The 72,089-nt window shown below is 36.5% G+C and overlaps 3 protein-coding genes and 1 non-coding gene across 6 annotated transcripts; 3 read left to right on the top strand and 1 right to left on the bottom strand.

Moving 5' to 3' along the window:
* Positions 1–14,986: 14,986 nt before the first annotated feature.
* Positions 14,987–15,288, top strand: LOC148202117 (signal recognition particle RNA). The gene has a single exon (XR_015785387.1).
* Positions 15,289–15,620: 332 nt separating this feature from the next.
* On the bottom strand, positions 15,621–16,606 carry LOC148202116 (receptor kinase-like protein Xa21). Its single transcript, XM_088111082.1, has 2 exons — positions 16,247–16,606; positions 15,621–16,165 (listed from the first exon to the last, which is right to left on the bottom strand). The coding sequence occupies exons 1-2, from the start codon at positions 16,560–16,562 to the stop codon at positions 15,774–15,776; spliced, it is 708 nt and encodes a 235-aa protein (XP_087967208.1). The 5' UTR covers positions 16,563–16,606; the 3' UTR covers positions 15,621–15,773.
* Positions 16,607–38,977: 22,371 nt separating this feature from the next.
* LOC124841099 (sulfoquinovosyl transferase SQD2-like) lies at positions 38,978–45,042 on the top strand. Of its 2 annotated transcripts, XM_088109800.1 has the most exons (12): positions 38,978–39,084; positions 39,440–39,640; positions 40,714–40,780; positions 40,965–41,035; positions 41,692–41,809; positions 41,910–41,983; positions 43,257–43,312; positions 43,395–43,478; positions 43,614–43,701; positions 43,790–43,867; positions 44,032–44,088; positions 44,445–45,042. In XM_088109800.1, exons 1-12 carry the CDS (start codon positions 39,068–39,070, stop codon positions 44,932–44,934), a joined length of 1,401 nt encoding a protein of 466 aa, XP_087965926.1. In that variant the 5' UTR covers positions 38,978–39,067; the 3' UTR covers positions 44,935–45,042. The 2 variants fall into 2 exon arrangements, with proteins under 2 accessions (XP_087965926.1, XP_047173240.2); XM_047317284.2 differs by having other exon boundaries at positions 38,987–39,640.
* A 6,207-nt stretch (positions 45,043–51,249) lies between these two features.
* On the top strand, positions 51,250–54,323 carry LOC124841100 (uncharacterized). Of its 2 annotated transcripts, XM_088109802.1 has the most exons (4): positions 51,250–52,959; positions 53,057–53,179; positions 53,256–53,652; positions 53,809–54,323. In XM_088109802.1, the coding sequence occupies exons 1-3, from the start codon at positions 52,951–52,953 to the stop codon at positions 53,646–53,648; spliced, it is 525 nt and encodes a 174-aa protein (XP_087965928.1). In that variant the 5' UTR covers positions 51,250–52,950; the 3' UTR covers positions 53,649–53,652; positions 53,809–54,323. The 2 variants fall into 2 exon arrangements, with proteins under 2 accessions (XP_087965928.1, XP_087965927.1); XM_088109801.1 differs by having other exon boundaries at positions 51,251–52,959; positions 53,256–54,323.
* The last annotated feature ends 17,766 nt before the right edge of the window (positions 54,324–72,089 follow it).

The raw sequence follows: 72,089 nt of genomic DNA, 5'->3' as shown, positions 1-72,089 counted from the left end.
TGGTTGGGAATGTATCTGTCAATTTTGCTGACACCATCATCATTGGTGAGAGGATAGAAATTGGATTGAAAAACGGGAAGATAGCATATGGCCCACCTGCAGCTACAAACTACAAAAAGCCCAGTTTCAATCAGGGGAAGAAAAAAGAGGGGGAGGTACATGCTGCGTCGGTAATGCCTGCGTGGAGAGGACGAGCTCCCAATCCTAATTATCGACCATACTTAAACCCACCTCCTTATGCTGCTAACACCACGTTTGTTCACCAAGCTAGGCCTCAACAACAACAAGCGTATTATCCACCGCAGCGTATCCCAACCGAAGCTGCAAGACCGGTCGCAAACATGGGCCCAAATCTGAATGTGGGTCACAACAACAACCCAAGGGGAAATCAATTTGTTAGGTTCACCCCAATCCCTATGACCTACACTGAATTGTTACCTAACCTAGTCAAAAAGGGTCTGGTCGCCATTTGTCCGATGAAGCCTGTACAGCCGCCGTATCCTAGGGGTTATGACGCGAATGCCAGGTGTAGTTATCATGCAGGAGGCGTTGGCCACTCGACCGAAGGATGTATGGCTCTCAAATACAAAGTTCAGGCTCTGATAGATTCGGGTTGGTTAAAGTTTCAAGAGGACCAGCCCAACGTCAATACTAATCCATTGTCCGGGCACGGGAGTTCCTCGACGAACGCCGTCGAGGTTGGAAACCATGATCTGATAAGAGATGTGGGCGAAATCCGAAGTTCTAGGAGGTTTATCTTTGAAGCTTTGTTGAAGAAGGGCCTAGTGAAGGGCGATTATGATCTGGGTATAGCGTGCGCACTCCATCCGGAGGCCGGGCACTCTATTGAGGAATGTATGGAATTCGAGATTTTTCTACAAGACTTACTTGATAGAAATCTGATGCAAGTGTGCCGCAAGGTCAGAGAGGAGGAAGTATTTGCACAAATTGGTGGAGAATCTGATGTGACTCTACCCGAACCTTTGGTGATCCATTTTACTAGGACCACCCCTGCACTGGTAACTGAAGGAAATCCGTCTGTGGTCATCCGAGTGCCAACTCCTTTCCCTTATAAGAACGAGAAAGCCGTCCCATGGAGATATGGGGCAACTGCATTAGACGAGGGAGAATATGCAAATCCGACTGTGGAAAACATATCAGGCATTGGTGGAATGACCAGAAGTGGTCGAATCTTTACACCACCAGAATTGGCGAGAGAAAGAACCAATGATAGGGAAGCAACAATGGCTGCAAAAGCAAAGGAGTTCTTGAGGGGAAGAACGTGGAGGCCGAGGAGACCCCCGACACAGAGGAGAAGAGGGAAATATCTGAAGAAGAAGTTGGTGAATTCCTAAAGTTCATACAACAGAGTGAGTACAAAGTGGTGGAACAGTTGAATCGCATGCCTGCCCGGATCTCCTTGCTAGAATTACTCATGCACTCTGCCTCGCACCGAAAGTTGTTGATGAAGATACTCAGTGAGGCTCATGTAGAACAAGGTATTTCTCTGAACAAGTTCGAGGGCATTGTTGGCAACATCGTTGCTAATAATTACCTCACCTTCACTGATGAAGAGATACCTGTTGAGGGGAGAGGTCATAACAAAGCCCTTCATGTCTCTGTGAAATGCCTGGATCACGTTATAGCGCGTGTCTTGGTGGACAATGGCTCCTCTCTGAACGTCATGCCAAAATCGACATTGGAGAAGCTCCCCTGTGATGGAATGCATATGAAGCCGAGCTCTATGATTGTGAGGGCATTTGACGGCAGTAAAAGGGTAGTGATGGGAGAAATTGAATTGCCCGTTCAAGTCGGTCCTTGTGTCTTTCAAGTGACCTTTCAAGTTATGGATATCCTCCCGGCTTATAGCTGTTTGTTGGGTCGCCCGTGGATCCATTCTGCAGGAGTTGTGCCTTCCACACTACACCAAAAGCTGAAATATGTTATGGGAGATAAGCTGGTGATAGTATCAGGAGAGGAGGACCTCCTTGTGAGCGGACCATCATCCTCCCGTTATATTGAAGTAGCCGAGGAAGCTCTCGAGGCAACTTTCCAATCTCTGGAGATCGTGGGAAACACCTACGTGGAGCCATTCGCGATCAGTCCACATCTGTCGCGTGCTTCTATCATGATGGCCAAAGTCATGTTAAAAGAAGGTTACATGCATGGGAAAGGTTTGGGTAGGTATGGACAGGGGCGAGCATTCCCTCTGGAGGTCGTCGAGAACAAGAATAGGTATGGCCTGGGATACAAGCCCACCAAGGAGGATAGGAGAAGGCTGATAGAAGAAAGGAGGGAGCGCAGTCTGGCTCGGATGGAAAGACGGGAGCCCAAAGTGGGAAGAATTCGTATCTGTGACCTCAAGGAGAGCTTTCGCAGTGCTGGTTGGGTTAACACTGGCCACATAGCAGCTGTGGGAGATGAAGATGGATCGGAAGGTTCCAGTTTCGTGTGGGCCTGCTCCCCGGATGCACGACTCGACAACTGGGAGATGCTGGATTTGCCCGTGATGCTTAATTTGAATAAGATGTAATAACTTTAATTAATCCTATAGCTTTACCCGGGGCTTTAGGATTCATGACTTACGGGTTGACGCTTTTAGTTTATTATGCTCAGCGCGATAATCAAAGTGTGTTTGTTTGTGTTTTATCATCATTTTGCATTCCTCGTCGTTTTTCGTTTATTTATTTCCTTTTCATAAACTCAAATAATGCAGATATGACAATGAATGTTTTGAAAGTAATTATGTTGATATTCCTGATTTTGGGCGCCCCGTCAATAATACGGAAGATGATTGTGATGATGACCCGGAACCCCCTCCTGAACTGTTGAGACTAGTGGAACAAGAGTGTAAGGAGATGAAACCTCACCAGGAAGATGTTGAAGTACTCAATTTAGGGAATGGGGATGAGGTAAAGGAGGTGAAGATCGGTACAGCCATGAAAGCAAAGTGAAAGAAAAATTGCGTGACTTATTGAGGGAGTTCAGGGATGTGTTTGCTTGGTCTTACAATGACATGCCAGGCCTCGATACAGATATTGTACAACACAAGCTCCCACTCAAGCCGGAATGCCCACCGGTAAAGCAAAAGCTAAGAAGGATGAAACCGGAAATGTCCTTGAAGATCAAGGAGGAGGTACAGAAGCAATTCGATGCAGGGTTTCTAGCTGTGGCGAGATACCCAGAATGGGTAGCAAACATTGTACCGGTGCCTAAGAAGGATGGTAAAGTTCGGATGTGTGTCGATTATCGAGATTTGAATCGCGCAAGCCCAAAGGACAATTTCCCATTACCACACATCGACACCCTGGTTGATAATACAGCCAAGTATTCACTGTTTTCGTTCATGGATGGTTTTTCGGGGTATAACCAGATCAAGATGGCGCCAGAAGATATGGAAAAGACTACTTTTATTACATTGTGGGGCACATTTTGTTATAAAGTGATGTCTTTTGGACTCAAGAATGCTGGGGCAACATATCAAAGGGCGATGGTGGCACTTTTCCATGATATGATGCACAAGGAGATTGAAGTTTATGTGGACGACATGATCGCGAAGTCCGAATCAGAAGAAGAACACGTCCTCAACTTGAGAAAGTTATTCGAGAGATTGAGGAAGTATAAGCTTAGGCTGAATCCCGCCAAATGTACATTTGGAGTGAAATCCGGGAAATTGTTGGGCTTTATTGTCAGCCAGAGGGGGATAGAGGTGGATCCAGATAAAGTGCGAGCGATAATGGAAATGCCTGCGCCTAAAACGGAAAAAGAAGTTCGAGGGTTTTTGGGTAGATTGAATTACATTGCTAGATTCATCTCCCACTTAACTGCTACTTGTGAACCACTGTTCAAGTTGTTACGAAAGAATCAGGCTGTGGTGTGGAATGAGGATTGTCAGGCCGCTTTTGAGAGAGTCAAACAATACTTACAAAACCCTCCTGTATTACGTCCACCAGAACCAGGAAGGCCACTCATTTTGTATTTGACTGTATTGGACGAGTCAATGGGTTGTGTGTTGGGTCAGCATGATGAGGATGGCAAAAGAGAGCACGCTATATATTACTTGAGCAAGAAGTTCACAGACTGCGAACAACGATATTCATCGTTAGAGCGGACTTGCTGCGCATTGGCGTGGGCCGCTCATCGTTTAAGGCAATACATGTTGAGTCATTCCACATGGTTGATATCCAGGATGGATCCTATCAAGTATATTTTTGAAAAGCCTGCTCTTACTGGAAGGATAGCTCGATGGCAGATGCTATTGTCAGAGTATGACATCGTATATGTCACTCAAAAATCTGTCAAGGGTAGCGCACTAGCAGAATACCTGGCTCATCAACCCCTTTGTGATTATCAACCAATGCAACCTGAATTTCCTGATGAGGATATCATGGCTCTATTCGAAGAGAACAAAGAAGACCGAAACGAAAAAGCGTGGACGGTGTTATTCGACGGAGCCTCGAATGTGATGGGACATGGAATAGGGGCAGTGCTTATCTCCCCAGAGCATCAGTATATACCAATGACGGCAAGGTTGTGTTTTAGCTGCACAAATAACATCGCTGAATATGAAGCCTGTGCTATGGGTATTCGAGCAGCAATTGAGTCTAAGGCAAAAATTCTGGATGTGTATGGAGATTCAGCTTTGGTCATCCATCAACTGAAAGGAGAATGGGAAACTAGGGATACCAAATTAATTCCCTACCAAGCTTACATCAGGGGATTAATGGAGTATTTCGATTCCATCACATTTAACCATATACCTCGAGAAGATAATCAATTAGCAGACTCACTGGCCACCTTGTCGTCAATGTTTGAGGTTGATCAAGATGCAGAATTACCAAAAATCAAAATGAAAAGCCATGCAGAGCCCGCATATTGCCACTTCATCGAGGAGGAGTTAGACGGTAAGCCTTGGTACTTTGATATCAAGCGTTATCTTAAAACCCGAGAATACCCTGAGGATGCGTCTGAAAACGATAAAAGAGCACTAAGAAGGTTGGCCGGCAGTTTCATCTTAAGTGGGGATGTTTTATACAAGAGAAACCATGACATGGTCCTCCTCAGATGTGTGGATGCAAAGGAAGCCGAGTTGATATTGAAAGAAGTGCACGAAGGTACATTTGGTACACACATGAATGGACATTCGATGGCTAGGAAGATCTTAAGAGCTGGTTACTTCTGGTTGACCATGGAAAACGATTGTTGCATACACGTGAGAAAGTGTGAGAAATGTCAGATATATGCAGATAATATCAATGTGCCACCCACTACTCTGAACGTGTTGTCTGCACCATGGCCATTTTCGATGTGGGGAATAGATGTCATCGGAGCTATAGAACCAAAAGCGTCAAATGGACATCGCTTCATACTAGTCGCAATCGACTATTTCACCAAGTGGGTTGAGGCTGCTTCGTATGCCAACGTGACTAGAAAGGTTGTGGTTAGATTCATAAGGAAGGAGTTGATCTGTAGGTATGGGCTACCTAACAAGATCATCACTGATAACGCTACCAACCTGAACAATCAGATGATGGCGGAGTTATGTGAGGAATTCAAAATTCACCACCATAATTCCTCTCCTTATCGTCCAAAGATGAATGGGGCAGTAGAGGCTGCTAACAAGAACATCAAGAAGATTGTGCAGAAGATGGTGGTCACCTACAAGGACTGGCACGAAATGCTTCCTTTCGCTCTGCACGGATACCGCACATCAGTACGAACATCAACTGGGGCCACGCCGTTCTCGCTAGTGTATGGGATGGAAGCGGTACTTCCATTTGAGGTCGAAATTCCCTCCTTACGCGTGTTAATGGAAACTAAGTTAGAGGAAGCTGAGTGGGTTCAAACCCGATTCGACCAACTCAACCTTATCGAAGAGAAAAGGTTAACAGCAGTGTGTCATGGACAGCTGTATCAAAGGAGAATGAAAAAGGCGTTTGACAAAAGGGTGCACCCAAGAGAGTTTCATGAAGGCGAACTGGTGTTGAAGAGGATTTTGCCCATCCAAAAAGATCATCGAGGCAAGTGGACCCCAAACTATGAAGGGCCGTTTGTGGTGAAGAAAGCATTCTCTGGTGGGGCACTAATTCTCACAAGGATGGATGGGGAGGAATTACCGTTACCGGTTAATTCTGATGCGGTCAAAAAGTTCTATGTATGATGATTCCGTGATAAGGGTTGCCGTTAGCGAATATTAACATTGCCTTTCAAATTGTTGTAATCTGTGTTTTTCATTCAATATATACCGCATATTAAATTTTTGTTCATACTTTCTGAAATTATTGCATGTCGCGTTGAGCTGTTTAGGTAAATAAAGAGGATTGAAAACGAAAATAATCGAACGAATGTCAATAAAAGCATCACGGGTATTCAGTCGGCTTAGCTCGGTCCTGGTGGGTGTCGTAAAAATTAAAAAAAAATATAATAGAAAGAAAAATGAAAAAAAGAAAGCAAAAGAAAAGACACATGTTGAATTCGTTGTCAATGAGGTTGTCAAGGGCGTAGTGTTTTCGAAAAGCAAAAGCAAAATAAATTTTGAAAATACCAAAGTTGGGTCTTCTCCTGATGCAAGGTTTCGGGGGTAACCATCGTTCTTTTCCAGCTAGAGCATCTGCATTCATACTACTTGAACCCTCAACCTTTTCATTTCCCATTAAAACAAAGGGTTGTCATGAATACAATACTGGGGCAGTGTTCATCATGGTACACATCCCCAACGATCTGTTGATTGGGAGATAAAAAAAAAAATAATAAAAAAAAAAAAAACAATGAAGTCGATGTGTCAACCACTACCGAGTTTTATTCCAGGACTAAGGTCGCGAGAAAGTAAGGTAAGCAAAGATTCAGAGTGACGTGTGGCCATTTTTTCTTTATCCAAACGTTAAAAGAAGTTTATCCAATTGCACCCCTTTTGAGCCATAAATTATATTTGTTTTCATCACCCCCGACAAGAATCATTAGCACATCGATGTCAACCTAAAAGGTACATCAAGGGCATCCGAAATCAAGGAGGGGATTTCTAAAAAAAAAAGAAGGAAAAAGAAATAAAAAAATATATAAAGTCTCAAAGAAGTACACAACAGAGACAACGAAGCAAGCGACCCAAAAGGGGAAGAAAAGAAAGAAAAAAAACAGCAATGAAAATAAAAGGATGCCCGAAGTCTCAAATCTTTAGGGATAGTTGACTCGACACCTTGCAAATGATTCTTGTTGAAACAATTTAACCGCCAAACACTTATTTGAGCCTTCATTATCCATTTCTTTCAAAACCCTTTGACCTTTGGCCACGGTACAAGCCAATAAAAGTCCACGCTGACTGAAGACTGTTTGTCCTAATCTTTCTCACGATTTTAACCCTGAAACGAAACGATGTGGTGAATGACACAATCACTCAAAAGAACAAAAAAAAAGAAGGAAAGAAAATGAAACAAAAAAAAAAGAAAAAAAAAGACAAAAAATGTGAAGTCTCCCCGTCAATCAAGAATCGCCAAATTGGGGCAATCCTTCCTACCCGAACCTTTCCCCCTCTCCAAATCAAGTTTACTATACGTAACAAAGTTGGGGCAGCCCTTGCGGGCCATGCATGTGTAGGTACTAACAACACCTCCCAATGTAAGAAAAATTCAAATGCTAACCTTACCCACAGGTAGTCATTCAACCATCCACCTTTCATACTCATCTCCCGCACCTTTTCAGGTTCAAGCTAGTGCTAGAGGGAATTTGAACCCCTAGTTACGTTCTCTTCCTTTCATCAAAGAACCCACTGCTTCTTGACATTATTTTGATTGAATGCATTTCGAACGTACATCGCGTTTGACGTCAACATTGACAACGGATTCCAAGCATAGAATTTTATCAAAAAAAAAAAAAAAAAAAAAAAAAAAAAAAAGAAAAGAAGAAAAAGGTGCAAGATAGAGAAAGCGAGAGCAAAAGAAGGGAACGAAACCACTGGCTCATATGCATTCATGCACCATCATAACATAACATCATTTCATAGAAAGCAAAGAAAATTGTTCAAAAATCCGTAAAGGGAAAATGATGTGGTGAAAAAGGTTAGCAGACCTTTATATCTAAATAATCATTCATCCATTAGGGTTTGTACACCCTCCAAGGGGTTAGTACACCTCACATCATTCATCCACAGGGTTTGTACACCCTCCACGAGGTTAGTACACCTCGTATCATTCATTCCACAGGGTTTGTACACCCTCAAAGAGGTTAGTACACCTCACATCATTCATCTAGAGGTTAGTACACCTCACATCATTCATCCATAGGGTAAGTACACCTCACATCATTCCTCCACGAGGTTAGTACACCTCACATTCATTCATCTACAGGGTTTGTACACCCTCCACGAGGTTAGTACACCTCGTATCATTCATTCCACAGGGTTTGTACACCCTCCACGAGGTTAGTACACCTCATATGATTCATCCACAGGGTTTGTACACCCTCCACGAGGTTAGTACACCTCGTATCATTCATTCCACAGGGTTTGTACACCCTCCAAGGGGTTAGTACACCTCACATCATTCATCCACAGGGTTTGTACACCCTCCACGAGGTTAGTACACCTCGTATCATTCATTCCACAGGGTTTGTACACCCTCCAAGAGGTTCGTACACCTCACATCAGTCATCCATAGGGTAAGTACACCTCATATCATTCATTCCACAGGGTTTGTACACCCTCCACGAGGTTAGTCCACCTCATATCATTCATCCATAGGGTTGGTACACCCTCCACGAGGTTATTAGACCTCATTCACTTCCATAGGGTTGGTACACCCTCCATAATGTCTACACACCCCAATTCTCTTAGCCTTGTTCGTTTTGTTTAGATTTCCCTGTTTATTTCTCTCTCATTCTGTTTGAAATCCAGACGAAATTAGTATTTCTATCTTTACTTATCTTTTACTCTGATAATATAAAAACGTCGTTTGTCATATTATCTAGTAAAATCTAAGTAAAGAGGGGCATCTGTCAATACCCAATTTCGTCCGGATTATTTTTATAGTTTTATTGCATTTTGGTTGCCACATATTTAATCTTTTATTATTCATTTCCTTTATTGCTTATTTTGTTACTTATTTATTATTATTATTATTATTATTTTTTAATTCTTTGTTTCAATATTAATTCTTATTTTTTTTTAATTCTTATTTTTTTTTTGTTGTTTCTTATTTATTTATTTATTTTTGATTCATTTTAATTTTAATTAAATTTTTATCTTTTCATTTTGTTTATAATTAAAAAAAAATTAAAAAAAAAATTAATTAATTAAAAAATTATTATTAGTTAAAAGGTTTTAAAATTAAAGAAAAAATAAAAATGAATCAAAAGAGTTAGAAAAGGACAAAATTGGCAAAAAGGAGGGGACAGTGGAGGAAAACGGCTCTGCTGCGGGAGGCAAAAATTGGTTTTGTGCAGGCAAGGACAAGGCAAGTTTTGGGGAGAGCAGAGGCGCGATTTGGTTTTGGCAGGAGGCACAGCAGAGGGATTGAATTGGCAAAAAGCAATGAAGAAGAGAAAGTGAAATAGACACACAGAAAAGGGACAGGGAGCAGAATCAAAGGGACTCTCTCAAAAAGAAAAAAACTCCCCTCATTGTATCAAGAATCGACGACCAGAGAAGCCAACTTCCTGGGAGGTTCAGACCTGCACCGAGAGAAGAGAAGGAGATTATCACAAAGAAAAAAGAAGAAGGAAACTCCAGCATTTAGGTAAGTCGTCCATCCCCGTTCTCCATCCTAGTTTGATCTTTAAGGTAATCAATATTGTAGGTTAATGTGCACGTACTCAATATTGCATTGTTGTTCTTTTCCTTTCTTCCTTCTTCGTGCTACGTTCACTGCCTAATGTTTCTGCTACCAACGCGTCTCCGTTCGCTTCCCATGAGCACATGAACGCGCCTTACACCACGAGGCTTCACTTTCCTTTTCTCCTGGGTTCTGGTCTCTCATAACACTCAACATCCCTTTTCATCTCCAACGCCTGATACCACACGACCAAACCTCAATATTGGATCCCCCTCCCCGAATCATCAACCATATTCACTTCAACCATATTCATTTGCCACAACCATCACATACAACCACATACTCCTTCATCTTCAGAAATTCAACTCAAGCAGAGACCCCAACCCATACACCATTATCACGGAACCTCCATCCCAACTCACGCATAACACCACCATCCTCAACCTGCATTGCACAAAGCCACAGCCAAGAACAGTGACCAATCTCCGACACCCATCATCCACATTCACCCACTGCCACAAGCCATACTTATACCACGGGGACACCTAACATCTTCATCCTTATACCACCTCCAGCATCATCATCTCTAACACTACTACCAACACCCCACGGCCAACCCATCATTTTCATCCCTTACCTTCTTCATTTTCAACACCTCATCTCCATCTTCAACCATAATCCACTCCCAAAGTCCCTTTTCTTCCTCTCACCACTTTCATCTCCAGCACCACTTCCAGCATCATCACTCTCATCTCCCCAACATCTCCGACGCCACCTCCAACAAGCATAACCCAATCAACATAAGGCAGAACAAATCCAGCATTCACCCCTCACATTCAGATGTACACAACACACACTCGTAATTTTCAAATTCATCAGTAAGTCAATAAAAAAAAGAGAGATAAAAATTAGGGGAAGAAGAGAGGGAAATGTGGTTTTGCGGGGACGATTAGCAGCCGAGAAAGCCCTCGAACGGAGAGGGAGGAAAGTGACACTGGTGGCGCCGGTGAAGAAGCGCGCTCCAGCTAGAGGCGACGGTGGCCGGCTCTGGCAGAGGCGGCGGCAGGAGGTGCCCAAGGTGGAAAAGCCTCAACCCTAGGCTAGTGCGAGAGAGAGAGGGGGAGAGAACGCCGTGGCCAGCCGTGGTTCCGGTGGTGCTTGGGGTCGCCGCCGACGCCGAGACGGGTGGAAGGTGGTGGCGCGGTGGCTGGTTGGAAGAAGTAGTGGCGTAGGTGGCGCGGCGTGCCTCCCAGCCCTAGGTTTTCCTGGTCAGAGAGAAAGAGATCTGGGTCTCGATGGAAGGAGACAGCTTTGAGCGTAGAGTGAGAGAACCCATAGAGGAATTCTAGGTTAGAAGCCACCGGGTGGGCCAAGCCCAGAACGAACACACGTTTTGGCCTTTTTCGAACGTTCGGCATCTAATTGCCTAACGAACGCCCATCTTCCCAACGAACGCTCGTCCATAACGAGCGTTCGTCATCCGCCCATCTTCCCAACGAACGCTCGTCCATAACCAGCGTTCGTCATCCGCCCATCTTCCCAACGAACGCTCGTCCATAACGAGCGTTCGTCATTCGTCATATCACCCAACGAACGCTCGTCCATAATGAGCGTTCGTCATCACGCCTCATCTCCCCAACGAACGCTCGTTCCCCAACGAGCGCTCGTCGACCAGCCTCCTCTTCTCAGCGTCCGTTCGCACATCACCAAATGAACGCTCGTCATCTACCCTTCTGTACTCAACGTACGTTCGTCATATCACCCAACGAACGCTCGTCCATAATGAGCGTTCGTCATCACGCCTCATCTTCCCAACGAACGCTCGTCCACAACAAGCGCTCGTCTTTCCGCCTCTTTCCCAACGTCCATTCAACCTTCACACCAACGGACGCTCGTTATACAAAAGAACGAGCGCTCGTTAACCTTAAGCTTTTCTCGACTGACCATTCAACCTTCTCACGAACGAGCGTTCGTTAACCTTGAACCTTTTCGACCGTGCGCGTTCGTTTTCTCCCCTTTCAAACGTTCTTCCCGTATCCTACGCGACCGTTCGCCATCAACTGTGCATGCAACCGTTCGTCCTTTAACTTTCACGAACGTTCGTCCTCCACCATTCGTACTTTGCTTTTTCGAACGTTCGTCCATACTGATCTTTAGGACGTTCGGCCATACAAAGAGTCAACTGTTCGGTCATAATGTATTAATGAGCGTTCGGTCTTCGTTTGAACGTTCGGTCTCAATGACGTTTGTCTCCAAGCGTTCGGTTTTAATCTTTCGTTCAGGAAGCAAATAGCGCTCGCGCAGGTCACTCCTTATTCTGGCGCTCGTCCTAATCACTCTTCTTCTGCCGCTCGTCCAATTCATGTCTTCCACGGACCGCTCGTTAACCAAGCTTTTCGACTGACCGTTCGAATTTTATCTATTTTGGCACCCCATTTTGTTGTTTTTATTTACTATTTATTTATTTATTTGCCTTTTTATTCATCTTATTTCATTTCATTTTATTTTATTTATTTCTTTTAAATATCCACTTATTTCAAAATATATATACAATAATTTTACTTATAAAAAAAATAAAATTAACAAAAATGTTTTAAAGGTTTAGGCACATGTGTGATCGCACGCATCGTCCTTGTGCTGAAAACCTTTTCTCTTTCTTAATTAAAATTCCAAAAATATGTTTTAAAGGTTTAGGCACATGTGTGATCGCACGCATCGTCCTTGTGCTGAAAACCTTTTCTCTTTCCTAATTAAAATTCCAAAAAAATATGTTTTAAAGGTTTAGGCACATGTGTGATCGCACGCATCGTCCTTGTGCTAAAAACCTTTTCTTTTCCTTAAAAAAAAATTAACCAAAAAATATGTTTTAAAGGTTTATGCACATGTGTCATCGCACGCATCGTCCTTGTGCTAACAACCTTTTCTCTTTCTTAAACAAAATACAAAAAATGTATAAAATCTTCAAAAAAACCGAAAACATCAACAATTTTAAACAACAAATAGTCTTGCTACCCAGAACTACGTGATCCTTGATTCTCCATCAAAAGTGGAGATACGTAGGAGCAAGGCTAGCCCTTGTCAGGTTCACTTTCCCAAAAATCCAAATTTATCCATAATCATTTTCCAAACAAAATTTTCTAAACAATTTTCAAACAAATTTTCAAGCAGTTTTCTAAAAGAACTACGTAACCCTGATTTCTCATTTTGAATGAGAATACGTAGGAGCAAGGTCAATCCTTGTCGGGCCCAAAAAACTAAAAAAATATGTTTTGTTTATTTAGAATTTTTATTTTAGGGGATAGTTAAACATTTTGAAAACCACATCATATTCGTGCATTTAGTTAAAGGTACTGCCTTAGGGCAGGCGTTGTGGGGTGCTAACACCTTCCCCACGCGTAACCGACTCCCGAACCCAATCTTTGGTTTTCGTGGACCGTGCTTTATTATTTTATGGTTTTTCCGTAGTTTTCCAGAATAAACTATGGTGGCGACTCCAAAATCTCTTTTCTAAAACCCGCATTTCTTTTTGGATCGTCGTCCCGTCGCGATTCCGGTTGCGACAGCTACCAATCAATAGTTAATGGCCTGTATTAGTTATGTGAAGGAGTCCAGTGAGTAAAAAGAATTCAAATTTTGCACTGTACATTTTAGGAATCTTTTCCTCTTCGTTCAAGAATCTCTGCCACTCCAACTTAAAGTAAAAGCAACATTGTGCATGGCAAAGCAAATCCTACACGTGAACTCCTAGCAACAAAGTGCGTTTAGTGGAATCGGTTCTCTGGTGACTTGGAATCGATTACAAAGCTTAAGCTAATAAGATACTTCAACTTTTGTGAAGTAAATATGATAAAATCATAGTAGGGTCATTTGGTCATTTCTTCGTGAATCAGAAAAATTCGAGCAAATTGGCAAGATATAAAAACGTCAGCCATCCCTCAAATTTGTGCCCTCGCTCGCTTTACAATCAGCGAAAACGAATGTATAATTCCTCACAAATATGTTTTTGCGTATCAGTGTGAATAATACCATCCACGCAAATGAACAAAATGTAAGAGAAAAAAGCAACGGTTTGCTGCCAACTTCCCTCAAGCCTCCTTTCTCCTATTGTGTTGGCACCGTAGATCCAAAAAATGCTCTCCAAGACATGATTACCGCGACAGTCCTAGAGCAGTAAATTTGTGAACCTATTTCAATCCCGGGATTAACTACACAGTGCCTGTTTTTTTATGAGGAAACCTTCCTTCTACATTTTCGTTCCAAGAGAAACTGAAAGAGATTCACCTCTTTTCCATTATCAGTTCCTTAATTATTCCATCCATCTACCATCAGTTCTCCATTATCAATATCACAACCATCTTTATCTTCATCTTCACTCCCTTCACAAACCAACCAATGAGCCCAAAATAATATCCCTCTAATTCAACAACGCACCCTTATTTTTTTTTCCTCCAGTCTCCCTCTGGAACTTCCAATCCTCTCCAACTTGGTCTCATCAGCCCCACTTAGCTTCAACTTCACCTACACCTTCGAACCATAAAAGGATCATCATCATCACTTGGTCTCATGCAAAAATAATTTTATTTTGTCACTATTTTATTTAAATTATGCATATTTGATCTTATAGAGAACAAGAAGTCATATTGTTTACGAAATATTTGCTGTAACTTGTTCAAGACAATAGTAAAAGAATTTAATTAAAATCAAAAACTTTATAAATAAATAAACACATTAATGTAACTAATGAGAAATAATGAGCATAAATAACGCTTTTAAGAAAATAAATTAAATTAATTATGTATTTTTCATTGATTTGTGTAATTTTATTAAAAAACATAATATTAGAAAATACAGAGAAAGTGCAATCTGAATAATAACTGTTTTGAGAAGACATGATAATCAAAATATTATTATTGTATTAGCAAAACCTCGAGAGAGTAAATGAAAAATAATTCTTTAATGATATGTTTTAAATTTATTATTGTACTAGCTTCTTCCTAAGATTATTAAAAAAATGAAAACGATTTTTAAAATTATTACATTTACAAATTTAAAATAATTATATAAATATTTCTTACAAACTAACTTATCTATAAACTAATTATAATCTAATAAAATATGCATAGCTGCTCCTACTGACATATGAGCAAAAGTGATCATAAGTCCCACATCGGCCGAAACTTAGACTAAGCAAGTCTTTATAAATTTTCTGACAAGGAGCTCAGCTCGCCGAGTTGGATAGCGTCAACTTGTGACTCAAGCGAGGGCATCATGGTGGTGGGATAATGCTCTGACATCGCTGGGTTGGGCTTTGACAGCAAGGTGCTGGCCTGCCCGCTCCAAGTTGAGAGCTGGCCCATGGGACCTGAGCGAAGGCGCAGGTTTCTTGGGTCCTAGAGTGGAGGGCACCACGTGAGGCTGGTTTCACAGAGCAGCGAAAACCTCCCTCTCCTGACAGTGGAAGGATAACAGGCTGCTGCAGTCACTGCCCTGTGTGCCCAGCGAGCCTAGTCCTTAGACCACCACTATTTTTGTTTTGTTTAATTAACTCACTGTTAGTTTCTTTTGTTTTGCTAAGCTTGTATGCTTTTTGCAGACCAAAGTTTCTGCCCTATTCGACATATACCATGGGAACCAGAGGAGTAATTGGAGACAAGTGGAACATGACAATTCTTTGGGCTTGTGCTATTTTGAACCCTTGGTTGGGCTTCTGCTATTTCTTTTCCCATTCATACTTTGTTCAATTACAATCTTCTTTTCATAACTACAATTGTCTAGACCAGTATACGGTTGCTGTAGAAAGCAAAACAATAGAATTAATGGTAATACAAATTATCTTTGAGAATTTAAAATGGCAACAAATAAGCTAAAATGTTCATTTGGGAATATTGAATACTTAAAAGTTAGCTTATATTGCATTTGCATGGCTACATAAGAATTTATAATAAAATCTTGCAATTTTAGATATCATTATCTTATCCTTTTTTCCTTCGCTTAGATGCTGTTCATATGACACTATGCTTTATCTGTATAAACGTTCCTGATAGTATGCAGTTTGTTGATGACCACAGTGATTGGCATTCGTTCATCAGGTGCATTTGCAGAGCACGACATTCCAATTTGCATCAGAGACACAAAGCAATCCTCAATCAAACCTTTAGCCATTCCTTCAATCTCTTCACACTCAGACTCTTCACTTTCCTCATCAAAGTCTTGTTCACAGACTAATGAAGGATCAAGGATATCCATGACATTGTTAGATAGAGCCATTGCTACAAACTGCTGAATTCCCGTGCCACCTTCAAATGCTTCATCTGTCGGCCTTTTTCCAGTGAAAATTTCCAGTAACAGTATCCCATAGCTGTATATATCTCCAAGTGTGGAAGGCTTCCCACCCATACCATACTCTGCATGTGAGCTATTTGTTGGTCATTCTTAATCAATGTAATATAATTACAGTTTAGCACTTAGAATTTTGTATAACACACCTGGAGGGATGTAGCCAATAGAACCCCTTAGGTTAGCTGATATAACTGGTTGTGTGGATAACTTGTTTGATTCTTCATACAGAAATGTAGCTAATCCAAAGTCACCAAGACGGGCAACCATATCATTGTCAAGAAGCACGTTACTTGGCTTTATGTCACAATGAACAATTGGAGTTTCACAGAAGTGGTGGAGGTATTCCAGTGCACATGAAACATCAATTGCTATGTTCAGTCTTTGAGTGAATGTCAATGTCTTTTTCTGAAATTGCAAATTTCTTATAGGATGCAACCAGTCTTCTAGACTTCCATTAGGCATGTACTCAAACACTAGAGCTTTGAAGTCATTGCCTTGATGATCAACTCCTGACATTATTGTACTAAAATGTTGATCAACTTCCATTAGGCAATGTTGGCATTCTCGTGGCCGCACATGGCACTGCATTAGGGTTTCGTTTTAGGGATTTTGGGGTTTTTGATTTTGGGTTGAGTCTGAAGAAGAAGACCTGCGTTTTGTTCTTGTTTTCTGTGTTTTGTTTTGATTGAATTGAAAAATAAATGAAAGGAAAGAAATATAACGTAGATAAACTTTTAAAATGAAAAGTAATCAAAAGGAAATAAAAACGTAAGGCAACGTTTAAAATGAAAAGTAATAAAAAAAATCTACTTTCTTCTGTAATGTGTCAGCCACCTCAGTTAAGTAACCGCCTCTAGCGTGCCACGTCAATCACACACTAACTTCGTTGAGTCTAATTTAACGGTAGGGATACAATTGTTGCAATTTTCACAAAATTAGGATCCAATTGAGAAATTGAAAAAGAACAGGACAAAATTGAGATTCTCTTCAAAAATAGGGATCTCCTGAATGATTAAACCTGTATTTTATGAAATGTATTCAAAAAATAATTTAAAATGTGTGTTCAGAATATATTTTTGAATTTAAAAATATTTTTTAATTACACAATCTAAATTTTAAAAACATTTATTCTCAATAATACAATTTGAAAGGTATTTTTACAATTAAAAATACATTTTATATAAGAAAAATGTATATTCTAAATTGTATAATTTAAAACGTATTATAAAAAATTAATATTTTGACATAAATTTTTTAACATACTTTATATCAATGTGTAATTAGTTCATTTTTATTTTTTTAAGTAGAAAATTAAACAACACATTTTCAATTTTCCACATGTAAGAGTGAAAATATGTTATTCCAATTTTCCACTTTAAAATAAACAAATAACACTTTAACACGTAATTGTATCTAAAGTATGTACACTAGTAAAAAAATTGGATTCTAACACGCCGTATACCCTAGACTCTATATCTTCCTTTTTCCTCGCCTAAACCTCCATTTTCTCTCTAGCCAGCCTGCGTTTTTCTCCTTTTTCGCGGCTTCTTCCTCTTCATCTTGTACGCCTGAACTTCTTCCCCGTTTTCCCTACACTGTGTGCACCATTTTTCTCCCAAAGCGCTGCCTCCACTACCGTCGCCGCCCTGATTCCTTCACTTTGTGGGTGCCTCCTTCGTCGCCGACAGTCCACTGCGATTCGTTCACTTTTTGGGTGCCGCCTTCGTCCCTACATTTGTCGCCCCCTTTGCCATCGTTGCCCCGTTGCCGTCGTCGCCCCCGCTGCCCATCACAGTAAGTCATGCTTCTTGCCCTAATTGTGGAGGCCTCAGTGGAGAAATGTCCTTTGACGAGCAACAACTAAGGGTTGAGAATATGTGATTGAGAGAAGAAGTAAATAACTTTGACCCTTTGTGGCTCCCTGGAAGCTGTGGTTGTGAGATTCAGAACCAGGATGAATATCTGAGATCTTTCCCAAAGGAAATAGGTCCAACACCCTTAGATGTAAAAATCAAAGCTTCAAGGCATTCTGCAGTGGTAATCTTGATTTCCAAACTCCATATCTCTTATTAGGATTTACTTTAAATCTCTCGATTTTAATCTTCTATTCACATTGAAATCAATGAACAAATGTGCAGGTATATGATTGGATAAACAATAGACCAGATTTGTTTGAGTTTCTGAGAGTGATGCAGCAATTCAGTTATATGTAATCGTAAAAGTTCGTGGGATTCCTAGTGCAGAAGTATTTTTTCTGAGTCTGGAAGAGCAATTAAAAAATAAGAGAACTTACGGTGCCTTTTTGAATGTATATGTGCATTCTAGATCAAAGGAAAAGGCAGAATCTTTATTTGACATAATGAGGGGTAAAGGGTTTCAGTTTTTCCAAAAAATACACCAAACTTGGGATACCATGCTGTTATTTCTTCTCTGGTTAAAGTGGATTGCAGGTGTAGAAAAACTTTATAAGGAATGGGTTTTAGAAAAGTTAAGTTATGATCCTAGGGTAGGAAACCTTCTCCTAGACTGCCTAATATTAAGACCATTGAAGCAAATAAGTAATCATAATCTTGTGAGGTTCTGTAAGAGAAAAAATTAGAAAAAAGACCCTACTGCCTCAGTTATGTTTGATCCGAGGAAAAATCCTACACTTTTATGACTCGATTCAGAACCGAGGCAAAAAGTATACTCTTTTTTATCTCGCCTGAATATACCTCGGTTCTGGAACCGCTGCCTATGGGCAAAAATAATCGCTGTCGTTTCCTCTGACTACACTAGTGGAAAAAATAAGTGTTTTGGAAGATATTTCTTCCTTCATCTCCGACCCTACATTTCTTCTCCCACCTCTCAATTTTTCTTCTTTTCCTTTTTCTTCCATGTTTTTTCTTCTCAATCTTCTTCTCATTCATTCCCATGTTGTGGATCTGACAGTGACAATGGAAGTGAAGAGGTGTGTTGTCACCGATATAGGGAGGTGTGCAGAGACTAGACACAGGTTGGGGAAAAGAAATGAAGAGGGTACAATTATAATTTCATCAAGTCAATGGTGGTATAGGAAGTAATGAAAGGAGCTGCAAGAAGAAGCAACTTACATATTTCATTATGATCAATTTACATCAAGTTCTAGATAATGGGCTTTATAGGAGGCCCACGTACAAGAAAGAGAAGGGAGCTTCATCGAGAGTTGCTCCCTCCATCACCCCAAGTGTTCCCTACACCTTTTTATTATTCTTTTGGGTTAAACATGTTTTTACACACGATTTTGGGTTTAGTCCCTATTCGAAAGTTTTGTTCCTTTTAGTCCTCTTAGTTTTGACACTCTTATGTTTAGTTCTTAAAATTGAACGACGTTAATTTTTTTTTATGTGGCAAACGACGAGCCACGTTTGATGCGAGTTACTGTGCCACGACGTTTTGGTTTCTGAAATCATATTAGTGTTTTTAATTTATTTTATTTTTTAATTGGGGAAAAGTGATTGCCTCCTCCTGGTGAATCCTGATGACATTGTTCAAGAGCCTCTTCGAGATTGGGGTGCTTGTGATGAGATCCGCATAGAGCCAGTAATCAATGGAGTGCTACATTCGTAATCACAACCAACTAACGCAATTAACAGATCAAAAAACGGTGAGGGAATAAAGCGAGGAAAAGGGGGAGGAGAAGGAAGAAACCTGTTCGATGAGACGGTGAACGGGACTTCCATTGGAGGTTTCTCGGTATGTCCTGTTGATAGAGACGTTCTTTCTGCGTTTGATGAGGAACAAAACAGTGATAAGGAAGAGGAAAACGACACCGGAAACTGCACCAGCAACTTCAGCAGTTAGGGGTCTCTTGGTGTCGCTATTTTTCTTGTTTGAGATTTGTTTATTAGGGGTTTGTGGAAGAGGGTCTGGGTTTGGTTCAGTGAGACTACCTGTTGTGTTGTTGATTTTGAAAACTTCAATTGCATTGAGTTGTTCATCCTGAATGAAGCTTTTACTATTAGGATGCATTTCCAGTGAGGCATGACCGAGACCGAGCGGAGGCATGATTGAGATCGAGCGATCGGTGAAGCGGTGAGTGGATTGAGTCCTGGCAACCGAGCGGAGGCATGACCGAGACCGAGCGGTGCATGATCGAGACCGAGCGGTGCATGACCGAGATCGAGCGGTGCATGACTGAGACCGAGTGGTGGTAGGGATGGCAACGGGTCGGGTCGGGTCGGGCACGGATAGTGTCTACCCGCAACCCGACCCGCATGTAAAAACCGTACCCGCAACCTGACCCGCTACCCGTTGGATATCCGCCTAAAAAAATCCTTGGATTTATTTCAACCTGCGAATATCCGTTGATACCCATTTTCAACCCACAAATATTTAAAAAATATATTTTGTGAATTTTTAAATAAGGTTTAAATTAAATTACAAGTTAAAGAGAAAATTTTAATATATTTGTTACATATTAAAAAGACACAATATAATTTTTAAACAAGTTAAACAAAACAAATACTGAACAACTTTTGAGAAAAAAAAAAGATATGAGGAAGAAACACCCAGTAACGAAGTTTCAATTTAGTCACAAGATTAATCCACAAATATCTATCAATGTATGATAAAGAATTTCCAAGAGAACGCAAACAGGAACCCTAAACCCAAATTCTGAAAACGAACACAATCACAGAAATCTCCAAACTACGATAACCACCAGGGTCTTCAAAAATCCAATCTACATCAATGAACTAAAATCCAAAAGAAACTCAAAACACTCTTTCGAATCATAACCCCAAAATCGTGTCACCAATCAACAAGGAAGAAATCAAGAAACAAACTCCCAAAACGTGAATCAAAACGTACAAAAGAAACCCCCAAAATTAGAAAACAATTAAAACCTTAATTTCAAATCCCAAATCGAAACAAAATCCCAATCAGAACCAAGAGAGAGAGGAAGAGGGAATGGAGCCTACTCCCTGCACGAGCTGAACTAGAAGGAAGAAGAAAAGAGTCCTCCATTAAGAGAGAATCTTCTAATAGGATTCTACGTATATGTTTGATATCTCTATTAAAGTTAGCTCAAAAGTAATGTAACCCTTTTTTTCTTTTCTTCTTTTATAAAAAAAGGTCATTGAAAGGAATCCTAAGTCATTGTTATTAAAATTTCCCCTTTTTAAGAGTAATAAAAAAATTTAATTTTAAAAAATATTAATTAAATTTTTATTATTTTTTTTCAGGTAACGGGTATTCGCGGGTTGGATAGTATAAAACCCGCATCCGACCCGTTTAGAAGCGGGTATTGAAATATCTGCTACCTGTTACCCACGGGTAATAAATATCCGCAGATAGTAACTATCCGTCGTGGGTTTTATCAGCAGATATCCGCGGGCGCGAATGTTTTTGTCATCCCTAAGCGGTGGTAGTTAGGATTTTGAGTTCTGACAATATCTTCTCTTCTCTTCTCTTCCTTGCTTGATCGTCCCAATAACATTTTTTATCTCACATTCATATACATCATTCATTTTGCCAGGACGAGTTCACTCGCATTTTGTTCTCAACCCCACAGTTTTTGTTCTAAGCTTCTTGAAATTGTTATGATATTCTGATTGAATCTTGAGTTTAGAATTTTGTTCAGGTTTTGAATTGCGTATCCTTTTTAAATGCATCCATAACTGAAACTCCATAGAATTTGTCTCGACTTTTGTTAATATGCTTATCAGAATCTTGAAGATTTCAAAAATTGGATTTCTTTGACTTCCCCGGGACATTAGTAGTGTTGGCTCATCAAGTGTATCTGACAAAAAAAACAACAATCTGGTATGGAGTTCTAAATAAAAAGAGAAACATAAACCAAGCTGGGAGCTGCATCTGGGTGGCGACAATTTAAATAGATGAATAACTTTGAAAGAACTAGATCAGGTCAGTGCTATGGCGAGCTCAAGGGTAGGTTTTAGGTTTTCTTTACTTCTGTTTTCTTTTTCTACTCGCTACTTGGGAACCTTTTTGTCTTTCTACTCGCGTCTTCTCTTCTTCTTCTTCCAACAACATATGCAGAGAAGGCGTCGCCGGTAGAGGAGCGGAGGAGCGGAGCTGGGGATGGAGACGAAGGAGGTGAAGGTGGAGGAGACTATGGAGTCGCAGGAGGATAAAAAGAAGAAGAAAAGAAACATGGCACACAATAACGAAGGAAGGTGGCATAACACGTGGCTCGCCGTTTGCCACATGAAAGAAAATTTAACGTCGTTAAATTTTAAGGACTAAAGTTAATAGTTTCAAAACTAAGAGGAATAAAAGGAACAAAACTTTCAAGTAGGGACTAAACCCAAAATCGCGTGATAATTTAGGGACTAAAAACATATTTAACCCTATTTTTTTTAATTTCAAAAGTACCCTATGTTAATTTAACTTTTACCATTTAATTTTATTTACCTTTTTTAAGACTCTAAATCTCCCTACACCCCTTTCATTAGTAGCTTTAGTTTCATATGATGAAAACTTTGACCAGTGCCTTAGCTTCTATTCAAACAAAGCAGCTCCGTTTTATGCCTTAATTTTACACTCCAAAAAATGTTTCATTTTCCAGCATCCTTGAATCCTCTGCACAGAACCTAAGGTATTTGGTGCCTTCAGCGTCAAAACCAGAGTTTATATTCACACCCTTGACTGATTCACATGTCCAAGTGGCAGTGACTTGCTCAAAGAAACTTGGTATTCATATGAGAGTTCGTAGTGGTGGCCATGACTATGAAGGACTCTCGTATGTTTCTGAAGTCGAGCCCCCTTTCATGATTCTTGATCTGTCCAAGCTTCACTCCATTGATGTTGATATAAAAGACAACAGTGTCTGGATTCAAGCTGGTGCCACTATTGGAGAAGTATATTACAGAATATATGAGAAAAGTTCAGTTCATGGTTTCCTTGCAGGCCTTTGCACAAGCCTGGGTGTTGGAGGGCACATCACAAGAGGTGCATATGGATCCATGATGAGAAAGTATGGTCTTGGAGCTGATAATGTTCTTGATGCAAAACTGGTTGACACAAATGGCTAAATCCTTGATACGAAAGTCATGGGAGAAGACCTATTTTGGGCAATTAGGGGACGTGGAGGAACAAGCTTTGGAATATATATTTTTAAACGGATTAGATATCGACATTTGTTTGTCCTTCAACGGATCTCGATATCCGTGGATGAATGTTGACATCCGTTTAAGAATCCAACGTATGTTCACATTCGTTTAAATATTACTGAAGGGTAAGAGAAATGGACATGTGTAGGGAGCAGTATGTGATAATGGAGGGAGTAACTCTCGAGCTTCATCATATACCTCCAAAAGATTTCATGATGCATTTCCAAAATTTAATTAAATGTCTATTTCACCTCTAATTAAAAACGTTTTTAAGTTGTTTTAATTTGTAAAAAACCAAAAAAAAAATATGATCAAAGATTCTTAACCAGTTTCAGTTTTAGATTTCTTACTCGTCTTACTACTGTCTTGGATTTTATTCTTCTTCATTACTCTCTTTTAATTTGTAAATATTTAATATTTATTTAAAACTTTCATTATTCAAAAAATAATACCATAAATTTAATATCTATAATTAAATGATAAAATCACAAACTAATACAATAAATTAAACAATTATAAATTATCTAGTAAACTTAAAAATAAACACCAAAATAATAATACATAAAAGTACCTAAAAAAATCATTCAAAATTTTGATATCAATACCAATTTTTTTTTAAATAATTTTTAAAAAGTCATATAATTTGTTTTATAACAAAATTTTAACAAAATGAAAAAGTAATAGAAAAACTCAAACATTTATAATTAAATTATAAAATCAAAAAAATAATCTAATAAACTTAAAAATTAAAACAAAAAAATTATAATAGTTAAAACTACCTAATAATTTAAAAAAAATTAAAATGAATTATAAATAAATTTATATTTTTAATAAATTTAAAATATTCATACAAATTATCTAATTAAAAATTTATAAATAATATAATTAAACATTTTAAAATAATTTTTCTAACAATATTGAGTTTTAATGTTTTCATTATATAAATTAGTTAAAACACATCATGTGTGTTGAAAAATAAATCATTTTAATATTTTTATTATAATTATAAAAATAAATTTAATTAATATTTATAATTTTATTGTAGGTAGCTTTATCTTTTTCCATATAATTTTTTTTTAGAAATAGTTCTTTTAATTTAAAATAATAGTTAAATTTCAAAGAAAAAAATATTAAACTGAAAAATCGATTAAATTTAAAAAAAGTCACTTAAAAGAATGAAATTGGTAAAAATATTATTTTGATTTAAAAAAATACTTAAAGGGTAAAATTTAAAATAAAATGTCTAAACTGAAAAAGAAAATTTCTTTATATAATAATGTAGATAGTATAGATTATGAATTCAAAATTCTAATTTTAATTAAAACGTAATATTAAAAATATGCTAATCATTTCAATCAAAATATTTTATTTCAACACTATAAAACAACTTAAGTCACATGGTTTTACTTAAAAATTTGATAAAACTACAACTATGTACATATAGTTTTATGCAATTTTCAACCTAATGTGTTTTATTTATAAAACAAATATTATAAAGTGGTTTGCACTCAGCATTGCCTAATAAAAGATTAAATAATGACTTTATTATAAAATAAAATGAAGGCTTTTTATCTTATTAAGGTACAATTTCTAATCTCCGGATAAATTAGTTGATTTATGAATAAGAATGAAAAAGAAGTTTTATATTAACGATAAATTTGTTATAATATATTAATATTATATTATTGCAAAAGTTAAAAAAGCATTAATTATGAGATTGAATTCTATTGCAACGTTACTGCTTTAATTGGCAAACGGTATTAAACATTCCAACGTTAAAATTTTCAATGTGAATTAATTCGAAACTTAAAAATCTTTATGAATTTTATTTCTTTTATTTAATTGATTTCTCCTTAGCTCTATAAACATAGAGCTATTTCTCCATTCCAAAACACACAAAATTCAGTTTTTCATTCTTTTGTCTTTTGAAGTTTATTTTTTAGCTCTTTTCTTCTTTTAAAATTATTTTGGGTTACTTTTATACTTTTTTTAGATATTCTTGTTAGTTCTAAGATCCTCAGAAATATTCTGGGAAGTTACTGTTGCGCAACACGTGGATAAGTCCTTAAGGACAGTGACTTTACATGCCTCAGGAAATTTTGTTCGTGATTCTGAATCCTTAACAACAATCTTAAGGACTTATGTCTGACATCAACAACATGCCTTCGGAGAGCCAAACCATTACTTCCAGAACCCAAACAGTCTTCGCAAAATCACTTCTGGACGTGTCAAAAATCGAGGTTTTCTCTGGACAGAACTTACGACGTTGGCAAGAATGTGTGTCTACCCTTTTAGACATGTATGGAGTTGCTGCTGCTCTTTCATCTCCGAAGTCCGACTCCACTATTCCTTCAAACTCAAAACTAGTTGAAGAGTGAACTTACGCGAATAAGGTATGCCGACACACTCTGCTCAGTGCACTTTCTAATGATTTGTTCGATGTGTATTGTTCCTACAAGGAAGCAAAAAGACATTTGGGACTCCTTGATTCTCAAATACACTACCGAAGATGTCGTCAGACAAAGGTTCGTCATAGGAAACTACTACCGGTTGGAGATGATTGAAGACAATGACATAAAAACTCAAATCAATGAGTACCACAAGTTGTTGGAAGGTATCAAAGCAGAAAATATTCTGCTACCAGATGAATTTGTTTCAGAACTTCTGATCGAGAAATTGCCGCCATCCTAGACAGATTACAAACAATAGTTGAAACACAGGCACAAACAAATGTCTCTACCAAAACTCATTACACACATAATAATTAAAGATACCAACATGAAAGAGTCTACTGCAAGTGCCAAAGCTTCTGCAAAAAGCAAATTTGTTCGTGATTCTCTCATCCTTTTACAACAAAATTATCACAATTTCAAATCAAAGTCCACTTAAAATAGAGGTCTACATAAAAAATAACGTTTGATTATTCAAGTAAACATAAGAATAATATATCAAAAAACATGTGAGAGATTATATATATATATATATTGTTTCGGTGTAAATATTTTCCGGTGTGTCTTTGTTGCTTCTAAATGTCTGGGGCGCTCTCTTCTCCTCCATTGTTGTCGTTCGCACTCCTTCAACTCGTACTGCTCGCCTGCTTTCGCCAAGGGAGGGGGAGGTACCTGCGAAGATACTCCGACGCTCAAGTCAGATGTGAGTTATGGAGCTTCAGCTCTCAAGAAAGTGATTATATTATCACTGTAGAATATTATCTAGAGTTCCTCTGACATAAGTGGAACGTAAAGGAAACCTACCTGAACTTTTTCCCTGTCATTGTATTTATAAGCCAAAATAAAAAATAACCTTACCTAAAGATGTGGTTAGTTACTCATAAATATCTTAACCGCTTAAAATATCTAAGATATTTTATCTAATAAATATCTTACTGCATAACATGCCCCCCAAGTCCGAGTTAACCGTTCTGTTTTATGGACGTGGTAACTATAGGACTTATGAGGGAAGCTGTATTCGCTGTGTTAGGGAGCGTGTTTCCAGTCGTTGCTCATCTATGGACTGAACGGCAGGTTTTTATGGGTTTTCTCTTTGCCCTAGGCCAAGCAGTTGAACGTTTTAACAACTGAGGCCGAGCGGTTGAGATCGAAGGACCAAAAAGATGCGAGGCCGAATGGCCAAAAGTTGGAAAGTTTGAGGCCGCGAAGGCCGAACGTTTAATAGTTGCGAAGGTCGAACGTTTAACAGTTGAATATTTGCATACATGAGGCCATGTATGGTGGAGCGGTAGCGGCCGAGTGGCATGTGAGGCCGAATGTTGAACGCTTGAGGCCACGAAAAGCTGAACAATTGAAGCCGAAGGGTTGAGGACAAGTGATCGAACGTCTGTGAGACCTAATGGCCGAACGATTGAAGCCAAGAGGACGAACGTCATTAAGGCCGGATGGCCGAACATCAGTGGGGTCAACGGCCGAATGGATGGTCGAGCGGTTGAAACCAACGGGCGAATACCTTTGAGGCCGAAAGGCCGAAGATCAGTGGGGTCGAACGGCCGAATGCTTGAGCGCTCGTGGCCATGGATGGTCGAGCGGTTGAAACCAAAGGGCGAATACCTTTGAGGCCGAACGGCCGAATATCAGTGGGGTCGAACAGCCGAATGCTTGAGCGCTCGTGGCCATGGATGGTCGAGCGGTTGAAACCAAAGGGCGAATACCTTTGGCCGAACGACCGAATATCAGTGGGGTTGAATGGCCGAATGCTTGAGCGCTCGTGGCCATGGATGGTTGAGCGGTTGAAACCAAAGGGCGAATACCTTTGGCCGAACGGCCGAATATCAGTGGGGTTGAATGGCCGAATGCTTGAGCGCTCGTGGCCATGGATGGTTGAGCGGTTGAAACCAAAGGGCGAATACCTTTGAGGCCGAACGGCCGAATGCTTGAAAATTTGATGTTCTGGGTGTTCTAGGGCGAACATCTACCAGCGGGAGTGTATCCCTTTATTCAATGCACCTGGGTGTTCTAGGGCGAACATCTACCAGCGGGAGTGTATCCCTTTATTCAATGCACCTGGGTGTTCTAGGGCGAACATCTACCAGGTCTAGGAGTGTTTCCCCAATTTTTAGTGCTTCAGCATGAACGGCTCTCTAGCGTCCGCCTTTATGTACAAGATGTGCTTATCTGCACTGTAGAACGAGAAAAAGAGTAGCCAAACAAATTAATGCATTTACAGGATTTAGAAAATTAGCGTAGAAAATAGATTATGTTATAAGGCCGATCGGTTGAGAGAGTAAGATCGTTCGGTCTTCGGTTGATTGGTTCTTGTGACTTGTAAGATACATAATATTAAACATATAGGTGAGACCGTTCGATCGAGATGTAAACCTGGCGGTCGAACGTCAGTTAGGCCGAATGGCCGAACATCAGTAGGGCCGAATGCTGGAGCGCTCATGTCGATGTATGGTCGAGCGGTAGAGGCCGAAAGGCATGTGAGGCCGAATGCTGAACGCTTGAGGCCACGGAAAGCTGAACAATTGAGGCCGAAGGGTTGAGGACAAGTGACCGAACGTCATTGAGGCCGGATGGCCGAACATCAGTGGGGTTGAACGGCCGTGGCGCTCGAATGCTGGAACGCTTGAGATACGGATTGCCTAGCGGTAAAGGCCGAGTGGTCGAACGTCAATGAGACCTATGGCTGAACGATTGAGGCAAGCTGACGAACGTTATTGAGGCCGACTAGCCGAACATCAGTAGGGCCGAACGTTCGTGAGACCGAATTCTGGAACGCTTGAGATACGGATGGCCTAGCGGTAGAGGCCGAGTGGCCGAACGTCAATGAGACCTATGGCGGAACGATTGAGGCAAGCGGACGAACGTTATTGAGGTTGACTGGCCGAACTTCAGTAGGGCCGAACGTCCGTGAGACCGAATTCTGGAATGCTTGAGACTGAAAATTGCCGAACGGCAATGAGACCGAATGACCGAGCATCAGAGGGGTCGAATGGTCGAACGCTGGTGCGCTTGAGGCCACGGATGGCTGAGCGTCAATGAGGCCGAATGCTGGAACATGTGGGGCCATACATGGCCGAGCGGTGGAGGATGAGTGGCCGAACGACAGTGAGGCCAAATGTGGTAGAGGCCGAGTAGCCGAATGTCAGTGAGGCCGAGTAGCCGAATGTCAGTGAGGCCGAATGCTTGACGTTCGAGGCCACGGAAAGCTGAACGATTGAGGCCGAAGGGTTGAGGCCTAGCAGCCGGACGCCAATGAGAGCGAATGGCCGAACGGTTAAGGCCAAGCTGTCGAACGTCAGGGAGGCCGAATGGTTTATCGTCAGGGAGGCCCAATGGCCGAATGCTGGAGTGCTCGTAGCCATGAAGGGTCGAGCGGTTGAATGGTTGAAAATTTGAGGCCATGAATGGCCTGGTGGTTGAGGTGGAAGGACCGAAAACCTGCGAGGCCGAACGGCCAAATGGTGGAACGCTTGGGGCCGAGAAGGCCGAACGATTTGAGGGGCGAGTTGACGGACACCTACCAAGTTCCATAATAGGTAGATTGCCTTTAAATTGGCGTGCGCTAGGTGTTCTTGATGGTCGACCTGGTTAGGCGACCTTTGGAGGATGACGGGATCGTTTTGTCCTGGACTCTGTCGATCGCTTATCCTGTTGTTGGACGATCGCTGTTAAGGCGATCGCTATAGAGGGCGATTGACGTTTGTCCGATGAATGCGTCACTGGCATTATCTTTCACGGTGACAGGATCGTCCTTTCTTGGAGGTTGACGATCGCTTATTGACGATCGCTTTGTTATGTACTTGTTAATATAGGGCCTGCATACTGGGCGACCGGATGAGGACGACCTTGGAAGACCGCTAGTTCTATGTACGGTTGGTCAAATGTCAATCCTAGATTGGACGCTCGTTCTTGATGGTGGACCTAGATGGACGACCTTGGATGACCGTTCGGTCTGTGTAAGCTCGAACAACGTTAGTTTGGACGCTCGGTCATGATTGTGACCTGGGTGGGCGGCATTGGGTTAACCGCTCGCTCGTTCTATGTGTCGGGAGGACCGGTCAGTACAGAGGTGTTAGCTGTCGCGTTCATAGTGGATGGCAGTGACATCGAGTTTGCACAAGAGGCGTGAGAAATGACTTCGTGAATCACGGTTACGGAGGTTGAGTGCGACACCCGGGGTGGAATTGCTCAACATAGGGGTTGCAATTGTAAATGTGGAAGTAGTGGCGGAAACGCAAACCTAGTCCTGGCTTGAAGGCGCTGCGGATGGCGCGAAGGCGGAACCGAACGGCGAGGTGGATGGCACGGGGTTTTGAGTCTGCAATCTGTTTGGCGATCTCTCGTGTGGGAGTCGACCATGCAAACGGCGAGTTTGCTGCCGGCGAGCTTGCTCATGTGATTGGAACCGAGCTCCTGGAAGAATCGCCAGTCAGACTCGGCCGTGACCTCGCGACGGCACCGGCGCGGTTGAAGATGCCACATAAGGTTTTGGTGACAAAGAGGCGAAGGTTGTTGTCTGGGCGGCTCCGGCCTTGTAAGTGGTGTGCGCGATCTTTGGGCTGTGATTTGGGAAATTAGGGTTTTTGGTTTGCAGGATTGTGCGGTCGTGGGGACAATGGGGATGACCTAATGGTGCCCCTGTGACAGCAGTGCCTGGTGGCGCGACAGAGGCTGATAGACGGACCCGATTTGGGGGCTGTCTCTGCGCTGGGTCTGACCTACAATGAGGCACGATTTCGCAAAGGTGCTCATAGTGGCGTCAATGGCTCACGGAGGAGAATCCTGGCGGCGATGCGGCGGCTTCATCTTGTTGGAGTAGCCTTATCCGAAGAAGTGATTCGTCGAGACCGAGCGCTCCTCTTGTGGCTTCTGCGGGATGACACTCGGCCCCACGGTGGGCGCCAAAATGTTTCGGTGTAAATATTTTCCGGTGTGTCTTTGTTGCTTCTAAATGTCTGGGGCGCTCTCTTCTCCTCCATTGTTGTCGTTCGCGCTCCTTCAGCTCGTACCGCTCGTCTGCTTTCGCCAAGGGAGGGGGAGGTACCTGCGAAGATGCTCCAAGTCAGATGTGAGGTATGGAGCTTCAGCTCTCAAGAAAGTGATTATATTATCACTGTAGAATATTATCTAGAGTTCCTCTGGCATAAGTGGAACGTAAAGGGAACCTACCTGAACTTTTGCCCTGTCATTGTATTTATAAGTCAAAATAAAAAATAACCTTACCTAAAAATGTGGTTAGTTACTCATAAATATCTTAACCACTTAAAATATCTAAGATATTTTATCTAATAAATATCTTACTACATAACATATATATATATATATATATATATATATATATATATTGAAGAAAAGAAATAGAAATGAAACAATTTATTTATAAGGCAATTTGTAGAATTTTTTAATATAATTTTTTAAATTATGAATAAGATAATTTTAATTTATGAAAAAAATCATTCTATTTTTTTTTTCTATGAAGAAGATTTTAAGAGGTTGATAATATTAACTGGTTTCTGATACAAGAAAAAAAAATTCTACCGATGATTATAGGTGATACAAAATTAAAAAATTTAATTTGAAAAAGAAAACAATTGCTTTATTAAATTGGTAATAAATCAAAAACTTATAAATTGGTTAATCATAAAAAAGAAATATATATTAAACTTATTGAGATGGAAGTGGAGAGTAACTAAATTTTTATTAAAATTTGGATTTTTGTTTGATGATGAACTTATATTTGAATATTAAATAATGTTCAATATGGAAGACTTTTTTATATTTAAGTAAGTAAAAGTATAAATAATAGTAATAATAAGATAATATAATATAAAAATAATGAGATAAATATTATACTATTTTTTTTATAAATGTGTACATATAAACTTTTGAATTTCTATTAGAGGTGTCAAAGTAAGTCCGGTTCACGGATCGACTCACCACAAATGAGCTAAAAACTAGTCAGCTTAATCAATTTCGCTTTTTGTGAATTAGAAATTTTGTAACCTGACTCAAATTTTCACAAATTATTGAATTAGTTGGTCGGATCATTTACAAATATTTTGTTGTATAATTTATTTAATAAATTTATTGCAGTTCAATAAAAATGGATTTACTCAATTTTTGTAACAGTGAAATCAAAGTGTTAACTTAATTCTTAAAATATTATGATAAAATAGTAGTTGAAAATTAAAGTATCAATATATATATATATAGCTTGATAAACAAATAAATTAAACCTCTAAATTAGTCAAATATTATTAAACAATATCCTAGTACTTAAAAAAGACCAAATTGTAACTTATATAATTAGAAGTAATGAATAATTTTAATAAAAAACACAAAAACTGATAAAAATACTAATAAAATATTGATGTTGATGGATTACACAATACAAAAATGCCCAACTTTACTAGGGACTATTTTTCACATTAATAATGGTTTTAATCCCTGGTAAATATGTTTGTCGTAGTTATGAAAACCGCTAAGAAAAGCAACGTCGACAATAATTAACGGGGGGTTTCCAGAACTACCGATACTTGTTGGGGTTTTCTAAAACTGCTGGTATTTGCAGGGTTTTTTCAAAATCGCTGATACTTGTAGGAGGTTTTCAAAATCATCGATACTTGCGGGAGTTTTTCAAAACCACTAGTACTTGTGGGAGGTACTTGCGGGAGTTTTTCATTTCAATACCGTTGGTAGTTGTTGGGATTCTTCAAAACCGCTAATACTTACTTGTTTTACTTATATTATTTGAAATGATTTAATTATCATAAAAATTCTATAATAATAAAATACACAATAAAATAATTTAAAATTAAAAATAAATACTTTTATAGAAAATTTGATTCAAACATCAATTATAAGAGAATAAAAAATTTATATATACTACAAGCAAAACATTTTATAGATTCAAACATCAATTATAAGTGAAAAAATCGGTACGAGGTTTTTATTGGTTCTACAAAAAGCAACTAGCTAACTATGACCCACGAGTAATTACTTGTTACAATCATTTTTTCTATAAACATCAAGCACTAACAAAAGTATTCACTTAAATTGGTATCAGGTTTGTATTAGTTCTACAAATCAACATATGTTTTTCTCATGGTTGAGTCACATGTCAGCCACTATACTTGATGAAATGCTCCACAAAAATCTTTGCTCTTTTACCAATGCATGCTTTCCTTTTTTCTTTGCCTTCCCCAATTTTCAATCAACTAGTGCATTGCAATTAGCCTTTTCTTCTCACTGTCCGTAATAGATCATTGTCTTTGTTTCCTTCCATTGTCTAGAGTGGTGAAGCATCATAGGGAGCATCTTTTCTCTGCCATATCATCTTCGATTTTCAACCCTTCAACCCCCATGAACTCAATCTTTTGCATTGTGAAGGCTAGAATATTCTCTGTTGTAAGTGGAGTTTCATCCACGTTCCAAAGTCCCGTTGAAATATTTTCGTTCGTGTTATTGAGGCATCATCTCCAAAAGAATTTTTTTCTTGACCTTGCAACTGTTTGACCAACTGTAGACACTAAAGTAACATACAATGCATAAATTCTACTATTTTTTCTTCACTAAAAATATAAGCAGCAAATAGCGTTGTGGCAGATTCAATAACCTTTAACATTTCTTATATCAGAACACAGGAATATTAGTAATTAACCTTTAACATTTCTTTTAATGATTCAATAATAAGATTTGAAAATAAGATTATGTGGGTTGTGATGGGAAACATTGCTAACATCAGTCTTCGGCGAGGTGGCATCGTTGGCGGCTAGGCCAACGCTGGATTACACCAGAGAAGTCGCTGCGGGTTGTTTCGTGTGCGGCGCAGGGTTTCACCTTTTGTGCCTCCATCAAAGAGATTAAGAAAGAGTTACCTGACCTAAATAAGTGGCAGAGGAAAATAATAAGCGATAACTGACGATAGCGGTTCTGAAGAAAGATCGACAAAAGAATGTGAAAGGTGTTGAGAAATTTGAATAAGAAGGGTTAGGGATAAGGGAAGCTAAGAAGGAAAGAAAGAAAAATGAAGACTATGCAGGGAAACATAAATACTCGAAGTTATGAAAAAAAGAAAAGGAAAGCTGCAAAATATTAACACTTACAAGCGGTTTATAAAATAACCGCCAAAAATTAATTTAAAATAAGAAATAAAAAAAGCTTAGTTTTGTGTACCAAACCGTAGGAAATTTTATTTTAAAAAAAGAAATTAAATTATTAAAACCGCAGGAAGTTAATAGAGGTTTTTGAAATCGCCAAAAAAAAAAACTCCTTGGTATACTATATTATTTTTGTAGTGACAGGTCAACCAGACTCGAACCTCTTTAATCCATGGATTAAGTAAACCAGGTTCATTTCAACCCTCTTTAAAAAAAACTGAAAATTTCCACCCAACTTAATTCAAATCTATGGTGAATTAGATTCGCTACAGGTTAGAATTTATTTTAACATATCTAATTCTCATAAATAGAGTTGAATAAAAAGATAATACTTTTTATTTCTTGATTGTATTCCTTAAGCTCTACTAAAGTGAATATAAGTTGTTATGTATTGAATTTGATTTTGCTTATTCAAGATATTCAACTAATGTTAGTGTGCTAATAAACTCAAGAGTAGGTAGGTACACAAGTTCCCTAGGTTAGAAAGTGATAGACGGGGCCCAAGCCCAATTAGTTCAGTATAGGATTTCTTTTACTTTTATTAAAACATGTGTAAAAGGTGCTAGGCATGTGCTAGATAGGAGGGACTTTTAGTCCTATATATAGACATGTCACCACCTCTTGTAAGATACTTTTGAGAATAATGAATTAAACTTTCTGTAGAGAGAACTCCAGAAATTAATTCCCTTGAAAGTCAAAGCTAGAGAATTTCAAAGGATCTCCTCTAGCCACCTTCCATTCACACTTCATCTTTCATTTTCCATTTACATTCCAGAACTCTCTTACCTCCACGTAATCATTGGTTTCTCCACTCTGCTCCAGCCGCGTGGATTGACTACTCCATCGCTGCCACGCGAGCTTAGTCATCGCGAGTTTCCATCAGCACAACACTGCATCTGCATTTCGCGAATCTTCATCTACTTCACTCTCGAGAGAGAGCTCTTCCACCACGAACCACACTGTCATCGTAGAACCTCACCTTTCTCGCCGATTAAATCACTTCTCCACCGTTCAAAGCCGCTTCCGCCTCAAACCCTAGGTTTTCACCGATTAATCATCCAAACCTAGGGTTCTTAGTTCTTCTGCTGTTTCCGCTGCTTCTTTTGCTTCTTCTGCTTCTTTTCGCTGCGCATCGATGTCAAGGAGGCCTCGAGGAGTCCAGATCTCTCAAGTTTCGTTTTCTCCTCGGAGCGTCGCCTATCAGAAAGCTAATTAATGTACTGAGTTGGTGACCCTTTTGTTCTATTGTTTTAGGATATGAAGAAGTTTTTATGACCAATTATTAGTATTTAGATTGTCCTCTCATGATTAATTTGTAGATGACTGACCTTTTACAATTGAGTTATTAATATGTAAACTTTGAACTTGATCACGATCTCATATGTATCCACCATATCCTTAGCCTTTTCTCACATTATCATTTTGAGCAAAGCAAGTCAAAGCTTTAGAATGTGTGAGATTCTTAATCATGTCTGAGATCCAAGTTCACTCTTCAATGGTAATGTGTTGAGAATATTGGCATCTCTTTATCATATTGACAAATTTATGGTAACTTTGCCTTTTGTAAAATGGTAACTTTGCTAGTGTTGAGAGGTGTTTATCTCATACCTTCACATATATATATGTTCATGCTTCAAGGGTTGGCTTCAGTCAAATTCAAACGTTATTATTCCTTATTTGCTTAAATAGTGTGATAATAACTTATTTTAGCATGTTAATTAGACCTTTTCATTCTTCTCTATGTCATGAATTTTTTTTATTTCATGTCAAATTTATGGTTTAACATTTTTAGAGATAAAAGTTACTATCATTTGTATAATTGTTTGTAGAAAAGTGAAAACTTTGAAGGCAAAGAAAGGAAGTCATTTCAGGATCTCCTCACCCAACAACCAAAACTTTCAACTAATGAGAAGAGCATTATAATTGTTGGACAAAAAATACTTAATGAATAAATGAAGTTAACATTATTTAAAAAATGACCTCTCATCCACTGATAGTTATGATTGTTAAGTGACAAATCACGTTTTAGGAGTTGTTGAAAAGGTAATATTTAACCCAGAGATCTTGAGAAAAGTTGCTATGAGAAAGGAGTTAAAAATTGATTTATCACTTCAACCTTGTCATCCTCTTTACCATTTTTTATATTTCGAAGGTAGAAAAGTAACTAATAGAATTGGATATAATAAATCTTATATGTAATTTTTTTTTCAATAGAAATGTGTTATGTGACTCTTTATATTTTCTTTTTAGTACTTCATATTGTATCACTAGTGAAAAAAGAGCTTTCTATGACGACTTATTATGAGAGGTGAAATCCACCTATCATAATACATTGACTGGTAGAATTTTGTAATAAAACTAAAAGATATTATGATGTACTTTAGGGAATGTGTCATAATAGGTGTAGTGATGACATTTTCGTAATAAAAGTTACATATATTATGACAAGTAAAAGCCACCTATCATAGTAAATAGGATGCGGTAACAAAAAAATTAATATTATGATGAAAACATATTATGACAGGTTTTAGAAGACCTATCATAGTAAGACTCTATGTTGGTTACTTACATGTCATAATAGTCGTAAATCCCTAATTTCAGTTTCCCTTCATTTCATTCGTATCTTTCACTTCATTTTCGAACACTCTCTCATCTTTGCATGCACACTCCTACTAGCCAACACCCTAACGTCGTCAACGCTCGCTATCGCCTCCATGCCATTGACACCATCGTCTCCCGACATCTGCAACACTATTGCGTCAAGGTCTCTCCACTACAAGAATGATTGAGATTACCGACGGTCATAAGTCGTCGGTAATGTATAAAATCCGTCGGTAATTAGCATTTACCGACGGCTTACCGACGGTCAATATACCGTCGGTAAAAACGTTGTCGGTAAACTTTACCGACGGATCCTTCGTCCGTCGGTAATTACCAAAGGCTTTTGGCCGTCGGTAAAGCCTTCGGTAATTACCGAAAGATCTAGGCCTTCGGTAAATCCGTCGGTAAATGTCGCGACCTGGTTCATCTTCTTCCTCTTCCTTCATCGCTGTGTCAATTTGTTTTTACATTTTCACGAACTCCGCCACCAAAACGGCATCACGCGAGTAACAAATTAATGTCCAAAGTATCAAACAACCATTTATTTTCAATAGTTAAAATTATAGGGAATCATGGAGAGTTTTTCTACAATTCTCAGATTTGTAAGATAAATGTTCCTAATCCAAAAAATGTGGTGGAGAGAACGGTGGTAGAGGGCAGCGGTGGTGGAGAGAACGGTGGTAGAGGGCAGCGGTGGTGGAGAGAACGGTGGTAGAGGACAGCGGTGGTGGAGGGCAGAGGCGGGAGGGCAGCGACGGTGAAAAGCAATGGCGGTGGAGAGCAGCGGTGGAAAGCAGTGGTGGTGGAGAGCAGCGGTGGTGGAGAGCAGCGGTGGTAGAGGGCAGCGGTGGTGGAGGGCAGCGGCGGTGGAGGGCAGCGGCGGTGGAGAGCAACGATAGGAAGAAGTATTAGACTAAGATAGAGAGAAATGAGAGCAGAAATGAGTGTTTGCCACATATATTGGCATTGGATGCGAAGCTGGTCTCGAAAAATTCCTCTTTTTTACCGACGGCCAAAAGTCTTCGGTAAATCCGTCGGTAATGTCGTCTAGCGAAATAATGGGCGGGAAAAATCCCGCTCTTTTTACCGATGGCCCAAAGCCTTCAGTAAATCCGTCGGTAATGTGCATGTCACGTACCGACGGCCAAAAGTCTTCGGTAAATCCGTCGGTAATGTGCATGTCACTTACCGACGGCCTTACCGAAGGCTTTTGACCGTCGGTAAAAAAGATTAAAAACACCGTCGGTAATTCCGTCGGAAATTAAGATATATCGACGGATATTGATCCGTCGGTAAAAATCCGTCGGAAATATTAATATTTTTTGTAATGCTCTAAGGTAGGGTTTACTGAACTCCACGACATTTTCTATTTCTCCCATGGTCTCTGCTAAACTCCACCAACTAATTAAAAATCAACCAAAAATTAGTAAACTAGTCATAATGAACCTATTAGCTCTTGGTTGGACTAGAAAATTACTTTCCAAAGTAAATTATATCATGTAAGTTTATTTTAAACAATTCACATCTCCAACTTGTTTGGTAATATAAACATGACGTTGTCATTCTAATTTATCATACGCACTGAATTTCAAATTGAAATTTAAACTTAATAAATTTGTTACCATCACGCTCATAGTTTAACTTCTACTCCTTTTATTTCTATGATTTTATCAAAATTATAAAAATGATGTTGTCATTTTGATTTATCATTTGTCGTAGAAGTGAAATTAAGAAAAACAAAACGTACTGAATTTCAAATTGGAATTTAAACTTAATAAATTTGTTACCATTACGCTCATAGTTTAACTTCATTTTTATGATTTTATCAAAATTGGTATTAAGAAACTAAATGCTTTGCAACTATTATAAGTTTATACTAGTCTTCGTGTGGTTTCTTATTTTTTTTAGTTTTGAAATTATTGTAGACTTTAGTTTTTTACCAATTTAATAACCATCAGAAGGGAAAAGATATAGCACAGTCTTCCAATAAAAAATCAACATCAACATCATCAATTATTTTGTTATTAAAGTGGTAAACAAATGAACGAACAGAGCAAGAATAATAAATTGCGATGTCGCGGGTTGTTGTGCGTGAATGTGAGAGAGGATGGAGATGAGAGAGAGGATGGAGATGAGAGAGAAATAAATTGGATAAATGAGGAATCTGAATTAGCATTAGGTGAGTGTTTCTGATTTTTTCAGTTGGGACTACTGTACGGATGACAAAGAGAATGTTAGGGTAAAGGTTGAGAGATAAGAGAGAGAGTTGAGTAAGGGTTTGAGTTTTTTTAGTTTTAAAAATGAAAATTATTCTAATACCCTTAACCTTAAAACTTAAAATCGATAATATATAAGTATTTTTGTATACTCTACTGAGTATGAACTTTGAAAACCCATCCATGTAAATATATCACATTATATCTTATCCTAACCGAATCCAAAATTACAGTGTTAAATGCATCATATCAACTTATTATAACTATCTAAGTTAGTGGATTAAATGGAAGTCAAAACCAATACCCACCATAGTGTAACAAATTGTGATAAAATATCAGTGATCTGCAACAACTCTGCGCACAAAATAAGCTCCTTTGTATGCGTCACCACCGTTAGGCGGGAGAAACAGAACCCTGTTCATAACTTTTTCACTGGGCATGAATTGTTTCAGAAGGTGGAGGAAAAGAATTTGTCCTATAGAGAAAAAAGTGAATAATTTGTAATAGCATTATTATACCTTGCATCCGTAGATTCCTTTTCAACTTCGTTGGATTATTCTCTCTCTTCCGACACAACCACTTTAGCAGGATACTATTCTATCCAAATTCAAAAGCTTGTTCCTCGTACATCGTATATAGCAGCTTGACAACCATGAAAGCCATTGCATTCACTACAAGTCCCTCCTTTTCTCCACCCTTTTGTTCATCTACCACTACCTCTTCTTCTTGTTCCTCATCGTCTTCTCCCCATCGTGCTAGATTTCAACGTTTTAAGTCCTCAGGATTAAAACCCTTCACTCTTTCTTGCAGAGAAGCACGGTTGTGCTCTTTGCAGGGGTTGAAAGCTATGAGGGGTGGAAAAAGTTTTGTGCTTGAGGCTGGAAATATCACCACGGCAGAGGTTGATTCTCATGGAGAAGGGGAGAACGAGGGTGCTTTGCTTGGCTCCGATAATGAGAACAATTCAAGGCCTCGGAGAATTGCTCTCTTCGTTGAACCTTCTCCCTTTGCGTGAGTCCCCTTTGTTGCTGCTTTTGATTTTCTCTTGGTTGTGCGTAGTGTCCAATGCTTCATTGCATGCGTGGTGTTTGATATACTTCGTTGCCTTTTGCATTGGTTGTTTTTCTTCTTCATTTGTTCTTTTGTTAGTTTGTAGCATACAACGCCATCAAGGCAAATTAAAAAGCATATTAACAGCGCAAATGTCATGCTGTGCTCAACGAATCAACGTGGTGGTATGGCTTGACTTTGTGGCGTTTGATGAATTGACCAAGTTAGTGTGTAGTTTTATGTCAAGTGACATGGCCATGGTTTTAAGTTGCAGCTTCCAGCTGCAATTTTTACCGTAATGTTGAGGTGTTTTTGAGGTCTCTGCAAATGTATCAGTTGTTGCATTTGTCCACAATTGTTTGCAATATAGTGAATTACAATGTTACTGGGTCTGTATCTCAATTAAAAAACACTAGTCATAGGCTTTGATGATGCCAAAGTTCCACATTTGGTTAATCAGAATTTATGTATAGGGTAATGTGTTGACAACACTATTGAAGATCATATGTCCACTAAAAATAATACTAATTTACAATATATAAGTAGAGGTAATCTCCACTTGAGAATGAGTTAGGTTTAAATTTACTTCTTTATAAATAATACTATAATAGAGAAACAGTTTTTGAGTATTTTTGTCTTTTAACACCGTTGCTACTGTACTCAGCCTTTGTGTTGCATATTCTGTTATGAAGTTGGATTTAAATGGTGGTCCGTTGGAATTAAGATTGTCAAATTGATTAGCATAGTTTAACAATCAGAAACGTTTGATGTTAGCAATTTTATCGTGCTGCATCTTAGATTTCCGAATACTTGGAGTGAAATAGTTTTAGTATATCCAAACATATATGTACCTATACATTAACGGTAGGAAAGTTGATGAACAATTGCTCCACCGAGGTTCTAGCTTCTCTCTTCATTGCACTCCAAATAAGTTTGAGCTATACTCTGCATTATTCATTCTTCGGAAGATGTGTGGTATTATCAGCACATGAATTCAGGAAAAATGTGTTTTCAAAATTATGTCTATTTTGCAGATATGTCTCAGGATACAAAAACCGGTTTCAAAACTTCATCAAATGCCTTCGCGAAATGGGAGATGAGGTAACTTTTTGTACTTATGTTTCTATGTACGCACATATTTATTTCCTTTATATGTACATTATCGAAAAAACTAAATTTAGATTAGATAGCTTCTGCGCATTATAGTCAGTGTTGAAACATTTGTCCTGTATTTTTTTTTCTTTTACATTACATGCTAACTGTTATGTTTATTTGTCTGTTATAGGTGATGGTTGTGACAACACATGAGGGAGTGCCCCAGGAATTTTATGGAGCCAAATTAATTGGATCTTGGAGGTTGCTAACACTGATCTCTTTAAGTTTCTTGGCTCATTTTTCACTTTCTCAATCCTTTGTTCTACTTGTAATACTCATTTTTGCTTTAAATCACAATTCTTTTATCCTTCTGTCGTGAGGTTAGTTATTGTTTCTTACTTTTATTCGGTGCATAAATTTGTCAACTGTCATTCCCTTACCTCATATTCTGCTGTTATATATTTATGCACTCAGTCTTAAATTTCTCTACTATCATCGCTTTAGGATTTTTGATATTTTGATATCCGATTTAGTATGTGGAGACATTTTGACATTTTCTATTATCATCCCTTCCTAGTATTATTGATTCAATTTGAGATGCTCTCTAAGGATATGATTACTATCGTGGATACGTATGAGGAAATATCTGTGCATGAATTACACAGTGGAGACTCTATTATAGAGTTAATGTAATAATCGCAAGAATCATAAATATCCTAATGTAATTACAAGGTTTTCTATGTGAGAAAGAAGAGAAAAACAAGCATATGAAATTTGTGTTTATAACCATTGTAATTTCTAAGATTGCAAGATTTTATTTGCTTTTTACACAATCAACACTTTTTCCTGCAACTAGCACGACCATGCTTTTTATACTAATAATTTGCATTTATACCAAACCACATTGAGAAATGCAGCTTTCCCTGCCCATTGTATCAGAAGGTACCCCTCTCCTTGGCACTTAGTCCAAGAATAATTTCAGAGGTAGCCCGGTTTAAGCCTGACATAATTCATGCATCTTCGCCAGGCATAATGGTTGGTCTGCAATTCCTCTATCTTCTCATTTGTTATAATTTTTCGGGTTAGTATATGACTTATTTGTCACATAACATATCTAATGCTGGCTTACTTTCAGGTTTTTGGAGCTCTTATCATTTCCAAACTATTGTGTGTTCCTATTGTCATGTCCTACCACACCCATGTACCTGTGTGAGTTCTATTCAAGTTACATATTTTCTGAATGTATTTACCATTTTAATTTGCCTGTTATTAACTCTTTGGCAGGTATACTATTCATACAAGTAGTATTTGAAAGTTCAAATATCATTTCCTAAGAGATTTGTGTGTTCAATGTGAAATTTTACTAGTTTTTGACTAAAGACTTAAAAACAGAGATTCATTAGAATTAGAGGGTGAGGTAATTATAGATTAAAACAATCAAAACAACCAAACTTTGGATTATATAACCTGACTAGGATAAAGATTCATCAAGTTGGATTTCATGAATTCATCTCAGTACACTTTCTCTATCCAGTACATCTCTAAGATGACTCCAACATTCATACAAAAAGCTCACTAACCCTAATTCCTTAGAGGCGAGTTCTAAACTTTAATGCAAAAATACCAATTTCTTAGTTCTTTTACTAAGTTTGCATGTGGATCAAGTGTTATAGAATGCTTCACAGAGATAATATATTATGTCTATTATTATACCCTAAGTTGATGAGTCTAGAGGAACAAGTTCTAAATTGTTTTCCAATGTTTAAAAACAACCCAAAGCATGGATGATTAAGCCATGTACTTAAGCATCAAGAAATAACACTGTGAAAAGATTTATATTACAAATGAAAAACTATACATAAAAGAGATTCATCACATACAACCTTAATGAAAGGGGGAGTTGGCTACTCTAAGCCATTATGAGTAAAAAAAATTTGCAAAGAGAATGACGAGCTTTGGAAGTCCCTGCTAGGCATTTTCTCTCGTGCAGCAGCTCCCTAAGGTGTTTTTTGTGTTCTCCCTCCAAAAGTATATTGCAACACTTTAAGTTTTCACTTTTTAGTTCACTTCCAAAAGGTAGACTTTTGCTGGGCAAGAGTCTACTTTAAAATCAATGCAGAAAGTTGGATTAGCCCAGCGAACATGTCTACACTCTTGTCGGGCAAGGCTTTTGGTCGTTGGGAGAGGGGCCAGAGTTGACTACAATCTTCCATGGCTTCAATTTTCCATTTCTCTAAAAAACATGATAAGTAGCAATCACTTCTATAACAAAAAAAATGTTTAAATATGACTTTTAATACCAAAATGCAAAGAGTTCATAACGTGAATACACATAAAGAGGTTCAGTGCATGATAAAACAAGTTATTATCACACTTATCACATGTCAATTCCGCTTATATTTATTCTGATATGACATGATCCTATGATGCCAGAACTGCTTAAATCATGTATTACTTATGGCTGATCTTGTTTAGTTTTCAGGTACATTCCAAGATATACCTTTAGCTGGTTGGTGAAACCCATGTGGTTGATCATAAGTATGTATACTTTCTTTCTTTTTCTTCCTAATTCGGACTCAAATATTGGTAAATATAACATTAATCTTTTTTGTTGACGCAGAATTTCTTCACAGAGCAGCTGATCTGACTCTGGTTCCATCTGCTGCCATAGCAGGGGATCTCCTAGCAGCTAGAGTCACAGCAGGTGAACATAAAATCCTCTCATCTAGTCTTTTAACATATTCGTAGTTGGTAATAGCATCTGAAAATATTCATTTCTTGGCATGCTTACTGTCATGCTGCAAAATTTTGACGGAGTCGTTCCCTTCTTGGAATCCAGCTAACAAGATTCGACTTTGGAACAAGGGTGTTGATTCTGAAAAATTCCATCCCCGATACCGCTCATATGAAATGCGATTAAGACTAAGGTTTGGACTATCCTTTTTCCTTTTTTTACTTGTGTTCAGGTTTTGGTAATGATGGCATTTCATCTTATCCTTAAACATTGTCATACAGCAATGGTGAACCTGAGAAACCCTTGATAGTTCATGTTGGACGGCTTGGAGTAGAGAAGAGTTTAGATTTTCTCAAAAGGTAGGGAACATCATTATGAAGTTTTCATAACTTAGAGAAGTATTTGTATTCAAGATTCCAGTCAATCTTAAAAATTCAGCATATAAACTGGAATAGCAGAAAAAACTGCTCATTGTCGGTTATTGACTTACCAGAGCTAAAAGGGCACTCATTGCTTTTGGCAGGCTCATGGATAGGCTTCCTGAAGCCCGAATCGCTTTCATTGGTGATGGACCATACAGGTGACTAGTTCTGACAGTAATACCCCTTCTTTAAAAAAAACCTGTCTGGTGCTTACTGGTGCCTTTAGTCCACGTGTCATACTTCTATTATATATATTATACTCCCCTAACTCCATAGATAAAGAGTTGAAAATAAGAGTGAATAAAAAAGTACATTCACATATCCTCTATTTGTAATAATCTAATTCTCCTATAAAGAAAATATGAAAACTAGGAAAACAAAATAAAATAAAAGATTATATATCTATTTCCTCTAATTCGGAAGATTCTAAAGATATTTTCTCTAATTACCACATAAAGCAATGTTAAACATAAATAAAGACTTTGGCAAGTTCTAGTAATGAGTTAACTACCAGGGAGGAGCTAGAGAAAATGTTTAAAGGTATGCCTGCAGTGTTCACTGGAATGCTAAGAGGGGAAGAACTGTCCCAAGCATATGCTAGTGGAGATGTGTTTGTCATGCCTTCAGAGTCAGAGACACTTGGTTTTGTGGTTTTGGAGGCCATGTCTTCAGGGATACCTGTGGTGGCGGCACGTGCGGGAGGTATTCCTGATATAATCCCTGCAGATCAAGACGGAAAAACTAGCTATTTGTATAATCCTGGAGATCTTGAAGATTGCTTGAGTAAACTAAAGCCACTTTTGCACAACAAAGTGTTGAGGGAAACCATGGCAAAAGCTGCGCGTGAAGAGATGGAAAAGTATGATTGGAAGGAAGCCACACGAATAATTCGCAACGAACAATACAATGCTGCCATTTGGTTCTGGCGCAAGAAAAGAGCTCAACTGTTGAGACCCTTCCAATGGCTGGCAAAACGTTTTTTCCCTTCACCACAAGTCAATTAAGGTAATGCAACTTCACCTTCCAAGTTTAGGTTGGTTTCTTGCTTGCTTGCATTGTATTGTATTTGATAAATGTTAGTTGATAGTTTAATGCATTCATTTCTTTTTTAATCTAAGGGAACATACATTACAGTGGCTTGCAACCTATTTTGTGTCATTATGAAGGGGATCAAGGCCACAAATTTGATCCTTCATGCCCTATTCTATCAAATTAAATATTTGATTACCAAATTCATTTAGACTATACCATCATCATAAGCGGCACAGGGATTTTACTTTGATATTTTTCGGGACTGTTTCACAAGGTACATGGTGCAACCAAGAACATATAACTTAATGGATGCCTAGGGAAAGAACTTAGATGCATGATCATTGGTGCTTCGAGTGCTATTATTGTAATCAAAGTTAGATTAATCTCGGTAATCCTTAAATGCAAAACTTACCCAAGAAACCAACACAAAATAGTTGACAGGACAAATCTCTGTCCAATAAAGGTGCATGACATAATTTTTGTCCAACAAAATCTGTCCAATAAATATATTTGTATAATAAGACTAATAATAATAAAAAGTGGTATTTCCTTTGCCTAGGCAAATAATAAGGTTCCTGTACCCAAATTGTCTAGACATATGATTAAGAATGGAGAAAAAAATATACCAGTTTGGTCTGTTGGAAAGAAAATACATTGGACTTTTGGACTTCAAATGTTCTTAAGGCAGCTTCTTCCACCCAATAAATCTGTGAAATGACTCATTTACCTTATATTCTTCCTTCATCTTCTTCCTCCATCTCCATCAGCACATCTTCTTCCTCCATCTCCATCAGCACATCTTCTTCCTCCACCTCCATCTATGCCTCTTTCCTCCACTAGTGCACCCATCTCCCTCACTTGACCTTCTTCTTCCAGTGTCACCGCTCTTCCGCTAGGGATGGAAACCAGGTAGGTATTAGGAAGGAGACAATAAAAGAAAAGAGAGAAATAAACAACATAAGAATTTAATATAGTTCAACATACAAATGTCTAAGTATTGTATGCTTACGTTCAAACTACCCGAAGTATATTTGTTAGGAATCTAAATGAGACTATGTAACACTCCGATTACTAAGATGTCACGAGTTATTAAAAATCGGTAAAATTCAAAATTTAGCATAGTGCAGGAACATACTTAAAGAAAACATTATCCAATTACATTATTTCGAGTAATAAAACAACGAAGGAAATACTCCAATTATAATGTCTTAACTTGTAAAACAAAATAGCTTTAAATGAATCCCAAGGTTATTTCTCATCTTCTCTCGACTCAATCACGCCTCTAGAACATATATGTAACATTATTTGCTCACGTATAACAAATTATATGATCATCACTGATAATTTCATTCACAAACACACAAACACAAACATGTTTGGGGTAAGCTATCGATAAAACAATCATAACAACAAGATACATACATAATGATTATATTAACTATAATCAAACACACAACAAGATATATATCTTCTGATTATATCAACCATAATCAAACACACAACAAGATACATACTTTCTGATTATATCAACCATAATTAAACACCCCATACATAGTAGTAATAACAATAGGATTCCTAATCCTCTAGCATAAACAATTCAATCATACTGAATTACTCGATCCCTGATCCTTGATCTTTAACCCTTGATGTCATCGCTAACATCTCACACATAGACCCTTGGTCTATCCACTCATTAGCACCCATGCTAAGTACTTACTATAACCATTATAGTAACACCACTATCAAAATAACATAACATGGAACATCTCAAGTACCATCATCATCATAGATACACCACCATCATGACTATCCCAGTCATGAACAACACCATGTGCATCACTGTACCATAATACCATAGTGGAAAGAGTTCATCCCACTCTTGTATCCTACCTCACCAACTATAGCAACTCTTACAACCCACATGTAGCCTCCCCTACAGGACATTTGTAGCCTCCCCTACAGGACATTTGTAGCCTCCCCTACAGATCATCTCCTTCCAATGCACACAAGGCAAAATGAAGCACCTATCCGCAGATAGAACTAGGATTTATGAGGTATAACAAGTAGACTTATCCTCCACTCCCATGCTCATCAATCACATACTCAAGTGTTAGAATCGCTGCAGCGGAATTATTAGCGTGGTAACAAACCAAGAGGGGGGTGAATTGGTTATATTCTCTTATTATGCCTTTTTAATATTTTTCTCTCAATTCTTTCTTACTAAGCAGATAATTGAATGTAAATAACAGAGTAAGGGAAAGAGAAAAATTGCACAGGTGATTATCTCAGATCACTAGGATCCTACGTCCAGTCGCTTATCTCAAACAAGATAAACCTTTTTCACTATCACAAAACAGTTACAAATATTAGTCACACAGAAAAACAATTTGTAACAGTTTAGAAATTACCACCTCTCTTGAAACCACAAGAGATGAACTTACACCTCCTTTGAATCTTCACAAAGGATGACCACCTCCTTCGAATGCTTCACGAAGGATGATCCTCTTCCAGACACTTCCTCAGACACACCAAGGATGAACAAGCTATTCCTCTGTCACCACAGTACCACTTCAGGACTTGCAGACAAGAGTTTCCTTAGCTTCAACAATCTCACAGAGTTCTCAAAGAGTTCAGAGATCTTTTGCACAAGGGAAGAGTTATTTTTGAGATAAAGAGTGAGCCATTTTATAGACTCAGCCTAATACCCTTCCATTCTTCGAAAACGGGCCATTAACGCATTTAATCGATTAACATAAATATTAATCGATTAATAATGAGTACAACGGCTAGTTTTTCAAATCTGAAACCCCCAACGGCTAGTTTTTCAAATCTGAAACCCCCAACGGCTAGTGTTAATTGATTATTCTCAGGAATAATCGATTAACTAAATAAATCAAATATAAATTACAAGAATCAACCCTAATACATATTTGAGCACTATTACATCAACTTTGATTATTATAAAAGCTTTATAAAATACAGAGATCTTCAATTTGTCTTTATGGATCTTGACTTGTTCAAATCTGTTCATCATCAAAACTTCATCTTTGATTTTTGCTAACATCAAGTACATCCCAACACTCACTTATGCTCCACTCTCAACCACATGTCAAAGTGACCCTAAACATAACCACTAACATCAATCTCTGATTATCATCATGTTCACAGCTCCTTAAGCTTGGTTCACGTCCATTCTTCATCAAATTTTCCATTTTTCACCAAAATGCATTGTGATAATCTATTATCATTTAAGATAATTGATTATCTCAGTGAAGTTTACCTAGAAACATCACATAGGAAGGGATAATCGATTATCATCCTAGATAATCGATTACTCCCAAAACCACACTCAAAACCAACGCGCAGATAATCGATTGTAACTAATGATAATCAATTATTGCCGAATCGAAACACATCCTGGACATGATTCAGGCATTCAAACATACATACATCAATCCTAGATCACATGGAAACATAGTTAACACATCATACATGCATTTAAGAATCACATACTGATGTAAACATACTTAAACACCTATAATACATCACTTGAATCATCCATATCCAATCATTGACATGTTTTCTCCCAATAATAGGACGCAAAAGAGTATCCGATAAAAACACCAAAATAGGGTTTTCAATCAGCCAAACTAACTAAGCATAATGCATACAAATGAGAACCAAGAAGATGAAAATTCTCTAAAACAGAGTTGTTGATGCGAGGTTGTTTTCTCCCAAACTAGACCTCTGATTAACGATCCGAATGGTTAGAATGAAGACCCATATGTCTGGAACCCACTGTCCAAAATCAGCCCGATCCAACGATGAGCGACTTCACAACGACGAAAACACAAGTGCAGATTTTATGAAACTCTCTAAAATAGAGCTACTAATGCGAGTTTGTTTTCTCCCAAACTAGACCTTTGATTGACGATCCGAACAACCATAATGAAGAACCATACATTTGGAACCCACTGTCCAAAAATCAACCCGATCCAACAGTGAACGACTTCACAACAACGAAAACATTAATGTAGGTTTTGTGTTATGTGAGAATGACTTCTTCTCTTCCTTTCTCTCTCACTTGGCTTTTCCCTTTCTTCAAATGACTCTAATGTGCCCTATTAATCTGACTAATTTGCACTAAAACAAAGTGAGACAAAACGGTCCACATTATTTGGCCTATTCTCCACATAAGAAGGGAGCCCAATAACCCAACACCATATATTTACATGGAAACCCCCAAGCATCATAACTTTGTTCTCCCTTAGCATCAAACCCTTTGTTGGGATAACCCAACAAAACATACATAATACATTCATAGGAAAAAATCATCTCAAATATTACATAAACCCTATGTCCATTCATACACAAACTCTTACCTAATAATAACCACAAATAATCATAATCATATACACATGTATGAAAAAGGATTACCAATCAAGATAATCAATAACACATATAACATACAACCATAAGCAAACAAAGGTAAGTTTCCCCATACCTTGACCAATCATAAGACTTTATCTACAACCCTAAAACACCACCAATCTTCTTTTACACTAAGAGTTTTCCGTCACTCTCTCTTCTTCTTCTCCCAAAACGTCAATCTCCTCTCTTCCTCTGTTTTCTCTCTTTGATTTAGAGTTTCTAGGGTTTCTAAATACCAAACCACCCCTTAATTAATTTCTGCACCAATTAAATAAAGGTAAAAGACCTTTTTGCCCCTAAACAAAAATATAAAAATAAAGAAATAGCATAACAATTATGTTCTAACAAAAATATAAGAATACTAATTTCTAAACAAAAACCCAAAGTCTTAAAACTACTTTACTTTTAAAACCCTTATTTTCCTGGATCTTACCGTCTAAGCCCTACATTGAGTAGAAATGAGAAAGTGAAGCATCATATAAGGATTTACATTAATGTTTTGGATTGAAGGTGGTTAGGCTCAAGTATCATTGTCTAGTACAATTTTCTTAATATTTCAATAATGTTTCAATATCAATTAATTAATTTTTATAAAATAATATTAAAAATTTAGAAAGGAAACATAATATTACCAAAATATTAAATATCTAAATGATGTGTTTTCATTAGGAAAAAATTATAATGGCATGCATTTCAAATAAGAGTATCAAATAAAATTTCATGAGACTAAAACATGTATTAAATTTGCAAAGTTAATAAAACAAAGTCGATAAAATTTGAAATTTTTTTTTGAAAAAAATAGATGATCAATTAAAAAAATATTTTAAGTGTCTCTTTACTTATATTTTTTTAATTCTAACGAAATCTCTTTTTTATACACTAATAAAAATCATAATACACCACTTGAATGAAATCCGACAAAGAACAAAGATTAAACAAATAATAATTAAAATTTAACATAGGACTTTCATCTTTTGAAATTTGATATATGTTGGTGGTGATAAATAAGATGTATGACAATAACATTAAATTATTATATTCTAGTAAATAATTTTTTATATAATTGTAGTGATAGAATTACACTTATAATAATGAGTTACAAAATAAAAGTAATTATATAAAAAACATCAAAAACAATATTCTATGAGTGATGAAAATAAAAATACGGCTTAATTATTCAAATGGTTCCCACTTTGGTGGAAGGGTGTCAAGTTAGTCCTCACTTTTAAAAAAGTTTCAATTACATCATAACTTTTGAAAAATTGACTTGATTAGATCCTTTTAGAAAAAAAAAAATACTAATGGTGTCACGGATCAACATGTGCTTTTTTTTTTAATTTCTTTTTTAACTTTTTTTTAAAATTTTGTTGTTATGTGTCAAGTCTTTGGTATGACCTGTGATAGTATTAAGTATCAATTTAATCATTATATATGTTTTTTTATTTTATTTAGTTTTTATATATCTTTTTGAATCAATTTAGTTCTAATTTTTTTTAAGATGAAACAATATTGTCTATGTCCAAATTAAGACAACATTTATTATTCGTATAAATGTTATATTGATATTTTTATTAAAAAATGAATTTTTAATATATTACATCATTGAATATTATTAACCTATGTTTTGTTAATCTATGTTTTCTTATAAGATTAAAACTAATTAAGTATAAATATTTTTACAAAAAGAGAAAGTATTTAAATTTAATATATTATTAGTCCAAGCTTTTTTATAAAAATAAATTAATTAATTCCATTTTTTCCCTCACCTCCATAATATTCTAACATGTACTTTCATAAATTTTGTATATACAATCCGAAATAAAAAAGGTTGTATATTTTGTAACATAAAATAAAAAATAAATTTTGAATTGTATAATCTGAAATATAAATATATTTTAAGTTGTATAATTGAAATATAATTTTTGAATTTCAGATTATATATTTTGAAACACAAAAGATTATATTTTGAATTGTATATTTCATAATATAAAATTCATATTTTAAAATGTACGATTTAAAATTGGTGGATGAAGAAATATATATAGGTGGTAGAAGAAGCTGCCAAGAGATGGATATCCACTCAAGAGATTCACGGGGTAAAGAATGTCACAGACCTAACAAACATAGAAAAAAAGGAAGAAAAGCAGAAAAAAGCTATATCAAAACTTGCTATGTTACTTCTGTTCTTTCTTTTTGACTCATCTTCTCCTAAAGAAAAACTAAGTTCAAGGTTTCGAGGATACTCTTTCAATTTACAACATGTAAATAATTTTTAAAACTCTTCAACACATTCTTAATAAATATTGTTTTTATAAGAAAAATTCACTAAAGAAATTGACAATAAAATTAATTACATCCATCGAGTTTATATGCTTTATGATATTTTAATTTGGGTCCCGATATTTTGATAACAAAATTTTGACACTCTTTTAACAACGTCACGTGTCACTATTCCATTGGTTGTTTTTTTATTTTTTTTAAATATTTAAAGTCTGATGTCAGCATTGAGGCAGGTTTCAGAAATTTGTGATTCCAAAAATGTCTCTTGTCCTATTTCATTAGAAATGAACCTTCTCTCTTGTTTGTCATTCTCCATCTTCGTTTTCGTTCTCACTCAGTTCTCGCTTTCGCTCTGGCTTTCGCTTTCGCTTTCGCTCTGGCTTTCGCTTTCGGTTTCGCTCTCACTCTCACTTTCGCTCTCGCTCTCACTCTTCGTTGCATCTCTTTGTTGCATCTGTTGGTTTTGCTCAACGTAGTCGCCTTTGTTGAGTTTATTCTGCAAAATGGCAAGTTCCGGTAACCATGGTCCTTTGACGAGCAAGTTAAATGCGTTGTTCCTCCATTTCTGTTTGGATTTTGGGTTTTCCCTGCTGTGTTATATTTTTTGTTGTTTTCGTTTTAGGGCTTTTATGTTTTGGATATTTTGTTTGTCTTTGATGCAGTTGATGGTTCGTCACTCATTTTCAACAAAGTACATTTGTACTTTGAACAAACGTTTGACAGAGGAGAACCGATCACTGATTGTAAAGACTCTTTTTCGATAGTTTTTAGATTTGAGTGGTAAAGTTAAAGTAGGTAGGAATATCTTGAGTGAGTTATTGGTTAAATGGTTGGATTCCAGTAGTGCTTTTTTAATTGGAGATGAACTGATGTCTATGAATGAGAAGGAATTTTGTTTAGGTTTGGGTTTGAGTTCAAATGGTAAAAATATTAACTTAAAGGAAGAAATGGGAAGAAGTACATGTGGGAAATACATAGGCAAAGGAACAAGAGATTTGAATTTGGTATACAAATGTTTGATGAGAAAACATACAAAAAAATACCTTCTGCTTATTTTTGTAGCTTGTACATATTGGTAGGGATATGTGAGATATTATTTTCACAATGTAGCGGAAGAGTGTTTCCAATTTTTTTTGAAATTGTTGATAATTTAAGTGGATTGGGTAATTATTGTTTGGGTAGTTTAGTGTATCGTTATTTGGTACGTAGTTTGTGCAAAGCTTCTGTTGAAGAAAGGAAAAGGTACAAGGAACGTTTATGTCGATGGTTGCATTTACATGTTGCAGGTAATTTATATATATTGATGTAAAATGTTAAATTTTTATTTGTGTTTGGGTTCATTTGTGTTTTTGACGGAATGTTAAGATGAACATTATTGTTTAGGTATGGTTTTGTGAGAATTTCATTCTTCCCCAAGGTCCAATAGAGAAATTTCCAAGAATATTACATTGGATGAATATAAATTTGGGAGACAACTTCATGAAAGGAGTTATGGAGACGGGTGTGGTATGTGGTTTATTGTTTGACTGTTGTATGTTATGATATATGTCTTGATAGTATGATAAGAATTGTTTAATTTCAGGTTCATCATGATCTTGATATTGGTACAATGAAGGATAAGAAGAATGAGAACGATGACCAACCAAAACCAAAAATGAAAGATGACCAACGAACAACAAAGAAGTTACGTAAAAGAAAACGCAGAGAGAGTTTTATGCATACCTTAGACAATCAAGAAAATCTAATTGCAGAACTTAAAAGGAGGTTTGTTGTCTTGAAGTCAGAGTTGGCCAAAGAGAAAGCTAGAAGAAGAATAACAAAGGATGGTGGACAGAGTGTACCACATGCAGAACCGTCCATGAACAACGGATTTGATTCCCCGAGAGGCATGTCCACCAATCCACCTCAAATGAAGACGTATGTCAGGATGGGGTCAAGAAGGCGTTACAAGAGCAGAGCGCTTAGGACTCCTTAAACTGGTGATAACAGTTGAAAAACTGTTATTTTCATGCTTAAAATTGATACTAAAAGCAACCTTTAACATTTAGAAATTAGCTTGAAATCATGTTTTTGATCATATTTTTAGAAATAAGAGAGCTGGACAGGTTTATGCTTGATTTCAGTGTTTTATGCAGGTTTTAAGGTGAATTTGGTGAAAGAAGTGAAGAAGGATAGAGAGGAAATCAGAAAAGACATAAAAAGTGCAAAAGGAGAAGTCGCAACTACCGCTCAGCGGCAGTTTACCGCTCAGCGGCACTCAGGAACTCACGTTGGATCCGCTAAGGGGTGAAAAGGCCGCTGAGGGGGAAGAATCAACTCACGCACTTAACGCTGAGCGGCACTATTTTGGGCTTGGGCCTAATTTTCTGTAATATTACGAATAGTATATAAGCTTTAGGTGTTCCTAGGGTTTGTATCTTTGGTTGGAGACGAAGCAAACACTCTCTTTTCCACCCCTTGGAGGAAGATCTTGGATGTTGAGGCTACCTACTCATCCTTCTAGGGTTTTATCTTTCATTCTTTCATTATTGTTCATCTAGTTTCACCATGAATATGGTGAACTAAACCTTGTATTGTTGTTGGGGAATCAATGTAGTCTTGTGAAACTCTCATATATGGAATTTGTGTTTTAACATCTTATTTTAAGATACATGCTTTCTTTCATCATTAGTTAGGGTTTTTCCTCTTTGCTTAAAGCTTGCATTGTTTAACTCATTCAATGCCATGATTATTGATTTTGTCGATGTGGGAACGTACGGGGAAATCTAGATCCAGGGAATTTCTCCCAATAGCATATTGGTTGCCTTTAAGCTTCTGTGCTTCATAATTAATTATTAGGAATGCTAGTAATTGTATGAACTCGTAATTAAGGATAGACCTTCTTGCAAGGTGATTTAGATAGTGGCATTAACATTTGATGAAAAGAATGATGAATTCCTAAAAGTATATGAGAGTGGATAAGATGAAATTGATAACCCCAACAACATACTCATCCATCTAATTCATTAAAGTGTTTGAATTCCACTTTTCCATTGATCAAATTCATGCATACATGTTTAATTACTGTCTTTTGCATTTAAAACCTACAATCAATTGTTCACAAGTCTCAAATAATCAACAAATCATATAGCGAACAAGGCCGTGAGTCCTTTGGGAAAACGATACTTGGTCTTACCTAGTTTTATTACTTGATACGATTCGGTGACACTTGCCGATTGTTAAACAAGTTTTTGGCGCCGTTTTTCGGTGTTCATAAATTTGTCATCAAGTTTTTGGCGCCGTTGCCGGGGACTCGTGGTTTAACTAGTTCATTTGTGTGATTATTGATTATCTTTGACTTGTTTTTGAATTTTGAAATTTGAATTTCAGTTTTTATTTTCTGTTTTTATTTTATCTTATTTTAGTTTATTTTATTTTATTTTATTTTATTTTATTTTCTGTTTTTATTTTTTTCTATGTTCTGTTTTTATTTTTTTTGTTTTTATTTTATCTTCTTATCTCTGATCTTATATATTCTTCTATATCTTTTTGTGCTAACCAAATTTTCTAGAGATTTGTTTTCTTGTGTATGCAGGAAGCAATCCGAACTAGGAGCAAGAAAACTGCAGAACCTCTTCTTGAAGGCTTAGACGAGAGTAGACGGAGGAGAAGAATCCGTACATCTAGAGAACTTTTTCCTTCTCTGGAAACTCTGTTACAACCATCACCACAAGGTTCTGACCATAGCATTGAGAATATGGAGAATAATAATGCCAGAAGAACTCTTGCAGATTACACTAATGTAGCTGGACCTCAGCATTTCAACAGCATAGCAAGACCAAGAGTCAATGCAGCTAATATGGAGGTGAAACCAGCATTAATCCAACTGGTGAAGAGTAATGAATTTAATGGGTTGTCTCACGAAAGCCCATATGAGCACCTTACAACTTTTAATGAGATTTGCAACACAGTAAAGATAAATGGGGTGCCGGACGAAGCAATCAAACTTAGCTTGTTTCCATTCTCATTAGGAGGCAACGCTAAGCTTTGGTTGAATTCTTTTCCAGAAGGAAGCTTTACAGAGTGGGAAGCAGTGTTGACAAAGTTCCTAAACAACTACTTTCCACAATCAAAGGTAAATATAGGAAAGCAAGAGATTTCATCATTCAAGCAAGGCATGGAGGAATCACTAGGTCATGCATGGGACAGATATAAAAGCTTATTAAGAAAGACTCTCACGCATGGATTTGACGAAGTGGAGGTAGTCTTGATCTTCCTTGGAGGTCTTGGTTCACAAACCAAGATGATGCTTGACGCCTCAGCAGGAGGAAATATCAAATGGAAAACTCCAGAGGAAGCTACAGAAATCATTGAAAATATGGCTACAAGTGATAATGACCTAAACAGTGAAAGAGGAGCTCCTAGTCAGAAGGAGTTGCTACAATCAAATGATGCCCTACTTATTCAAAATAAAATTATTTCTCAGCAGTTGGAAGAAGTAATTATGAAACTTTCTCGATTACCACAAGAAATACAAAATGTTTCAATGGTCAAATGGCAGTAGCAAAAATGGCAAAGGCAATTTACTCCATCTGGGAAGACAACAAAACTTGATGAGACTTTCCAACAGTTTTTGAAGACGAATGCATCTTATTGTAAGAATGTGGAAGTTGCTTTTGAAAATATGAAGATCCATATTGAGCGAATAGTTGACAAGATGAAAAATGGTAATCTCAGAAAGGAGTGTAAGACTATTGTAACCAGAAGTGGTAAGGTGTTAGAGGAGAGAAAAAAAGAAAGAGTGGAGAAAGAAAATGAGAGTGAAAAAGAAACATATGAGTGGAAAGAAAGAGTTGAGAGAGAGAGAGAAAGAAGAAGATGAGAAGAAAGAAAAAAAAGAGAGAGAAGAAAGAGATGAGAGACAAAAAGAAAAAGAGTTTGAAAAACCACTTCCTTATCCAAAGAATTATTCAAGGAAGGAGAAAGAAAAACAGTTGGAAGATTCATGGAGTTGTTTAAGAAGCTGGAGATTACTATACCATTCTCTGAAGCATTGCAACAGATGCCATCATATGCAAAGTTTTTGAAGGAACTTCTTACAAAGAAAAACAAGTACATTGAAAAGGAAACTATCAAGGTACAGGGTAACTACAGTACAATCATACAGAAATTACCTCCTAAGCTTAAAGATCAAGGAAGCTTCATTATTCCATGCACCATAGGAGATTTGGAAGTTGGAAGAGCATTGATTGATTTGGGAGCTAGCATTAATTTAATTTCGCTATCCATGTGTAAAACAATTGAGGGTTTGGAAATCGAACCTACCAGAATGGCTCTTCAACTGGCAGATAGGTCTCTTAAATATCCATATGGAGTGGTTGAAGACGTTTTAGTGAAGGTTGACAAATTTGTATTCCCAATAGATTTTATTGTAATGGAGATGGAAGGGAATAGTGATGTACCTCTCATTCTTGGGAGACCTTTTATGAAGACTGCTAGAGTTTTAATTGATGTAGAGAATGGTAAGCTTAAATTGAGAGTTGATGATGAAGAAGTCACTTTTGACGTATTCAAGGCCATGGCATATCCAAATGATGATAAAGCATGTTTTCAATTTGACGAACTTGATAAAGTTTGTATGATGCAAGAAAGGATAGTACGGTATGTTTCTCCATTAGAGAAAACTCTTATTGATGCTTGTGAAGATTTAGATGAAGAAGAAGAGAAATTAATTGATGAATGTCTGATGGACTTGGAAACATTGAAAAAGAGTCCAGTGGAAGATCCAACGTTTGAAATAATTGATAAGGAAGAAGAAGTCAAAGCAAAGACGCTAGAATTAAAAAGATTACCAGCACATCTGAAGTATGTTTTTCTAGAAGAAGATGGAACAAAGCCAGTCATCATCAGTAACTCTTTATCTCTACAAGAAGAAGAACAGTTGATAGAAATTCTGAAAGCTAACAAAGAAGCAATTGGGTGGTCAAGCTCAGATCTTAAAGGTATTAGCCCAACTTATTGTATGCATAAGATCTTTATGGAAGAGATTATAAACCGACTGCTCAACCACAGAGAAGGTTAAATCCTGTAATGAAGGAGGTGGTTAGAAAAGAAGTGTTGAAACTTTTAGAAGCTGGTATCATCTATCCAATCTCTGATAGTGAATGTGTGAGTCCAGTACTGGTTCCAAAGAAAGGTGGGATGACAGTAATTCATAATGATAAGAATGAACTTATTCCTACTCGGACACTTACTGGATGGCGAATGTACATTGATTACAGGAAGCTAAATAAAGCCACTAGGAAGATTATCAAATGTTAGAAAGATTATCAGGTCAAGCATTTTATTGTTTTCTAGATGGATATTCTGGGTACAATCAAATTGTGGTAGATCCAAAAGATCAAGAGAAGACGACCTTTACTTGTCCTTTTGGTATCTTTGCTTATAGAAAGATGTCATTTGGATTATGTAATGCTCCAGCTACATTTCAAAGGTGTATGCAAGCAATTTTTGCAGATCTCTTAGAAAAATGCATTGAAGTATTCATGGATGATTTTTCAGTTTTTGGAAATTCTTTCCAAAGGTGTTTGGCTACTTTGAACACTGTTCTTAAAAGATGTGTTCAGACAAATCTTGTTCTTAATTGGGAGAAATGTCATTTCATGGTAACTGAAGGAATTGTGCTGGGACATAAAATTTCTGCTAAAGGAATTGAGGTAGATAAAGCTAAAGTAGAAGTCATTGAGAAACTGCATCCACCAACAAATGTAAGGGGGATTAGGAGTTTTCTCGGTCATGCTGGGTTCTATAGAAGATTCATTAAAGATTTCTCAAAAATTGCTAAACCATTGAGTAATCTTTTGATGAAGGACGCTCCTTTTGTGATGAATGAAGAATGTTTGAAAGCTTTTGACATATTGAAGAGCAAATTAGTGTTAGCTCCAGTAATTGTAGCTCCAGATTGGAATAGAAATTTTGAATTAATGTGTGATGCAAGTGATTATGCAATAGGAGTTGTTCTTGGCCAGTGAAAAGAACAAATTTTTCATCCAATTTATTATGCCAGCAAAAGTTCTGAATGATGCTCAGTTGAATTATGCTACCACAGAGAAAGAATTTCTAGCTATAGTGTATGCTCTAGAGAAATTTAAACCTTATCTTATTGGGTCTAAGGTGATTATCTATACAGATCATGCAGTTATCAAATACTTGTTCACAAAGCCAGATTCTAAGCCACGTTTGATTGGATGGGTACTACTCTTGCAAGAATTTGATGTGGAAATCCGTGATAAGAAAGGAAGTGAGAACTTGATTGCTGATCATTTGTCACGGTTAGTCAACAAGGAGGTCACTAGCAAGGAATCAGAGATCTGGGAATCTTTTTCAGATGAAGCACTCATGTATATTCAGTAAAGGCCATGGTTTGCTGATATGGCTAATTTCAAAGCTGCAAAGGTCATGCCAGAAGATTTAACTTGGCAACAAAGAAAGAAATTTTTGCATGATGCCAAACAGTTTGTTTGGGATGATCCTTATTTGTTCAAGATTAGAGCAGATAATCTTCTGAGGAGATGTGTGACAAATGAAGAGGCAGAAGGAATTCTCTGGCTTTGTCATGATTCATCTTATGGGGGGCATTTTAATGGAGAAAGAACAACAACAAAAGTCCTTCAATCAGGATTTTATTGGCCAACTTTATTTAAAGATGCTCATAATCATCCTGGAAATTGTGATAAGTGTCAAAGAGTAGGGACGATCACTAAACGTCATGAGATGCCCTTACAAGGCATTTTAGAGGTTGAGGTTTTTGATTGTTGGGGTATTGACTTTGTAGGACCCTTTCCTCCATCTTTCAACAATGAATATATTTTGGTAGCAATTGATTATGTGAGTAAATGGGTGGAAGCATTAGCTTGTCCTAAAAATGATGCTAGCACGGTGATTAAATTTTTAAAGAAGCAGATATTTTCACGATTTGGAACTCCAAGAGTGTTAATTAATGATGAGGGATCTCATTTTTGCAATTATCAGCTAGAAAAAGTACTCAAACATTATGGAGTGAAACATAAGGTAGTTGCACCTTATCATCCACAAACCAATGGACAAGCTGAGGTATCTAACAGAGAGATAAAAAGGATCCTGGAAAAAACAGTAACCTCATCAAGAAAGGATTGGTCACTAAAGTTGGATGATGCTCTTTGGGCTTATAGGACAGTAATGAAGACGTCTATGGGACTATCACCGTTTCAATTAGTCTATAGGAAAGCATGTCATTTGCCAGTAGAATTGGAGCATAAAGCGTTGTGGGCTTTGAAATTCTTAAATTTTGATCCGTATGAAACTCAGGGCACACGTAGAAGGCAGATTCTGGAGCTTGAAGAAATGAGATTACATGCATATGATTCATCCAAGGCTTACAAAGATAAGATCAAATTCTATCATGACTGGAAGTTGGTAAATAGAGTCTTTAATCCAGGACAACAGGTACTATTATTCAATTCAAGATTGAAGATATTCCCTGGGAAGTTGAAAACAAAATGGTCAGGACCATTTGTAGTAAAAGGAGTGCATCCACATGGAGCAATTGAAATATTTAATCCAGTTGCTGATGATCCACAGAAGAGTTGGGTGGTGAATGGTCAACGTCTCAAGCCTTATTTAGGGGGAGAAGTGCAACACTTGTCCACAATGATGTAGTTGGTTGATCCTTGAGCTTTATTGGGTCAAGCTAGTGACGTTAAAAGAGCGCTTGCTGGGAGGCAATCCAGTGATTTAAGAACTTTTAATTTTTGGTTTGGTGATGTAATTTTGAACTTTTGGGTATTTTTGTTTTGTTATAAGTTTGTTACAGGGTTTACATCTATTGATGGATGTTAGGCGGAAAAGTATCTACTGAAGGATACTATGTTTATATACACCTACTGATGGGTGTTGATGAGAAAGATTTGCATCTACTGAAGGGTGCTGGAGGATTTTGGGTTAGGCTCGTGACGTTAAACAAGTGCTACCTGGGAGGCAACCCAGTTGATTGATTTTATCTGTATTGTTTGTTTTGATTCTGCTTTAGTTGCATGATAGGGATTGAATGTTTGAGTGATCTGAGAACTTAATTGCAGGGAGCAAGTGAGGGGCATGAGTAGAAGGCACCTAGGGTAAGCTAGGAAGAAGAAAAGCACAACACAAAAGTGTCGCTGAGCGGTGGTATCGCAAAATGGATTTAGGTTGCCCCTTAGCGGAACCCGAGCCCATTAGGGTATTTTTATACCCTAAGTAACGCTTTGGCCTCTATTTTCATATTCTTCTCTGCACACACACTCCTAAACACTTTCCAAAGGTTCTCTACATTTTTCCCTTCATTCCTCTTTAAAAAAATCTCCCGTCCACTCACTTTCTCACTAGTTTTCCATCTAAGTTTGGGGTTGGGAGAGAGCATCATTGATGGGGCTGAGTCTTAGAGCAGGATTTGTTTCATCAATCACTTTTGTTTTTAGAATAGGGTTTGATGTACTCAATCGGAAACTTTGTCTGTTATGATGGTTTACTTATGATTGTGATTGTTTGATAAGTAATGCTTGATGATGCTTTGATATGGATTGATGTTGAGATGTGCACATTACATGCTTATACAGGAGATTCACAAGTTTTGTGAACAAATGCATGATGTTGTGATTGTGATTATGATACTAAGCAGGATGTGTATGTCGAATGTGAATGAGCTTATATGTGAGGTTTTGAGCTCCAGAGTTTTTATGATTGAATGCTATTACTTTGAAAGCATGAATGACTTTGCCCAGGGTTTCTATGATTGAATTACTTGCTTGTTTGCATCATATGATCATGGCCATTTGTTGGTAACCCTTGTATTAGCCAATTTCATGAAATTACCCACTAAAAGAGAACACTTTGTGTTCTATCCTTTGAACCCCTAGCCTTGAACATGATTTGAAAACCCTTGTTGAACAACTTTATCTTGAGTTAAGTAGAAAATATTTTGTGGTATTGACAAATGTTCAAGTTTGGGGTTGTTGGAAAATAGAAAGGGAAATTGAAAGCATTGAGCTAAGAGCTAAGAATTAAGTATGTGAAAAAAAAAGAGAAAGAAAAAGAGAAAGAAAAGAAAAGAAAAAGCAAAGCTCAATGCAAAGGAAAGTTGGGAATAAGTAAGAATGGTTGTGTTTATATGATTCTCTTAACTCAAGGGTTTTGTGATCTAGAAAAACTAATTTTCTTGTTAGCCCAGCCACATTATAAGCCATTAAAAAGTCCTTGTGATGATGTGTGCTTGTAAGTGTTTTTTATTGTGGTTAAATGAAAGGCAAAGTCAATTCATGTGACATTGTGATAGTAGAGTGAATGAGTGATTACCTCTTATACACTTGTGTGTGAGTGAAACACTTTACTTAGTGAGAAAATATTTCATGAACACATGAACATCCATGCTTAGTTGATTGATCATTCATGAAAAATAGCATTTGTTGGATATTAAGTGACTTTGTGAACATTAAAGCATGTGTATGTCTTGATTGAAGTCTTTGTCATGAGTTTAATTGAAGTTTTTACTTATCTTGAAAGGAAGATTTTTCAATGGAGTAAACCATTGTATTGATTGGTAGAAGATTGAGTTACATCTTGTTTGCTTGAGGACAAGCAAAGTTCTAAGTTTGGGGTTGTGATAACAGTTGAAAAATTGTTATTTTCATGCTTAAAATTGATACTAAAAGCAACCTTTAACATTTAGAAACTAGCTTGAAATCATGTTTTTGATCATATTTTTAGAAAGATTATCAGGTCAAGCGTTTTATTGTTTTCTAGATGGATATTCTGGGTACAATCAAATTGTGGTAGATCCAAAAGATCAAGAGAAGACGACCTTTACTTGTCCTTTTGGTATCTTTGCTTATAGAAAGATGTCATTTGGATTATGTAATGCTCCAGCTACATTTCGGTGTTCATAAATTTGTCATCAACTGGACAACTTAGAATAACATATAAGTGATATTTGTATAGATTTCTTAAGAGAATGTAATACAAAATTATACATAGATGAACAAATGTTTGTAATTTGGAATATATTTTGTTTAATGTTATAAAAGATGCATCTTTCCTTGCGTTACATATTATTATTGTTAATTGAATTTCCTTTGTTATTATCATTGTCAAATGAGGTTTTTTTGGAATTGTTAATGAATAAAAGTGACCACTTTGATTTACTATTGATGTATTTGATGGACAAATGAAACAATGCTTGTGACATCATGATCCTAGCAGAAGTTCTGCAAGTTCTGCACCAAAAATCACACTTGTAATCGTTTCAAGTACTTGGTAAACGATTGCACGAACAAAAATTGGAATTTGTACAGAAAGTTGTACTGTAGGAGCCACCTATGGTAACCTAGGGGACCATAATCTAAATTTTTGTAATTTTTGCATAAATGCAATGGTTTTGGTGTGATTTTGTTTTTTAAGTGTGATTTTAGTGTGGGAAATCATGTTTGGGTATCCCATGTTGGACATAAGTAACAATTTTGTTGAGTTGAACAACTTAGTTGAAGTTCTGCAAGTGTTGCATCAAAAAAACACTTGTAATTGCTTACAAATACTTGGTAAACGATTACACGAACAAAAATTGGGATTTGTACAAAAAGTTGTACTGTAGGAGCCAGCTGTGGTAACCTAGGGGACCATAATCTAAATATTTGTATTTTTGCATAAATGCAATGGTTTTGGTGTGATTTTGTTTTTTAAGTGTGATTTTAGTGTGGGAAATCATGTTGGGTACCCATGTTGGACATAAGTAACAATTTTATTGGGTTGAACAACCTAGTTGAAGTTCTACACCAAAAATCACACTTGTAATTGTTTACAAGTACTTGGTAAACGATTACACGAACAAAAATTGAGATTTGTACAAAAAGTTGTACTGCAAGATCCAGTTGTGGTAACCTAGGGGACCATAGTCTAAATATTTGTATTTTTTGCATAAATGCAATGATTTTTGTGTGATTTTGTTGTTTAAGTGTGATTTTAGTGAGGAAAATCAAGTTTGGGCACCCCATGTCATAAATATACTTTTATTCAAATATAAAAATTAAAGGACATGAACATAAATTGATGTTGTCTTTTGTGGTTCACACTAATATTGAGTGATTAACATTACAATTACATCCATTAATGTGCACTTCAATTATAAGATCATTCCAATGATGGTCAACCTCGAAGACAACAACGTCTCCTTCCTTCAAGCTATATTGGATGCAAAATTCTTTCCATCATTTTCCAAACTTTTTTGAATTCCTGGTCTTTGAAACTAAAACTTTGCACATGATGTCATCCTTATAACCAAGAAGCATAACCTTTGTGAACCCTTTGTTCCTAATTTCATTCCGAAATGTAGTATGCAAGTGTTGTGCAACAAGTAATATGAAGTGAATGACAATGTGAAATTATATTATTCTTGACAAATATTGGGGAAAATATGAACTATTGCAGACGTACCAAATGACTTCCTTGAAATTTGGATGTCATTGGACCTGTAGTTATAACAAAAACAAAACAACAATGTCGACAACATGGTTAGGGTTGGCGAAAGAACAAAACGTCAATAATGGAGAAGATGTTTTAGGGTTCACGTTTGAGATTCTACTTACCAAAAAACACCACAACAGCGAGAACGCGAATGCTGGAGAGCGGCGCCGAACACGAATGCTGGACAACGACAACGAACAAAAAGCAAAGTTCAACTAAAATGCTTTGTCTTTAGGTTTTCCGCACTCGAGAGAGATGAGAGCACTGAGAGAGATGAGAGAACTGAAAGAGATGAAGGAACGCAACAATAAAGAAAATATGAGAGAGGTGAAAGAAGAATAGAAAAACCGCGAAATGAAAAATTTATATTTTTTCTTTCCAATAATACCCTCGCCTGATAAAATATGTATTAATTCTCTTTTTAAAACTTCAGCCAATACACAACCGCCATGTGACGTTGTCAAAACTGTGTCAAGTTGTTAAAGAAGCGTTTTTGTTTCAATTTTCATGGTCAAATAAGGAGAGAGAGAAAAGAGAACATCCATTTATTTTGTCTCCATTGCTTTCCTTCAGAACTGCAAAAAAATCAAATACATGAAGAAAGTTAGCATCTTTTCACTGTCATAATGGGATCATTTTGATAACTAAATGATCCTCATCAACTATAATCACATTCCATATAATTATTACAACCACTCTAATATTGAATCAAAATATAAACTATTAATTACACTTTTGGGGTGTCAAGCAATTCACGTGCAAGAATATGGTGAGATTACTCATTCAGGACTAAGTTTTACTTTGATTTCACCTTTTGTATAGACACTTTATTATTATAAAGTAATTGTAATATTTTTACATTTTTTTTAACTTCCCTGTTACACTCTCGTTATGTGGTTAACTTCTATCTTCTCTCTGCTTCTTTAGTTTACATTTATTTTCTTAAAATGTGTAGAGGCATGGAATCTTTCTCCAAGTACTCATAGAAATAGCACCCATTTGTATAGTAGGAAATATTTTTACGAGTATCAATGGTAAATATTTGATTGATAAACAGAATAATACATTCAGAATGAATTGAATACAATATGGTATATTGGTACAACAATTTAGTAGTGTAAAAATCACTTTCTATATCCCTTATAATCTATTTAGTATGAAAGTATTGCGGTGACATATTTATGTATCATTTATAGTTAAAAGTGGATGGAGTGATATTTTTATAATAAAAGAAAAAAAATATTATTTATAACCGATATATAAAAAGGGAGAGAAAATTGTTATGATAATATTTTTGTAATTAAAAAATATATATTTTATATTGATTCTGTTTATAATCAATATAAAAAATGAATGTAGTGACATTTTTAATAAAAAAGAAATTTTTTATATTGATTTTAGTTATAACAAATATATAAAATAATTTTTTATTTTTATTTTTGTAAACATAAAAAGAGAGTATTCTCAAGATATTCTCTCCTTAAGGTTTCTTCTTGCATGTGGGTTTGAATAAAATTAATATATAGTTAAGTTATGTGTAAGTTGAAGTCATGAAATTGGTTTAGTAATATAAAAGGTAAAATAGACGGTGGAAAAAATTGTAAGTTCAACTTTCTTCATTATCAATTAATATTTGTTAATAAAAAAACTAATATTTTACTACATTATGATATTAGAGCTGTTCAGAGTCTATTGTAGTTGAGATTCAAGTTCAATGTTCCCGCCATGAAGATAGAGATGTTGAAGATGAGTTAGATGCAAGTTCCACTAAGACAAGCTTGTTCGAGCCATTTTAATAGAAACATTTCCCAGCAATGTTATAAAATTTAAAAACAGAGAATCAATGATTTATCGGTAAAAGTTAGTGTATCAAGGTTCTAATTCTGATTTTCCTCAAGTCTAGGGTTATTTTCCATCAAAAGTACATGAGTGAGCTTACTATGAAAGACAAAAACATCGTGCTGCAATGTGAAGTAGTTTTGACTGAAAAAGATTTGTTTCTTTTGAAGTTGTTGGAAGGAGAAACTTACAAAAAAATTAAGGAGAAATCTTTAAGGCTAGTAAATTAACATTATTGTAGTAGATCAGTGACCAAACTTTTAGCAACCATGTAATAACTTTGACTAGTCTTATAATAATTCAGAAGCGTTTTCTTCTTATTAATAAACCCTAGGAAAGTTGGTCATTTTGTTAGGCCCTGTAATAATATATTAGTGACATATTGTAATTTGAATTGAAGCTATTGCACCATGAAAAGGAAGACACAAAAGGAATTCCAGGCATATAATCATATTGCCTACGCAAATAAAACAGAGAACAACTCATACCACCATATCAGCTTTTAGCATGTCATGCTGTTCCCCAACAATCGATCACTTTCTCAATAAAAAAGAACCCTAGTGCATTATTATAATTCTTTTTCTTTTATGCATAATAGTTTACAAGAAATGTCTCCTCAACAACACTGCTTTTTTCCTATTGTTCAAGTTTTTATACTGCTGTCTAGAGTGGCATCCATGTTAGACAATCCCATCAACCTCACTTTTTCATTTAAGATAACAAACATTTTTCTAAGTAATTTTATAAGAAAGTTGAAAAACAAAGACTTAATTAAATTTCAAGTTTTTCTTGTAAATTTAAATATTTTTAATTAAATCTTTTAAAATTTTATTGATTTATTGAGTATTTAAATTTTTTTCAAATGAGTTGTTATTATTTAATTTTTCATTATTTGAGTAATGTGATTGTTATTTTGTTAAATTATATGAATTTATGTAGTTAATAAAAGAATGATATTACAATTATGTAAAATAAAAACTGACCTATTTTTTCTCATAAAAAATGTATTAGATAATAAGAATAGTTTTATTAACAGTATTGACATGATCATTCTAGATTATCATATGAAATATATATTAAATCTCATATTTCTAAGTAATTAAAATGACATGTAAGATAACATCATATCACCCACTTATAAAAAAATAAATTACGTATACTTAATTGAAAAAGTACACAACGTTAGATAATTAATAAAAAAAAATTGCGCATACTTGATTGAAAAATACAACACTTTAGATAATTAATAAACAAAAAAAATTAACAAAATTTCAATAAAAAATATCTAATTTTATAATATAACATCCCAAAAATATGTATAAACTATATAAAAGAGTCATAACAGATATGATAATATAGAACAGTTATAAACTAGAATATAAAGTGGTGGAACTTACAGTCCAAAAATAATTATAAATTCAAACTCTACATACAAACTTGGGTAAACCAAAACTATATACACCTAACTAGCTAAAGAACTACACATATGTTGATTCCTCCTCTAAGGCCTGCTCCACAGACATCTCCTCGTCCTCTGCTCACACCCACTAGATGATCATAGCCAAGAAAAGAGTACAAGAACATACAAAATGAAACATCAAAGAGAAGGGTAAACTAGATAAACAAGAGAAATCTATATTTATATAATTATATACACAATGCAAACCTCACTTCAAGAGGATACAATACACACCAATCACTCCATTCATATTACAATTTTGATGGCTTGAGCACAGAATTACACTTTTCACCCCTTGGGGGTAGATTTGGAGACGGTGATAGCTCTCCTCTTCTCTTTCTAGGGTTTTTCTATCTCTTCCACTCTTTCATTTCATTGTTCATCTAATTCTTCCATGACGATGGAGAACTAAACCTTATTTGTTGTTGGGAAAGATGTAACCTCTTAAAATCTCATGTATTGAATTGATTCTTGATTATATATGCTTTACTTCATTAATTGTTAAGGTTTTTCCTCTTTACTCTTTGCATGCTTTATTTAACTCATTATATTGCATGATTTTTTATTTTGTCGATATGGACACATACAGAGAAATCTAGAACTAGGGAAATTCTCCCGGAAGCAATATTACCTAGACATAGGAATAGGAGGATCGGTTGCCTTTAAGCTTCTGTGCGAATGTAATGCATGATTAATTGCTAGGGAGACAAGACATTGTGAACTAAGTAATTAGGAGTAGGCTTTCTTCACTAAGACATCGAGTTTAAGGTAAATTAGAAAGTGACATTAACATTAATGAAGAAGATGAATTCATATATGCATGAGAGTAAATTAGGTGAAATCTAAACCCAACAACAATATCATCAACTTCATCCATTCATTTTTGTGTTTAGCCTGAATTGATCAAATTGCATTCATGTTTATTTTATTGCATTTGCATTCAAAAATCCCAAAATTTGTTCTTTTGAGTCTTAATTAGTTGAGTAATCACATAATTGTTTAGTGTCGTGAGTCTCTTGAGAAACAATACTTGGTCTTACCATTTATTATTACTTGATACGATTCGGTACACTTGCCAAGGTCTTAACAAGTTTTTGACTCCGTTTTCGAGGATTAAAAATTTATTTATCATAGACTCATCTAGATTATATATGAATGTCGAACTATTGGTAGTCTGTGCACTTGTATGATACATCTGGCACACCCCAACACCATATAAGGTTAGTCCCTTTCAGTTGCCTAGGCTAAACTCAAAGCCTAAAGACAAGAACATCCTACTACTCTCACCACATGCATCATTCCTCTTTACTTGAGAATGAATGATTATTAGAGTGTCGAAATAGACCACCATATCAAAGCTCCATACATTCATATAACAACGACACCATCAACCAAGGTACTACCATGAAATCTCACCCTGATCCATGAAGTTAAGTTCACCAATCATGTTTCATAAATAAATGAATATCAATTCACAAGAATTACTTACTATAGTAATTAATAAGGATACTTATACATCCTTCTCAATTGAAAAGAAACACCTCTCACGTAAATCAAAACAAAACAAAACAGAAAAGACTCAACAAGAACCTAGACTAGTCGCTCAACGAACCCTCGCTGAGCGACCCCAAAATTCTCTCACTTAGCGACCCTGCTCACTGTGTGAATCCATAGACAGTATCTCCAGACTCCAAACCACTCGCTCAGCGACCTAGTTCGCTGATCGAATAAAATTCACAGTGCTCCCAGACCTTAACCTCTCGCTCAGTGACCCCATTCGTTGGTTGAGATCTGAGATAATGGTCCAGACCCCCAACTCTCTCGCTTAGTGACTCTATTCGCTCGTCGAGACCTGAGACAATGGTTCAGACCCCCAACTCTCTCGCTTAGCGACTTCATTCGCTAGTTGAGACCTGTGACAATGGTCTAGACCCCAACTCTCTCGCTCAACAACCCTGCTTGTTGTGCGAATAACATTATAGTGTGTCAAACTACACAATCACTCGTTGAACGACTGGAGTCGCTCAGCGAGTCTACATAATTTTGTAGCACCAAATTGTAGAATTACCCAACTCATACCAAATTTACCAATTCCAAATATTTTCCCCAACTTCTAATCCTCCTAGATTGTGTTATATACTTAATTAGACATGGAAAAGTGTTCCTAAACCTTACTAACATCATTCTAAATTGTTTTCTAACCAAATTCCACTTCAAAATCTACAAAACCTCAACTTATGGACCCAATTTTAATTTTACCCCTTTTGGCACAGTTTTAAGAAACATAGGGACCGTAACAAGTCTCAAATGACTTACCTAGCCTATCCCAACTTACCAATTCAGTATTCAACTTCTAAATCAAATTTTCACTATCCCACTTCCTCTAAATTAGCCCTAAACCAAGACCATTTGCATCTATTCATATCTAACCAATGCTAACACAAATTTATCACATTATATTCATCCAAAACAATCCAAACGTCATTCAATGCAATTCATACTCAATGTTCATCCATTCACACTTAAAACAACCACATTACATACATTACATATACCATCAAAAACCTAATTTCAGTTCAATACATATAATACTCTTCATGCATACACAACCAATCACTACTTAAAGTAAGAATCTAGCTTCCCTTACCTCAACGAAACCCCGATAGCTTGCTTGTACCACAGAAATTCCAGAAGCACCTACAAATCACTGATTGATGACATGAAACGACTCTTAGAACCTTAATTGAGCTAAGAATGAAGGAAGAGGAACTCATATCACATGCAAAGGCAAATTTCCTTGCATGATCACAAATTAGGGAAAATTAAGAAAATGGAAGGAAACTTACTGACTCAAATCAAGAAATTGATTGGTTGAAAAAGCAGCCTTCGACACCAGGATCGTCTAGACACTTGCTGATCGTCGAACAAATTAATCACGAATGAGAAAAGTTAGAGAGATGGCAAAAAGGTTAAGAGAATAGTGTTTTAGAGAGATAGAGGTAGTTTAGATAATGAACCGAGCTTTAGAAAATTTTATTTATATTATAAGATTATTTTATAATAAAATATTCGGTCTCATTATTTTAATATATTTATCTACTCTAATACTCTATTTTCTAGGTTTAAATAAAAAATAAAATAATTTTTTCATTCATATATATAAATTAACCAATTAATGGTAATCATTAATTCAAATAGATGAAACAACTCATATGTACTTGCTTGGTCAAAACATATTCATAGTAAGAATGATATTGTAATTTAATTTGAGTTTCGTCATATAAAACTCATATTTTTAGTAATATTTATTTGTTGTCATAAATTTATATTATATTTTCAAAATAGAAAACAATATTTTTTCATTCCTATCATTTAGAATTTTAATTTATTTTTAATATCATTTCAGTATATTTTAAATGAAAGAATCTTACAAGATCACGTCTTAATTTATATTATGGTTGAATGTATAACTTTTTGAATAGAAATACTCTTGAAGAAGGAATTTTGTTATTTATGATGGTGAAACTTTTTAATTGGCCTTATTATTTATTGATAGGGTTTTGGTTTTAGTGGGTGGGACCAAAACTGTAGGTGGAAGATAGTGACGAGTATTGTGCCTTTACCAAAGTTTGCAAAAGCAACACAAATTTTAGTGCCTACAATTAATAACACCAATAACAAAAGCAACAACAAATCAATAATTCTATGCCTACAGTGATTTTTTTTTTCTATTTTTATCTATTTTTCAAACCTCCAAATTGTTGTATTTCGGGAAATATCACCAAACATGACAAGACACAATATTATATATTCAAGACAACTTTTATTTTTTAAACATGTCATTCACTCTTTATTATAATATTAGCTTAATACTTTCTTTTATGGCAGTCAAAAGATTTTGTTTTTTATCATGCATCATGGCAATAATATCAATTTCTTTAGATTTTGGTAAACTATATCAATATACTCACATGTTATATATTTAGCACGAGTTGATGGAACACTTTTATGCAGTAAACCCTTGTTTTGGTTCTTGAAAAATGTATAATATTAAGTAATATTTGAAATTAAAAAACCAAATAAATTTTTAAAATTAAATTTAGTCAATTAAGTCATTTATCCAACTATCATTAAGAAACTTTATTAACAAATACGTGAAATGACACACCGTTTGTGACTTTGATATTCCTTAATACTATAGAAATTTATAGATGTTTTTTAACATATTATCTACTAAATTTAAGCTTTTTTTAAAAATGAAAAAAAAAACATTAGTATTAGAGGTGTTAAATAAAAAAAAATCTACTTATTTTTATAGAAAAATGAAAATTTTAAAGGAAACACAGCCAAATTAAACATTAGTATTAGAGGTGTTAAAATAATTCATCCAACCCACTTCGATCAAATTAATCACTAAATTTTTGTTCACAACGTTGAACCTCTATTACTAGTGACTAAATCATTTTGATCAGTCTTAAGAAAAATAAAAAATAATATATTCTGTTTTAAAATTAACAAATTCAAAAATCAGAATTAGTCATTTTTTAATAAACAGACAATATAACATGAGAAAAACAGAAACGTATTAGACACTATATCCAAAAACTCAAGTTA

This window comes from Vigna umbellata, chromosome 3 (genome assembly GCF_029865625.1).
Source record: "Vigna umbellata cultivar VRB3 chromosome 3, Vumbellata_1.0, whole genome shotgun sequence".
In the NCBI taxonomy this organism is placed as follows: Eukaryota; Viridiplantae; Streptophyta; class Magnoliopsida; order Fabales; family Fabaceae; genus Vigna; species Vigna umbellata.
The sequence above is the reverse complement of the archived record's forward strand: the minus strand, read 5'-3'. Positions and strand labels throughout refer to the sequence as shown.

What these genes read in the sequence shown, in the direction of transcription:
- LOC124841100 (XM_088109802.1), top strand. An exon ending in GAGTTATGGAGACGGGTGTG is followed by an intron (nt 53,180 to 53,255) that starts GTATGTGGTTTA and finishes GTTTAATTTCAG; the next exon opens with GTTCATCATGATCTTGATAT.
- LOC124841099 (XM_047317284.2), top strand. Translation starts at nt 39,282, where the DNA reads ATGAAAGCCATTGCATTCACTACAAGTCCCTCCTTTTCTCCACCCTTT. An exon ending in TTCGCGAAATGGGAGATGAG is followed by an intron (nt 40,781 to 40,964) that starts GTAACTTTTTGT and finishes TGTCTGTTATAG; the next exon opens with GTGATGGTTGTGACAACACA. An exon ending in ACCCATGTGGTTGATCATAA is followed by an intron (nt 43,313 to 43,394) that starts GTATGTATACTT and finishes TTGTTGACGCAG; the next exon opens with AATTTCTTCACAGAGCAGCT.
- LOC148202116 (XM_088111082.1), bottom strand. Translation starts at nt 16,562, where the DNA reads ATGCCTAATGGAAGTCTAGAAGACTGGTTGCATCCTATAAGAAATTTG. An exon ending in TATTGGCTACATCCCTCCAG is followed by an intron (nt 16,166 to 16,246) that starts GTGTGTTATACA and finishes GCTCACATGCAG; the next exon opens with AGTATGGTATGGGTGGGAAG.